This window comes from Helianthus annuus, chromosome 2 (genome assembly GCF_002127325.2).
Source record: "Helianthus annuus cultivar XRQ/B chromosome 2, HanXRQr2.0-SUNRISE, whole genome shotgun sequence".
NCBI classification, from domain to species: Eukaryota; Viridiplantae; Streptophyta; class Magnoliopsida; order Asterales; family Asteraceae; genus Helianthus; species Helianthus annuus.
The window spans coordinates 35,977,460-36,049,548 of NC_035434.2; the positions used below are offsets into that span (position 1 = coordinate 35,977,460).

General features: G+C 37.4%; 2 protein-coding genes and 2 long non-coding RNA genes across 4 annotated transcripts in view; 3 read left to right on the forward strand and 1 right to left on the reverse strand.

The window, feature by feature from the left end:
• The window catches only part of LOC110914803 (pumilio homolog 12), a 4,073-nt gene extending 813 nt beyond the window's left edge, over positions 1-3,260 (forward strand). The window contains exons 1-5 of the mRNA XM_022159515.2: positions 1-164; positions 294-453; positions 1,620-1,783; positions 1,879-2,137; positions 2,891-3,260. The exon at positions 1-164 is cut by the window's left edge and continues 813 nt beyond it. Coding sequence (XP_022015207.1) covers positions 1-164; positions 294-453; positions 1,620-1,783; positions 1,879-2,137; positions 2,891-3,016 — 873 coding nt within the window. The 3' untranslated portion in view covers positions 3,017-3,260. The remainder of the gene's footprint in view (positions 165-293; positions 454-1,619; positions 1,784-1,878; positions 2,138-2,890) is intronic.
• A 1,238-nt stretch (positions 3,261-4,498) lies between these two features.
• Positions 4,499-5,203, reverse strand: LOC110914816 (peamaclein). Its single transcript, XM_022159519.2, has 2 exons — positions 5,042-5,203; positions 4,499-4,920 (listed from the first exon to the last, which is right to left on the reverse strand). The coding sequence occupies exons 1-2, from the start codon at positions 5,124-5,126 to the stop codon at positions 4,736-4,738; spliced, it is 270 nt and encodes an 89-aa protein (XP_022015211.1). The 5' UTR covers positions 5,127-5,203; the 3' UTR covers positions 4,499-4,735.
• Positions 5,204-22,158: 16,955 nt separating this feature from the next.
• LOC110903545 lies at positions 22,159-23,612 on the forward strand. The gene is made up of 3 exons (XR_002572051.1): positions 22,159-22,298; positions 22,766-22,819; positions 23,412-23,612. It is a non-coding gene; the product is annotated as an uncharacterized LOC110903545 (long non-coding RNA).
• A 4,429-nt stretch (positions 23,613-28,041) lies between these two features.
• Positions 28,042-29,495, forward strand: LOC110903554. The gene is made up of 3 exons (XR_002572060.1): positions 28,042-28,181; positions 28,649-28,702; positions 29,295-29,495. It is a non-coding gene; the product is annotated as an uncharacterized LOC110903554 (long non-coding RNA).
• The last annotated feature ends 42,594 nt before the right edge of the window (positions 29,496-72,089 follow it).

The following is a 72,089-nucleotide window of genomic DNA, read 5'->3' on the forward strand; positions in this document are numbered from 1 at the left end:
TGTGAGGTGCTTAGTTTTGTTGCTGATTTGATGAAAGATCAGTTTGGAAATTATTTGGTTCAAAAGCTTGTTACTATGTGTAATGATGGGCAGAAATTGCGGTTGGTTTTATCGCTCATTGAAACGCCTACGGATATCATTCTTGTGTGTATGAATCCACATGGGTATGTGATTTTTTTTTTTTTGTGAAATTTATTCTAGACCGTACTAATAGCTCTGTTACGAGTGGGATTATACTTGTTTGGTTTGTTGGATATTGTTTATTGGTTTATGTTTTGTTGGTGATTTGATAGGACTAGAGCACTGCAGACATTGTTGGAAAGTTTGAACCCGAATCAGGTTAGGTTGGTAGTGAAAGCTCTATATCGCGGTGCAGCCACACTGGCGGTTGACCCGAATGGTCATCATGTCATCCAGTACTGTCTGATCAACTTCCATAGCGATATTAACAAGGTACTATTTGCTAGAGTATTCTTTTTTTGTATAATGTTGTTGCCGACGGTATTGAGTTTCAAATTAGAAATGTTACTAGTGCTCTATTTGTCATTTTAGTCCAAAATCCAAGAATATTTTTTTGTTAATCATATACATATGAGAGTTTCCTTTTTCTTTTTGGTAACCATGAGAATCTGATACTGGAAAACTCACGGACCCCACCAAAACCGTGCTAACTAATGAGGTCAGGTAAAGAGTGACCTTTGAGGGAGTTAAAAGTAGAAAACCAGTGGAAGTTGGATTCGAACCTGAGAGCTGTTCTAGTGGGACTCAAGTGCATTTGAGAGTTTCTTGATCATTCAATTGAAGGATATTGTAAAAAGATTACTCCAAAAGCATTCGAGGCAGGGGCGGACCCACATTGGACCTCATTGAAATAAAATCCTGGGTCCGCCACTGATTCGAGGGGTTTAAAGACAGAAAACCGGTGTATGAAGACCTCTGCTAGTGGGACTCAAGTGCGTGTGAGAACTTCTTGATCAATAAAAAGAAATATACTATAAAAGATAACTCCAAATGTAGTTTAATACCCTTTCTCTTAAATAACTCAATATTATTCTATTCTTTCAAGAGTGACTCAAGAAAATGCAATAGTGTCATCATCATCATACTCAGTAAATCCCACAAATATCAAAACTAAGGCAGGGTCTGAGGAGGGTAGATGTAGACAACCTTACCTCTACCACGTAGGAATAGAGAGGCTGCCTCCAGTGAGACCCCCGGCTCGATTGTAGTTTTGTATCAAGCCTTGGACCTAAGGCACATAACACTCAAAACATCGGGACAGAGACCGATTAGTGCATGTACCCCCGTGTCTTTCAGCTATCAACGCTACCACATGATGCATGATTAACCATCCGCCTCTTTTAACGTTATTTTCACGAAATTAGTAAAATAACGTTAAAGTTTATACCATTTCACTTTTACCCCCCGAGCGCCCATACATATATACATTATATGTGCACACTGCAAGCAGGGCAAATGCAATAGTGTAAAGAATTTAATCTCAGTTTATTAATTATTTGTTCATCAGTAATCAATACTTCATATTCCTTTAACCATTTTGTACTATGATCACTGAATTAATATTTTGATCATTAATAACTGAAAATTACCTTTGGCAGCCTATTCTCACTGAAATAGCAAACAAATGCTACAAAATAGCGACGGATAGAAGCGGTTGTTGTGTGCTTCAAGCATGCGTGGAACACTCACGTGGAGAACTTAGAACGCGTATAATTGCTGAAATTATAGCAAAAGCAGTACACCTAGCCGAAGATCCTTTCGGGTATGTTCTAAATTCAAAAAATGTGCATCCCTTTCAATCTTTATGAGTTACGATCAATTTTAAAATTATTATTATTATTTTTCATTTTTGTTTAGGAATTATGTCTTGCAACACATGTTGGGACTAGATATTCCAGAGTTAACTGAACTGCTTGTGAGACAACTTAAAGGGAGCTTTGCAGCTTTATCATGCAATAAATATGCTAGCAATGTTGTCGAAAAATGTTTGAATGAATCTGGTGAAGAGATGTCTACAAGAATCGTTATGGAACTTGTTAGAAGTCCGAACGCGTCTATGCTTCTAGTTGATCCTTATGCAAACTTTGTTATCCAATCTGCACTTAAAGTGTCCACGGTTAGTCCATACTTATTCTTTACCTGATCGTGCTGGTTAGCAGGTACTATACTGGTGGGGTCCAGTAAGTTTTCCAGTAATGAGTTCTCATCGTTACTAAGAAAAATAAAAACAAAAAAAGTTCAGCTTTTACTGTTTGGATAAACAACAAATACTTCTTATTATTTGAATATTTAATTATTATATTTCAAATGACACGCGTGCATCCAAACACTATTTACTACAACCCGTTTGATTAAAGAGAAAGTTACGAAAATAGCCAAGACCAGGGTTGAATTACGAAAATAGCCACCTCATGCGTCCTTGGAGTGGCGCACCACGGATTCAAATTTGCGGGATGCGTCTGGAAGTCTTGGGATGCGTCTTTGGAGCGAAACCCAATAGAAAATGGATACATGGCGGCAGACTCCTCCAAGGGGTCAGGCAGACTCTTCCAAGGGGTTAGGCAGACTCTTTCAAGGGGTCAGGCCTGACGCCTTGGATCTCACACTCGGAGGAGTTTGCCTGACCCCTTAGAGGAGTCTGCCGCCACGTGTCTATTTTCTATTGGGTTTCGCTATAAAGACGCATCCCATTGTTTCCAGACGCATCTCGCGCATTTGAATCCGTGATGCGCCACTCCAAGGACGCATGAGGTGGCTATTTTCGTAAGTCAACCCTGGTCTTTGGCTATTTTCGTAATTTTCTCTTGATTAAATCTTATTATCATCTTATAATCATATAAACGGTTGATATCGTTTATGGTGAAAACAGGGTTTGGCACATGACTGTTTGTGTGGCTTAATTTCCAAGAACATGTCGTCTATGCGAACCAATCTTTACGGGAAAAAGATACTTGAACGATTCGAAAAGAAGAGGGTCAACTTTGCATGTAGCTAGAAACTTCAAGGGGGTAATTTGAAAGTGTAGTGTGTAGTTGTTGTTACTTTAAAAACTGTAGTTATGTTACTAAGTATGTCTGTGGTATGTTGTTTTGTGAATCTTGGTCTCCATACCACGTTTTGACTTTTGACTTTTGAAGTTTGACTTATGACCACTATGTTATGAAACTTTGTATTAACTATCAACTTTGTAGAATTCTCATCTAGTTTGAATCCTGAAGGATGGAGTTATAAGTTGCAAACTCTTGTTCTGTTTGGAATATATATTGAAAGTTATATTTATGAAAGTGTATGAAAGTTTTATGTTAATGTCAAGTAATTTTACATAGAGAAAACCAAGAAATGAAAGTGTATGAAAGTTATATGTTAATGTCAAGTAATTTTACATAGAGAATATCAAGAATATAAGGCTATGCGGTATGGTGATGGTCCATCCTTGGAGGATGATCCGTCACGTAAGCGCCACGTAGATCGGGTGTGAGGATGGGGCAAAGAGGATAGAGATAAGGAAATGAGAGATGGGCCTAAAATATATGTATATGTTGTGTGTATATGTGTGTGTGAGGGGGTTTTGTCTTGTAGTGGACCGGCTTGAACGTCCGGGAGAAGCTGGGGGGGGGGGGTGGGGGGGGCGAAATGGGCGGAGGATCGGCGCCGAAGGGGACGATCCAAGGCTGATCCCCACACCGTGCAGCCTAATACTTGAAACTGTTTGGTTTATAGAAGTATATAGTTTGATATATACGTTTCATATATCTTAAAATTACCGGTACTTATTTTTTTAAAGCAAAAGCAAAGCATAAGGGTGGACACTCACTCCTCACCCCACCAAAGTAAATATATTCGTGTAAATGATCAAACTTAATTGCAACATGTATAGTTATCGTTGTCCTTTCAGAACATAGCATGTGATTCTTAAGAAAAAGTTGTAAGTTTGTTTCTTTTTGGTGCTTCAAGACATCTTTTGTTCACATAACTTTCAATATGTTTTATTGTTTTAATTTTGGTTAGCTATCTTCATATTATATTTCTAGTAAGAGTTAAATGTCATTTTAGTCCGTTTGGGTTTGAGTCATTTTGCCAGTTTAGTCCAAAGGTTTCATTTTTCGCATGTGGGTCCAAAAAAGTTTCACTGTTGCCATTTTAGTCTATTGGGTTAACTTCATCCATTTTTTCTGTTAACGAAAAGGGCAATTCGGTCATTTTAAATGTAATTCTGTTAACTAGAATGGAAATTCGGCCATATAAAATGACCAAATTGCCCTTTTCTTAACAGAAAAAATGGATGAAGTTGACATAGTGGACTAAAATGGCAACGGTGAAACCGTTTTGGACCCACAGGCGAAAATCAAACATTTGGACTAAACTGCCAAAATGACCCAAACCACAGGGAGTAAAATGACATTTAACTCTTCCGGTAAAAAGACAGAAAAGTTATTGTTAACCATCTAAATGGCCCATGGAATTCAAGACACACATGTAACCAATATATATCAAATGCATTAATATTGATATTTCTAAATATAATAAGCTATGAAATATTTGAGTACTTGTGACACTCAAGCTCTCAAAAGATGCATACTAGCTACTTTCTTATTGTGAAACCTTAATTACAACATAGATCAATCAAATATTATCATGGATAAGATATATATATTTTAACTTAAGACTTTTCTTGAACCCCTTGATAAGGATATTGCATGCAACTTTAAATACTCTATGGGCATTTGGGATCACCCTTAGAGTTCTTTTTGTCCCTGTAACAAGGGCATTCATCTTTATGTCCATACGTTCCCGAAGGCACACATTGACACTCTTCGCAACATATTCCACAATACTTCAAACATCTATCCGGTAACCCTGCCTTGGAGCATCTCACCGCACATTTCGAGTCACAAAAGCCTACAAAAACACACTACAATATCACAAACTGTATAGAGCACAATCTTCTAATGCATAAAATACAAATATATACAATGGATCAATGGAAATGGTTAGTTGGTTGGTTAAGTTTGTATCTTACTTGATCCAGCCATGGTGATTTGAAGGAAAGAAGAGCTCAAGAGGACAAGTGCCATAAGCATAAATGCTGAAACAAATGGCTTCATCTTTAGTCTTTACAATAAAATGAAATACAACTGATAAAGTTGTAGAGTTTTTGGGTGAGTTGGTATGTTTTTGTGTGTGTGATGAGTGGTGAAGAAAAGCCAATATTTATAGTGCTGGAGAGGTCAGGTCGGTAGAGAATTAATTTATATTTCAAGTAATAAGAAAATAATATAGCATTTTCTTTGTCCCAGAATAATTTGCTTTTTGCAGACGATATTGTGTTGATTGCAGAAACTAAACAGTGCCTGAACGCGAGGATAGAGGAGTGGCGAGTCGCTCTAGAGGGCAAGGGCCTAAGGATTAGTCGATCTAAGACCGAGTATCTACACTGTGATTTCAGTGGTGTAGCCGATGACGATGACACCCAAATCACCATTGAGGACCAACTGGTCCCGCAGGCAACTAAATTTAAATATTTGGGGTCGTTTGTACAAAGGGATGGTGACATAGATGGTGATGTAACCCATCGCATACAGGCTGGCTGGTGTAGATGGAGGGCAGCCAGTGGAGTATTGTGCGATAGGAGGTTCCCAACTAAACTAAAGGGGAAATTTTACAGGGTAGCAGTTAGGCCAGCTATGCTTTATGGAACAGACTGTTGGGCTATCAAGAAGACACAAGCGCGCAAGATGGAGGTAGCAGAGATGAGGATGCTGAGGTGGATGTGTGGACACACGAGGTTGGATCGGATAAGAAATGAGGTTTTTAGGGAGAGATTAGGAGTGGCTAGTATTTCAGATAAGATTAAGGAGGGGAGATTGAGATGGTTTGGGCATGTGAAGCGGAGGCAAACGACAACACCAGTTAGAGTAGTGGAAACTCTTACTGTGGAGGGGAGGAGAGGAAGAGGCCGACCCAAACTGACATGGGAAGAGCAGATTAGGCATGATTTACTAGAGTCGCATCTTTCTGAGGACATGGTCCAAGATAGGACTTCGTGGAGGCGTAGGATTAGGGTTAAGGACTTCTAGAGGATATTGCAGGAAGGTCTTAGGTGTATTTTAGGACTTAAGTTTTTCTTATTCTTTAAATGACTTAACCGGTGATTGACTTCTTGTGTACATGCCTGAATGATGTTCTATGCTATTATACACGATTTACATTATACTGTGTCAATCTGATCACTAGCTTGGTGTAGGTGACTTCTTTTTTCTATATTCTTTGACTTGATGTGTTGGTTTGCTGTTCGTTTTGGAGTCGGGGGTCTCTTCTGGAAGTAGTCTCTCTATCCCCAGGGATAGAGGCAAGGTCTGTCTACATCCCACCCTCCCTAGACCCTATGAGTAGCATCGCTATTTGTGGGATTTACTGGGTATGGTTGTTGTTGTTGTTGTTGTAGACAAGCATTAAGCCATTAATGTGAACAAAAAAAAAAATACCAGAGTCATCAACTATTAAATATAAATAAAATTAAGAGTAAACTCTCGTTTTACTCTCTATGGTTTGATCGTTTTAACGGTTTTGCCCCAATTATTTAAAAACGGACATTTTCCTCCCTGATGTTTCTATTCGTTCTCTAATATACTCACCGCCCTTAACTCTGTTTATTTTTGTTGTTATAAGTAAGGGGCATTTTTCTCTTTTCAGTTCAAAGTATGGGTATTTCAGTAATTTTACATACAAGTATCTATTATTTATTAATTGTTAAGGTAAATTACTTTTTGAGTCCCTGTGTTTTATGGGTTTTAACTAGTTTAGTCCAAAATCAAAAAGTTTAACGACCTGAGTCCCTATAAGCATTTTCTTTAACCATTTGAATCCAAATTTATAACACTGTTAAAATTATTCTGTTAACTTTTATTAAATGACCAAATTACCCTTTTAATTAAAAAAACCATTTTGTTATTAAATACATATACATGTTGTTCTTTAGATCATTTGCAGATCCTACACCATCTTCATCCCACCTCCAGAACACTCTCTCTCTCTCTCTCTCTACATAACCATCTCCATCCCACCACCACACCTCCACCATCAACACCACCATCGCCACACCATCAACACCACCGTCGCCACTGAACCTCCACTGTCACCACCACTACATCGTCACCACCACCGCTGCACCTCCACAATACCCACCACCGCTGCACCTCCACTGTCACCACCACCGCTACACCGTCACCACCACAACACCCACCACCGCTGTATCTCCACCGTCACTACCACCACTACACCGTCACCACCACAACTCCCCCACACTTCCTTCATCTTCAATCCCCATTTCAATGGCTTCCTTTTAACCTAATTTCATCCCCTTTTCATCACCCACAACTTCAATCTCTGTTGCAGATCGAAAATCAACCAACATGGATCAATAAATCATCACCGTAGCTACTCTGGCACCCGCTCGCACCTGGGTTCCGGTTTCATCCCACCGATGAAGAACTTGTGATGTACTATTTGCGACGGAAAGCTTGTGGGAAACCGTTTAGGTTTCAGGCTGTTACGGAAATCGATGTTTATAAATCAGAACCCTGGGAACTCGCCGGTATAGTTTATGAATCTAGGTTTTGTGTTAGGATTTTGCTTGTTTTGTGTGTTTTGATGTTTTGGTTGTTTGTTGATTTTGTTTGTGTTGTTTAAATTGGAACTTGTTTGATTGTTGTGGATTTTGTTAATTTGGTGTGCTAATTTTGTTGTTAGGTTGCTTAAAGTTTGATCATTTGATTCATTTCTGCTGTTGCTTTAATCATTTGATTCATTTCTGTTGTTGCTTTAATCATTTGATTCATTTCTCATGTTGCTTTAATATCGGCTTTTAGATCATGAATTGCTTCGTGTTGGAGTAACCCAGGTTTGATTGGTTCTTGATCGTTTTTTACACACGCTTGTTTTGTGATATTGAACTGATTGGTTTGATTGTGGGTGGTGAGGAAATGGGTTCGTTTGTGCTATGCAGGATTTTCCAAAAGAGCGGTTTGCAGGCGGTGACTGGTGGTGGTTGTCGGTAACGGAAGGTGGTGATAGTGGTGAAGGTGTTGTGGGGATGGTGGTGGTGCAGTGGTGGTGCGGTGGTGTTAATGGTGGTGGTAGCGGTGGTGAAATGTTTGTGCAGGTGTGGGTATAACAATATATATATATATAATATTAAAATATTTATGCATTAAACACTTGTTCCTTATACTCTTATGCATATAAGACTTGTACTTTGTGTGTAAATGACCAAATTACCCTTGTAGTTAACAAACTTGGTGGATGGAGTTAGAAATTTGGACTCAAATGGTTAAAGAAAATGCTTATAGGGACTCAGATCGTTAAACTTTTTGATTTTGGACTCAACTAGTTAAAACCCATAAAACACAGGGACTCAAAAAGTAATTTACCCTAATTGTTAACTACAAAAACCCAATTTTCATTACCCTTCCCTCTCTCTCATTGAAAATGAAAATAAAAATCCATTCTAGCCACTACCATCACACCCAACCACCATCAACCATCACCACCTACCATCTACCACCACCTTCACACATCTACGAGCCCCATCACCACACATCTGAACAACACTAGCCACTAGCAGCCCCACCATCATCTCAGATCTCTAAAACAAGCACCACCAGCCGCCATCAATACCAATCACCACCACAACCACCAACCATCATCTCTCTCTTTCTCTAAATCACAAACACAACCATAAGCCCCCCACGCCACACACACATATACCCACAACCACCACCCAGATCTGCCATGCTCTAGCCGTCGACGGTACCACCAGCAAACAACGCCAACACCAACACCAACCATAACCACACAAATCTGCCATGTTTTCTAGCTAGGCCACTACAAAGCCTAGATTCGACCTCCACCTGCCTATCACCAACCACAACCACAACCAACAACACCACCGCCCACCTGCCTACCGCCACCAATCGGCCACCACCTACCAGATCGGTGCTGCAATAACGACAGTTTTATCTCCAAAAGGGCGACCCTCAAACCGTTGACAAGTGGCGGCGATGGTTGTGGTCTTAGGTTCCGGGTTCCGACTCATCACTACTACACCACTTTGTCGTCTTGTGGTATTGGTCTATTAATTTTGTTACAAGTAAAGGGAAGAGGTGATGGTGGTGTTGGTCCACTGGTGGTGGCTGGTGGGGTGATGGTAGACTGGTTGTAGAGAGAGAGACGGGGTAAGAGAGAGGGAGTGTGAGTGCTGGAGACTGGTTTTCTTGTCATATACGTAGTTTATATTTTTTATTTTTGATATTAACAAACAGACCAAAAATGGATTTTAAAAAATCAGTTTAAATACATATTTGTAGATTACCATAATACCCTTACCTTTTACAAACATTTGGGACAGAGTCAGGGGTGTGGAGTGAAATAGAGAAAAGTTATATAGATCAGGGAGGAAAATGTCTGCTTTTAAATAATTGGTGCAAAACCATTAAAACGACCAAACCACAGGGAGCAAAACGGAAGTTTACTCTAAAATTAAACTAAGGCTATACGAAGTGTCTCAACTGATTAACACATGTTCTACGAGAAAAAAAAATAAAGCGATAATTTGACTGATTTAATGGAGAAAGTGCGAATGCACCATATGTAATGGTTTAATCTGTTTGTATTTTCACATCATTAAGTGTCTGCTACATTAGTGACATATCATTAGATCATTATTTTTCAATTGTTTTCACTACACAGTATAAATTGTAATGGTTTTACTGGTTTTCATTATTTACCATAATTAAAGTAATATTTATGTTATATACGTTTAAAAACTTAAAACACAAAATGGGGTTAATAGGGTGACTTGGAATATTTTGATTCGTTGCCACAATTAATTTACCACCCTCAAATGAGGTTTCACCACCGTGAAGGGGCTGACAATCAGATTGCATGACGCCCCTTAACGCAAAGTTGAAATAGTGTTTAACCGAATGCCATGACCACATCATCATAATCATGACCCCATGAGACCATTCGGAGTGGAGGGGCTTGAAAAGGGGGCGTTGCAACATGTGACAGCAAAGTCAGCACACGTCAGAAAAGTGGAGTTGTGCAAAAAAGGGAGTGGGACAGGGCGTGAATGGGTAGCGTTATTCGACACGTGACACATATTTTTTATTATTATTTTATATTTATAATTTAATTAAAATCTATCAAATTTAAATAAAACACACAGATATCAATTGCATAAATAACATAAATTAAAAAAATTACACAAACTTAAAATTAAAATTACTTAAACCTATAAAAAATAATATAAACCTTTAATCATCGTCTTCGTCTTTGGTAGGGCTCGACCAACGAGAAAAAGTTTTTGGCCGTCATTTCGTGGAACGCTCTAAACGTGTTCAACCAAATCCGTTCGGAGGTAAAGAATTAATTTGTATTTTAAATTATAATGAAAATATTCCCAGCATAATTTAGTAATTTTCTTGGTCCCATAGTGCTGGAGAGGTCGGTAAAGAATTAATTTATATTTCAAATTATATGAAAATATTCCCAGCATAATTTAGTAATTTTCTTAGTCCCAGATTAAATATTGCATTTAATTGAAAAATTAGACAAGCATTAAGCCATTAATGTCAACAAAAGAAAAACGCCAGGGTCATCAACTATTAGATGTAAATAAAATTAAGAGTAAACTTTCGTTTTGCTCTTTATAGTTTGGTCGTTTTAATGGTTTTGTCCCAATTATTTAAAAACAGACATTTTCCTTTGGTGTGCGTTAGGTGTATTATGATTTTATTGATATTTTAAGCTCATTTTACGCATTAGTCAAGTTTTAAATTTATAAAACACGATATTCTACTAAAACTAAACACGCACTTGGGCAAGTGCACCCATCGTGAGCAAAGTATACCGTTGGTAAGATACCAAGGTCGTCCAATGGCACAAGAGCTTTTTGAACCGGTTTATCCTCAACGTCTAATCAAACTAAAATTTTTGAGAAAAGATTTTAAAACATGAAAATAAAAGCTAAAAATGCAGAAATGAAAAAAAATAAAATAAAAACAGATAGACAAGATGAATCACTTGGATCCCACTCGCCTTTAATGTATCCTTTGATGATTTCTGCACTTTTGCACTTTTTAAGAGATTATCTTAGTTATAGTAGTAGGCCGCTCTTTTGAAGGTGACGTTACCCTCAATCCAGTGGTTTGAGTCAGCAAGGATACAATCCCAAAGGGTCGGAATATTGAAAGATAATTAATTAACTTATTAATGCGAAAAGTGGTAGGCCCCTCTTTTGAATATGACGTTACCCTCGGCTAAGTGGTTTGAGTCAGCAGGGATACAATCCCAAGTAACCGGTTTAATGTATTAATAGTAGTTTACATATGAGGGGATCAAGCCATTCGCACCCCCGCCATCCAATACCAGTGGATATTGAAGGAGGTCCTAGTAAGCTTGACCCAGGTCCTTGCAGGATCTATACACTGAACAAGGCAAGAACCTTACTAAACCATTCTCTTAAACCCCGACCAGGTAGCCAACATATCTTTATATAGACCGTAGAGATGTGAATGGTGTAAATTTTTTACTTTATATAGACAGTAAAGTAATGCCAAGACACCACGGACAAATGATAAAGAAGTTTCACCTTCAACATAAAAATTAGTTATTAAAGTCATTAATACAAAACCAAATAAAAAGTGCGAAAAAAGTTAAAAAAACAAAAGTAATACATTAAAGACTTGTGTTCACCAAGTGATGTAAGAGACTTAGCCAAACATGGCATTTGATTGACAAAAACTCTTACTATCAATCTTGGATCCCGAGACTACTACACACACTCTAAGGTGGATGATGGTGGTGGATGTGGGTGTTGTAGTGGTGGTGGAGTGGTGGCAAAGTGGGAGAGAGGTGGTTTGCCAAGGGATGCCTTTGAAGTGGGCCAAGCACCCCTATTTATAGCCTGAACAGAAGCCCGGCCACGGCCCCGTGTCCAACGGACACGCCCCTGTGGCCATCTCTTTCTCTTCCTTCATTAATTTCATTTGTCAGCATTTGGCTCCACACGGCTCGTGTTTGCTGGGCACGGCCCCGTGGGCAGAAGCGTATCTGTGCTACCAAGATTTTGCAAGATTCTGTGAATCTTAGCGTTGACCACGCCCCGTGCTGAGCTGGGCACGCCCCTGTGGTGGGCGTAGAAACTTCCACAGCTTTTTCCTTTCTGCAGACATCTGACCACGCCCCCGTGTCCAGTGGGCACGGGCCGGGGTCAGCCTTCTGTTTCTTGTTTTTGCTCGTGGGGATGCTGTCGAGGGGTCGGGCATGTCACGTTTATTCCTTTTCTTTGTATTTATGTTGGTTTTTGCTGTATATTTGTTCCTTTTGCTCGTTTAAGCTCATTTGGTCCTGTAAATTCAAAAGGAAGACAAAAGCACGCTTTTTCCAACATTAATACTAAAAAGGGGTTACTTTTATGTCTCATTTGATGTAATTTATATGTTGTTTTTTACACGCATCAAATACCCCCCACTTGAATCTTTGCTTGTACTCAAGCAAAACTCTTTATTATGTGGCTTACACACCCAAATGGAATGGGTAGAAGAGAAGTTTTGGGCTTGTCTTGAGTGTCCCGAATCCAAGATCTTTATTAGGTTTTATTTTTATTCTATTTACAATCCTATTCGTTATGATTTATTTAGAACGTTTCATAAGAGAAATTACTTATTTAGCCATAACATGCCTCTTTAAAATTCCATTTATATACAAGTTCACATACCTCACGGGAGATCACTCAACACTCGGCTGAAAATGTATTTTTGTGAAACACTCGAGACCGGCATGGAACTTACTTCTACCATATGCTTGCCAAGCAATCAATCCTCCTCCTTTTTAAGTATAAACCTTCGTAAATATCAAGAGGACTTGGGAAAGGGTTATGTTTGGGCTAAAGGTAGGTGGTTTTGGTTAGTGGTTATTAAAAAGGGATAAAAGTGTAAAAAGGGTCGGTCGCCGTAAAACTTTTTGTTTTTGTGACTTTTATTCAAACTAAGCATCTTCAAACAAAGTTTCTTTGAGGAACTTGTTTGTTTATTGCTAGACTTTCAATTTTTTTTAGAGAAACGTCACAAGAAAACCGAGCTTTTTACTAAAACAAAGGTGTTGAAAAGAAAAAGGTTTTGGTTGGTAAAGGTGTTTGTTTTGTGGGTTTAGAAATGAAAAGGTTTAGGCTCAAAAGGGTTAACTAGGGGGATTTTGGGTAGGTGATAAAGAAAATGAAAAATAATGGTGTTGAAAGGAAAATGGGTTAGTCCTAATGCCTCCATCATTTACTTATTTGGGTTTAAGTTGGTAAGGACCGGGAATGTACCGTCGTGGCAAGTTCTAGAGTTGTAAGAACCAAGCGGCTATTCACACAAGAAACGAAAAATGAGTATTTAGTTTAAAGATGTATGCTTGTATGCTCAATAAAGGCTTAAAACTCACTTGTTGTGGGAATAGGTTTATATTGTCATCAAGTATATATAATCAAATTTTAATTAGATTTGTCATGCCGTTTCATAATTTTCTTATGTTGGTTCTTTTTATCACGACGCTATCGGTTGTAAATTTGTAAAAATATAACCTTTTTAGAACTTGTTATTCCCAAATTAAACCAAGACAAGTAGAAAAAAATGAAAATATTTGAAAAAAAAATTGGGGTAATTAGCGGTTCCAATAGAGTTTTGTCTAAGGCTTGTTATTAGGATTTGCAAAATTCAAGGTTTTAGCTTCCCCCTCACAGTTAAATTACACATTGTCCTCAATGTGTCCTAAAAATAATTTTTTAGGTTGATTGAATGTGTAAAAAGGTGTTTAAAAACAAAAGTTTGTGTTACTGGGCGTCTGGCCACGGCCCCGTGTTGGTCCAGGCACGGCCCCGTGGTCAGATCACCAGTACCAAAATTAAACAGAAGGCTGGGCACGGGGCGTGTTCAGTGAGCACGACCCCGTGTCCAGTTACCTGAACTGGGCAAATTTCTACAGAGCCTTGGGCATGGGGCGTGTTGGGCTGAGCACGGCACCGTGCTGAACTTGCTGTAATGCTTGAAAATTATCGGAAGGCTCTGTTTTTGTGCATGGGGTGTGGTTTTAAAGTTCCCTTGGTAACCTCCACCTTTTCGAGTGTGTTTTATTATTACAATATCATCCAAACACCATTTATTAATTCAAATCATCATTCATTAAAAAGTGCTTAGTACAAAGATCCTAAAAATAAAGCAGCTAAAAATGAAAAACTACAAAGATTCTAAGATAGATAGGTCATAAAATGCAGGAAATCACTAAGGAGTTCTACCCTAAAGGTTGTAGGAATGATTAAAACCCGGAAATGACTTTCCGGTACTTAAGGGATTTGTAGAACTCGAAGCCGGAGGATGTCCTTCAAATGTCATTGAGCCATTTGTAACACCCCAAATTCTAATAAAGATTAATTGAATGTTTATATGTTTTAAATGATTAGTTAGTTATAAATAAATAATGAAAGTTAAAGGTTAGAAAAAATATAAGAATGATAACTTAAATAACCTTTAGGGGTTAAACTTGTAAATATGATTAGTAACATTATAAAAAAATTAAAAACCCAGTTAGTGGGTGTGTGTGGGTGGCGACCAAGAAGCAGGAAGGAGAAGAAACCCTTCTCCTTCATAATACCTCAAGAAATTCAGGGATTTAAGGTGTTGTTGATCCAGAAAACGAATGCATGAAGTTAATTCCTTGCTAATCTAAGCATATCGAACATAAGGTAAGTTGAATGTTGTGTTTTGATGCATATTCATGAAACTAGGGTTTAATCAACTCATGAAATTGAAGAAATTGAATTGATGTATGGATTAGAATCATCATTAGAAGATGTTTTATGCCTAAATTCGTTTGTATTGAAGGGTTGAAGTGAAACCCACTTAATCTAGTAGTTTGGTGATCTTGTAGTTCCATAAATTGAATATTGTGATGGATGAATGTATGCGTACTAGTAAAATTGATGAACTACAATGATTTTAGAATGAGTGAGTTATGTGATTTTGATTGATAAAGAGTTGTGAAGACTACTAGAGAAATTATGCATAAAACACTTGTACTTAGTGCTAAGATTGTTATACGCACACCAAGTGTTCGATTAAATGCTTGAATAGTTGATTCATGTAACTTTGAGTGAATTAGGATGCGTTACTCTATGTGTGAAAATATGGATATGATAATTGTGAAAAAGTGTATGTGGAATGCGAATTTCATATGAATGTGAAAGCTAAGTAAATAAATGAGATGATCTAAGTAAAGAATGGAATTATGTGTAGGAATCAAGGAAGAAGGAGGAAGCTCCGGTTCGCAACAACAATCACAAGAACGAGGTAAGTTTGCTACTTACAAGTTTATTCAGCAACATTAGTAGTTTGTTCCTTTAAATATTAGTTTCTTAATGGTAGTCATTGTATTAAAATGAGAACGCGAAAGTAGAGCTCCGTAACGGTCCGTGATGAACGGGTCGGTTCGGGTTAGAATGAGAATGAATAAGTGAAGTTTTCTTAATGTTCCGTGTAAACGGGTTATGATAGAATGAGTTGGAGAGAAAGGTGTAACGAAGTTGGTTACATAAACAAGAAAGTCGAATATAAGAATGACTTAGTCATGTATGGTTTAAAATTTAATTGGTGATTATTGGTTCACCAAGTTCATTAATGCGTTAGTTCAAATATGAGTATTACGATAATGTTGTTTGTTGTAATGGTTGTAGGTAAATCTCAAGTTTAAATGCTATTGCATCGCTCGGAACCGAACACACCTTAAACGCCTTTATGCATTTCCGCAATCATTGATGTAGCATCAATGGGTCAAAATTTTGGGTTAATTAGGCTATGTTGGTAGTTATAAACTCTAAACTTGAAGTTGTAAACCTTTTGTCAAACACTAGTTGTAATAGTCGTTTTGAAAGTTTCTAAAGTGTTATTAAATTTACTATGTCTTTTTAAAATGCGTTATAGGTCAATTGTTGAATGTTATTAAACATGGAATTGCTTATTGTACGAACGGGTCATGCCCAAATTTTTTTTAGACAATAGTATGAATTATTATATTTTCGGATTTTGAACTTTGGGCGTTTCACCATTCCTCTATCTCCCAAGGGAGAAAGAAGGCAGGATCATTTTCCATAATGTCTTGTGGAGGAGGCGCAATGACTACCGGAACCCTGTGTAGTATGTCTCGAGGAGGTTCCGGAGGCATGACATTCCATCCGGCCGGAATAATGACTTCCGGCATAACATTCCACCCTCTTTGTGTGACGATTGGCACCATAGGAGGTGAAGCAAGAATATTCAACCTTTGGTGCAAAAGGTTGACTTCTTGAAGGCAACCCTCTAACCCCACCGACAAATGGTTAATATGGCCAATTAAGGCTTCTTCCACTGATGTCATCTCATTAATGGCTTCTCGCAAGGCGTACACATAATTGACCAATGAGTCTTCCACCGATGTTCTTCTTCTCCTTCGATCGTTCCTTGAGTGAGCTCAGGATGTTCCGTTGTTTCGGCTCGACATTCTAAGAAAACAAGTCAAAAAGTTCAAAGTAATGAAACAGTAACTCCGGCGACGGCCCCGTGTTTGCTGAACACGGCCCCGTGGCCAACATTCTTCAGGTTTTTGAACTTAGGAATCTCATAGTTTTAAATTATTTTCTGATCTTTGAGATATTTCTGAGCAAAAATAACGTAAAACAGTGTTATAAAACTTATTTTTGATAAGATTTCTTTGTTAAAAACCTAGCAGATATCACAATAAAGCTTGAAAACATGGAGGTTTCAAGCTTTAATGGAGGTTTTGAGGAGTTTTTGAAGAAGAAGGCAAGAGACAAAAGTAGTAAAAACAAGATGGTTGTTGAGAACCTTCTTTGTAATATACCTTGTAGGGTATATGTGAAGATCCCACCAGATCTTTGTCTTTGAAATGGGTCCAAATGTGCAGGAATCTTGCTGACTTTATAATGACAGCGTGCTGACCACGGCCCGGTGTCGGCTGGACACGGCCCCGTGGTCAGACAAGACTCTGACACATTTTGTCAGTATTCTGAACACGGGGAATGTTGGCCTGGACACGACCACGTGGTCAATTTTTAGGTGGGCACGGGGCGTGTTGACCTGGACACGGCCCCATAGCTAGAGAGTTGTTATGAAGTTTCGTCTTATTTTAAGGATTTTATCCAGATCGGGTGGTTCCTTACTAGACGGAACAACACCGAAGTGCCTAAGGTACCTAAATTGCTCTTGATTTAAACACGAACGCAAGAGGTTATTGGAAAGGGTAAAACCTACGCTAAATACCGGTGGGCGTAACGGACCTTTATTCCCCTTATCTGGGCTCTCGTTAAAGAAGGTATATGTCGAGTCGCTCAGGTCTATGAACGCATCGGCGGAGACCGATGGAGAGTCCTTCATGGCACAATCGACATAGGGACGACTATCGCTCAAGTCTTCACAAGAGTTAGAGGTGATGTCGGTATCGACGATGTTGTTAGAATCCGAATGCGATCTCAATAATTCTCCTTGATCGTTGTCTTGGGATGAATAACTTGTTTCCATCTCAAGCTATTTTATCAATTGGAGAATTATTTCTTCGAGCTGACATAATTCTTCGAGAATCATATCATATTAAAGAAATGATTAAGAGCATTCGAGGGAGAGATAAAGATCGTTTTTACTTTCGCCCATCTTAAGGTTGTAGGGAAATGATAGGTCTAAATAGTGGGGAGTATAATTTAGAAAGTAACATTCTAAATTTTCATGACATCCACCACATATTTGACACCATTTACCGTAAGAGGAGCGAAAGTAAAATTAATCAATATCACTCATGGTTTTGTCAAAATTATCAACCGTCGGGATCTTACGATTCTGTTTTCAGTAACTGAAAGGCGGACACAGGGGTGTGTTTAGTGGGCACGGCCCCGTGTTCAGCTACTGTAGGACTTAAAACAGGATTGCCAGTAACAAAGATTGGGCATCATGCGTGTTCAGTGGGTACGGCCCCGTGCCGAAGTCTACAGATGCTGAAAAATTTTAAAAAAATCCTAAAAAAATGGAAAAATAAGAAAAATGATTAGGCCGTTGATTTCTAACTTTCTTAAAATCCTTGTGTCCCCGGAAACGGCGCCAAAAACTTGGTGTGCGTTAGGTGTATTATGATTTTATTGATATCTTAAGCCCATTTTATGCATTAGTCAAGTTTTAAATTTATAAAACACGATATTCTACTAACACTAAACACACACTTGGGCAAGTGCACCCATCCTGAGCGTAATATAGCGTTGGTAAGATACCGAGGTCATCCAAGGACACAAGAGCTTTTAGTACCGGTTTATCCTCAACGTCTAATCAAACTAAAATTTTTGAGAAAAGATTTTAAAACATGAAAATAAAAGCTAAAAATGCAGAAATGAAAAAAAATAAAATAAAAAAGATAAACAAGATGAATCACTTGGATCCGACTCACCTTTAATGTATCCTTTGATGATTTCCGCACTTTCGCACTTTTTAAGAGATTATCTTAGTTATAGTAGTAGGCCCCTCTTTTCAAGGTGACGTTACCCTCAACCCAGTGGTTTGAGTCAGCAAGGATACAATCCCAAAAGGTCGGAATATTGAAAGATAATTAATTAAGTTATTAATGCGAAAAGTGGTAGGCCCCTCTTTTGAAGGTGACGTTACCCTCGGCTAAGTGGTTTGAGTCAGCAGGGATACAATCCCAAGTAGCGGGTTTAATGTATTAATAATAGTTTACATATGAGGGGATCAAGCCATTCGCACCCCCGCCATCCAATACCAATGGGTATTGAAGGAGGTCCTAGTAAGCTTGACCCAGGTCCTTGCAGATCTATACACTGAACAAGGCAAGAACCTTACTAAACCATTCTCTTAACCCCTGACCAGGTAGCCAACATATCTCTATATAGACCGTAGAGATATGAATGGTGTAAATCTTTTACTTTATATAGACAGTAAAGTAATGCCAAGACACCATGGACAAATGATAAAGAAGTTTCACCTTCAACATAAGAAACTAGTTATTAAAGTCATTAATACAAAACCAAATAAAAAGTGCGAAAAAATTAAAAATCAAAAGTAATACATTAAAGACTTGTGTTCACCAAGTGATGTAAGAGACTTAGCCAAACATGACCTTTGATTGACAAAAATTCTTACTATCAATCTTGGATCCCGAGACTACTACACACACTCTAAGGTGGATGATGGATGATGGTGGTGGATGTGGGTGTTGTAGTGGTGGTGGAGTGGTGGCAAAGTGGGAGAGAGGTGGTTTGCCAAGGGATGCCTTTGAAGTGAGTCAAGCACCCCTACTTATAGCCTGAACAGAAGCTCGGCCACGGCCCCGTGTCCAGCGGCCACGCCCTCGTGGCCATCTCTTTCTTTTCCTTCATTAATTGCACTTGTCAGCATTGGGCTCCACACGGCCCGTGTTCGCTGGGCACGGCCCCGTGGGCAGAAGCGTATCTGTACTACCAAGATTTTTCAAGATTCTGCGAATATTAGCGTTGAACACACCCCGTGCTGAGCTGAGCACGCCCCCGTGGTGGGAGTAGAAGCCTCCACATCTTTGTCCTTTCTGCAGACATTTGACCACGCCCCCATGTCCAGTGGGCACGGGCCATGGTCAGCCTTCTGTTTCTTGTTTTTGCTCGTGGGGATGCTGTCGAGGGGTCGGGCATGTCACGTTTATTCCTTTTCTTTGTATTTATGTTGGTTTTTGTTGTATATTTGTTCATTTTGCTCGTTTAAGCTCATTTGGTCCTGTAAATTCAAAAGGAAGACAAAAGCATGCTTTTTCCAACATTAGTACTAAAAAAGGGTTAGTTTTATGCCTTATTTGATGTAATTTATATGTTGCTTTTTACACACATCACCTCCTTGATGTTTCTATTCGTTCTCTAATATACTCCCGCCATTTACTCTTTTTAATTTTGTTGCTATAAGTATAGGGCATTTTTGTCTTTTCAGTTCAAAGTATGAGTATTTTAGTAATTTTAGATATAAGTATCTATTATTTATTTATTGTTAACTACAAAAACCCAATTTTCATTGCCCTTCCCCCTCTCTCATTGAAAATAAAAGTAAAAATCCATTCTAGCCACTACCATCACCCCCCAACCACCATCATCACCATCAACCATCACAACCTACCATCTACCACCACCACATATCTGGACAACACCAGCCACCAGCAGCTTCACCATCATCTCAGATCTCTGAAACAAGCACCGGCAGCCGCCACCAATGCCAATCACCACCACCACCAACCATCGTCTCTCTCTTTCTCTAAATCACAAACACAACCATAAGCCACCCACTCCACACACATATACCCACAACCACCACCCAGATCTGCCATGCTCTAGTCGTCGGCGGCACCACCATCAAACAACACCAACACCGATACCAACCACAACCACACAGATCTGCCATGTTTTCAAGCCAGACCACCACCAAACCTAGATTCGACCTCCACCTACCTACCACCAACCACAACCACAACCACAATCAACAACACCACCGCCCACCTGCCTACCACCACCTACCAGATCGTTGTTGTAACAAAGACAGTTTTATCTCCAAAAAGGTGAGCCTCAAACCGTTGATAAGTGGTGGGGATGGTTGTGGTCATGGGTTCCGGGTTCCGACTCATCACTACTACACCACTTCGACGTCTAGTGGTATTGGTCTATTAATTTTGTTACAAATGAAGGGGATGATGTGGTGGTGGTGTTGGTCTACTGGTGGTGGTTGGTGGGGTGACGGTAGACTTGTTGTAGAGAGAGACGGGGTGAGAGAGAGGGAGTGAGAGTGTTGGAGACTGGTTTTTTTCTCATATACATAGTTTATATTTTTTATTTTTGATATCAACAAACAAACAAAAAATGGATTTTAAAAATAAATTTAAATACATATTTATAGATTACCATAATACCCTTACCTTTAACAAACATTTGGGATAAAGTTAGGGGCGGGGAGTGAAATGGAGAAAAGTTACATAGACCAGGGAAGAAAATGCCCGTTTTTAAATAATTGGTGCAAAATCATTAAAACGACCAAACCACGGGAAGCAAAACAGAAGTTTACTCTAAAATTAAACCGAGGCCATACGAAGTGTCTCAATTGATTAACACATGTTCTACGAGAAAAAAAAAATAAAGCGATAATTTAACTGATTTAATAGAGAAAGAGCGAATGCACCATATGTAATGGTTTAATCTGGTTGTATTTTCACATCATTAAGTGTCTGCTACATTAGTGACATATCATTAGATCACTTTTTCAGTTGTTTTCACTACACAGTATAGATTGTAATGGTTTTACTGATTTTCATTATTTACCATAATTTAAATAATATTTACGTTATATAAGTTTAAAAACTTAAAGAACAAAATGGGGTTAATAGGGTGACTTAGAATATTTTGATTCGCTGCCACAATTAATTTACCACGCTCAAATGAGGTTTTACCACTGTGAAGGAGCTGAGAGTCAGTTTGCATGACGCCCCTTAACGCAAAGTTGAAACAGTGTTTAACCGAAGGCCACGACTACATCATCAAAATCATGACCCCATTAGACTGTTCGGAGTGGAAGAGCTTGAAAAGGGGGCATTGCGACATGTGGCAGCCACGTCAACACACGTCAGAAAAGTGGAGTTGTGCAAAAAAGAGAGTGGGACGGTGTAACACCCCAAATTCCGTACGACATGTTAAAATGTTTAAGTGCGATACCCTAGTGAAAAGAAATGGTAAATATACAATTTTACCATTATTAAAGTTTATAGCATTTGACAAATCTAAAATATTATAACTAGGCATAGAAGTTTATTAAGTTAGTATGTAATTATGAAGAAGTGTCATGTTCGAATTGTAACACCCCAAAAATGAAAAACACGATAAATAATGATAAAACTTAATGTGATTGAGAATTTATGATAAGATATACGTTAATGTTGGAAAAATGCTTGAATTAGATATTTACTAAACTTGGAGGGGTGTAATGTGAAAGCTTCATTAATTAGGGAATTAAAAGGGTAGAAACCCAAAAACACACCCCTGGGTGCGTTCCTGGGATCGATCGAACAGAAGAACAGGGTGAAAACCCTTGCCATTGCTAATCTACTCAATTGATCAAGAAATTCAAGTCTAGTCAGTTGCATGTCTCAAGTTTATCGATTATCTATGCATACATAGTGAAAGGGTAAGTCTAATTTCTTGAAAAGATGAATTTTAAAGTAAGGGGTTAAACCCAAATGCGAATTCTTGTATCTATTGTGGGAAATCCTAGTTAGAATTGCTTCCTAGAACAGAAATTTTGTTGATTTTAGGTTGCATGATTATAGCAAAAACCCACTTGTTAAGAAGTTAGTAAGGGTTTGATGATTATGAGAAATCATAAAACTAGGAAGTTAGTGTATAAGCTTGTTGTGATACTTGAATAATGAATGAAATTGATATAGAATGATATAGCTAGGTGAAATTGAATGAATGAAATTGTTGTGATGATTAACTAGTAAGAATATGTTTTATAGACTTGTACCATGTACCTTAACTATGATGCCTACCAAGTGTTTGATGAAATGCTTAAGAGATGAATTTATGAGTAACTTGGAAAAATGGTAGAACAAAGTAGATGAACTAAATGAATGAATGAATGTTGTAATGTAGGCGTGAAGGAAGAAGGTACAAGCATTAGGAAAACGGAAGGCACGCAAGACCGAGGTATCTTCCGGTGCATACAAATCTTTGTTAAATTCTCTTTTTACTTAACTTGATGTAGAACTATCCTTGTATGACAATCGTGGTAAATAGCAAGTAAATAACAAATCCTTTGTGGATTTGGGTATGCTAACGAAAGTTGTGTTAAGCTATACATTTTGACCGATTTAAATTAAATCGTGTCAAGTAGAGATGAACGCCATCCGTTTGAACGGGTAGCTTCGAATGCCATAATGAATGTGAAAGTTTAATCCGTTATGCGGATAGAACGAAGAGTAATGTTGAAAGCAAATAACCCAATTAAACGGGTCGAATGCGTATGCTTAACTCTCAATGAGAGTGTTTATGCCAAACCCAATTAAACGGGTCGAATGTGTATGCTTAACTCTCAATGAGAGTGTTTATGCCAAACCCAATTAAACGGGTCGAATGCGTATGCTTAACTCTCAATGAGAGTGTTTATGCCAAACCCAACTATTTGGGTAGTCGAATGCATAAAAGGATGAATGTTTTTGTATGGATGGAGCTAAAACAAAAGGATTATGATTTAACTAGAGTGATAACTAACCTTTAAAAATTTTGATTGTTAATGTAGGTAAAACTCCACTATAGGCGATTTGGAGATATGGAGCGAGCACGTGTTCAAGCCTTATTATACCAAGCGCTTCCGCTAGTTTATATGCATACTTTTGGGGTCCATGTCTTGTTATTTTGTTTAATCTTGTTAGAAGTCTTACACTTGAAAACTTGTTGTCTTTGTTTGGGGTAGTTTAATGCTAATAGGGTCGTAGATGGATGTTGTCTATTATGTTAAAAACAGGGGGCATGTTCGTTTTACGAACGGGTCATGCCCAATTTTTGTAAAAATTTTTATTATGTGTCAAAGTTGGTCTTTTGATGTCCGAAAAGTTATTTTTTGTAAGTAAATTATCATTATGGAAAAGCGGACCTTACAAGTTGGTATCAGAGCCAAGGTTTGAGGGATTCGAGTTTTTAACGCGATGCTCGAACTCAAACCGATGGCTCGTTCGAAAGTGTGCTCGCTCCAAGATCGCCAATGAGGTAATAATGTAAGTTTTCGATGAATGCTAGTATATGTAATGAGTTTGAGATGTAAAGTTGAGTTAAATATGTGAAGTAATAATTATGGGTAGCGAAACAATAAATTCCGGGTACGTTACAGCTGGAAACGAAACCGAAAAAGAGTTAGAATGCTAAAAAAAAACGAAGCTGCAGCGGATTAAAAAATGGCTGGCCGTCGCCGACGGCCAGACACCCCGTCGCCGACGCCCCTATGTTGGTAGACGGCTTAAGTTCCTGCCTACGGACTAATGTAGGTGACGCACTTATCTGAAGCCCGTCGCCGACGGGGCATGAAGCCGTCGGCGACGGCTAGTGGAATATCAATCCGCTGAAAATTTTATTTTTGTATTATTTTCGCGTTTTGAGTTACCGGATTGTCCGAAAGCCTATTTAAGTGTTCATGTAGAGTCCAAATAATGCCTAATAAGATATATCTAACCACAATTAGTGGTTACGATGGAAAGAGACTTGTAAGGGTCGAGAGTAATGTGTCGAATGACACGAATGAATGCCAAAAGTTTAAAAAGTGGATAAAGTATGAAATGTAGGAATGCGAATGAAGTAAATACGGACTAATGAACTATGATGAATCGAGAGCTTATGAGTTATAATTTAAGTTCCCGTACTCCTCAGAAATGCCCGTTTTATGTTCCTGTTAAGTATTAGAAGATATAATAAGTTATGTAAAGTTATGTAGATCGTTGGCAATAAAGTAAGATTTATAAAAGTCGAATGTAACGAATGTAATGGCATGAAATGAATGACGAATGCATAAAGTGGAGTTGGAATTCGTATGAAAATTCGGATGAATGTATGCTTTGAAAGAATTATGCACTAGAGGCTTGTACCTTGTACGTGAATGGTGTGATGTTTATGTATATTTAATGAATTGCTCTAGTATGATTAAGAGGCGAATATGTGCTAAATGTAAATCATACGAGCTAATTAGTAAAGGATATGTTCAAAATATGTTAGATAGATGTTCCGAATGAAATTTGCTAATTGTAGAATCATGGAGCAATAGCATGTGAAAATACGTGTATGTGAATATATATATATATATATATGTATTGATTAGAGGATCACGTAAATGGTACATGAAATCTTGTTATTTAAGTGGATTATGCAACGTGGGCTTCAATACGTTATCCGTGGACTACGGTGAGCATCCCAAATGTAATTTTTATCATTCCTTTAATGTTTATGGGCTTTAAATCGAAGTTTAGGTCCCAAGCCATTAATGTATCGTATGTAAGTTGTATGCAAAATCTCGAACAAGTATGTAGGAAGGTATGCGTGTATGTAAAAGTATATATATATATATATATATATATATATGTATAAAGGTGCGTGTTATGCAAGAAGGTAGGTATGTATGTATATGTGTGCGTATGCATGTAAGAATGTGTGTAAGCATAATTTAGATGCGTATAGTATTAACGTTACTAATTATATGCTTGAGGTTGGTATGAAAATAGAAGTTGTATTGTACTCAGTTTTGATCATATTAATGATTTGTGGTAAAACCCAAATTGGAATTGTAAAATGGTGAAGATGTTAAATTGTGATTTTGTTGATGCATGAGATGTTACATGATAGTTTTGATAGTTAGACGTGATGTGCAAGTAATGACAATGTGAATTGTTTGAATGTAATGGTTCATGAGATGAATTTGGGAGGAATATGCTTAGGAAACTTGTACATTATACTTAGAAAGTGGTACGCCCACCAAATGTTTGATAAAAAGCTTAGGTAATAGATCTGCATAAGAATGTGTGTTAGATGAATTGCCAATGGAAATTGGTTTGATAAGATAACATGGTAAGAAACATGAATTAGGATGTTGTAATAGATGATTGATTGTGTTGTTAACGATGAACGTTGAATTGTGTAGATATGGAACGAAGTAGTTAAATGAGTATTTTCATTATGAGCATATCATATGCTTGTGACTAATGAAAGCACATACATGTGGGAGCATGTGTATGTGAATGTATATGTGACGATGGTTAAGTGACTGTGTGGTTATAACCCAATTACATCAAGATTTTTGATATGTGTATATTGATGTTTTTATAGTCTCACATAACAACACGAATAAACAAGGTTAAGTCGTAAGTTATATGTTAACACTATTGACTTCTGAGAAACAACTAAGCGTCTATGCATAAGAAGCATGAATTGACTTAAGGTCGTAAAAGTAGGATTTTAGGGAGTTGTATGGAACATGTTAAATCAATGCGCGTACTATGAAGGACATGACGGAATATAAGAATTTGAAAGAATGGGAATCTGAGTATATGTCTTACGTTTGTCAGAATTGACTAACGAGAGTCAAATGTGAATTATGCGATCGGTATGATCGTTAACACATACAATTGTTTATGCTAATAGTGATGGAATTACTAAAGGAAAGTAAGGATCTGGTAAGAAAGCGGAGTACATGCTTGATATGCCAAATTTAGAATGATTAGAAGGAATTGTATGGAAAATGTGAAAGATTAACGTTGAAGGAAGTTAGAATGAAAATACTAGAATGCGTAATTATTAGAGAGGTAGAATGTTACGTAAAGAAGGATTGCGTGGAATATAAAATAAAGAATATTTGAATGGAATGTGGCATAAAAGATATTTTGCCATAAGTAAACCTTGCAAGGAATATAAGATAGGATTTCGCTAAGACATGAAAATTTTACGACTAATGGAGTGAATGACTGAAAAATTTAATGGATCCTGCCCCTAGTCGGGCTAACTAGCGTATGTGAGGACTTATTTGAAGGTAAACCTCCAAAGAAATGTTCACGAATTAGAGTTTGTATACCCAGATTCATGGCTCGTGTTATAAGACGACCCTACGAGGTAGAGTGTAAACTAAATTATCGAAAGAAGGGTTGTACCAAGTTATATGTAACTCATACGTGGAATGAGATGGCATGTGTAATAAGCTTATAATCTCGTATCAACGAAACCTTAGTAAGTATATAGGTAAGAGTTAATCCATTGTGGTACATAGTTAGGAAATCGCCTTAGCATTACAATTATTAGAAGGAATTACGTATGTATGACGGCTATTGAATGTGACAACGACACCTCGAGTGTAATATGAGTTACTCAAATGTAAGTATTGATTACACGATCATATTGATGGCATGATTAAAGACTTATGTTGGCCCTTGTAACCTAGGGATAAATGGTAAAAGATTAGAGCAAGATAGTATATACATGATTTGTATAACCGTATACATTAAGTTGTGTGTAACCATGCACTTATGAGGAATCATCAATGAAAGGAATATTGGTCACGGGTAAAGATTATATGTAGGTATTGTAAAATATATATATATATATATATATATATATATATACACTTAGCAACTATTAAATGATGTATGATTTGTGACTTTATATAAATGAATATGAATGCACAAGTATGAATATTATGATAATTATTAATTCCTTAAGTAGATGTTAGAGGTATGCGGGAATGATTAACTTGACAGATAAGTTTTGAGAAATCAGCTCGAACAAATGAACAATGATCATGGAATGATGTAATAGGATAACACTGAATCATGCAAGGTTCATTTACCAGGTGTATTAGACAAGTTTTAGAGTAGCAATGACCGATTCATCATGATGGATGATCGAATGAAAGCATGTTGTCGAAGTTCGAGGTATGTAATTACGAAGGGATACTGTTAGACCAGTCAGAAGGTATGTATTGAGGTTTCGGGGACGAAACCTTCCTTAAGGGGGGTAGACTTGTAACACCCCAAATTCCGTACGACATGTTAAAATGTTTAAGTGCGATACCCTAGTGAAAAGAAATGGTAAATATACAATTTTACCATTATTAAAGTTTATAGCATTTGACAAATCTAAAATATTATAACTAGGCATAGAAGTTTATTAAGTTAGTATGTAATTATGAAGAAGTGTCATGTTCGAATTGTAACACCCCAAAAATGAAAAACACGATAAATAATGATAAAACTTAATGTGATTGAGAATTTATGATAAGATATACGTTAATGTTGGAAAAATGCTTGAATTAGATATTTACTAAACTTGGAGGGGTGTAATGTGAAAGCTTCATTAATTAGGGAATTAAAAGGGTAGAAACCCAAAAACACACCCCTGGGTGCGTTCCTGGGATCGATCGAACAGAAGAACAGGGTGAAAACCCTTGCCATTGCTAATCTACTCAATTGATCAAGAAATTCAAGTCTAGTCAGTTGCATGTCTCAAGTTTATCGATTATCTATGCATACATAGTGAAAGGGTAAGTCTAATTTCTTGAAAAGATGAATTTTAAAGTAAGGGGTTAAACCCAAATGCGAATTCTTGTATCTATTGTGGGAAATCCTAGTTAGAATTGCTTCCTAGAACAGAAATTTTGTTGATTTTAGGTTGCATGATTATAGCAAAAACCCACTTGTTAAGAAGTTAGTAAGGGTTTGATGATTATTAGAAATCATAAAACTAGGAAGTTAGTGTATAAGCTTGTTGTGATACTTGAATAATAAATGAAATTGATATAGAATGATATAGCTAGGTGAAATTGAATGAATGAAATTGTTGTGATGATTAACTAGTAAGAATATGCTTTATAGACTTGTACCATGTACCTTAACTATGATGCCTACCAAGTGTTTGATGAAATGCTTAAGAGATGAATTTATGAGTAACTTGGAAAAATGGTAGAACGAAGTAGATGAACTAAATGAATGAATGAATGTTGTAATGTAGGCGTGAAGGAAGAAGGTACAAGCATTAGGAAAACGGAAGGCACGCAAGACCGAGGTATGTTCCGGTGCATACAAATCTTTGTTAAATTCTCTTTTTACTTAACTTGATGTAGAACTATCCTTGTATGACAATCGTGGTAAATAGCAAGTAAATAACAAATCCTTTGTGGATTTGGGTATGCTAACGAAAGTTGTGTTAAGCTATACATTTTGACCGATTTAAATTAAATCGTGTCAAGTAGAGATGAACGCCATCCGTTTGAACGGGTAGCTTCGAATGCCATAATGAATGTGAAAGTTTAATCCGTTATGCGGATAGAACGAAGAGTAATGTTGAAAGCAAATAACCCAATTAAACGGGTCGAATGCGTATGCTTAACTCTCAATGAGAGTGTTTATGCCAAACCCAATTAAACGGGTCGAATGTGTATGCTTAACTCTCAATGAGAGTGTTTATGCCAAACCCAATTAAACGGGTCGAATGCGTATGCTTAACTCTCAATGAGAGTGTTTATGCCAAACCCAACTATTTGGGTAGTCGAATGCATAAAAGGATGAATGTTTTTGTATGGATGGAGCTAAAACAAAAGGATTATGATTTAACTAGAGTGATAACTAACCTTTAAAAATTTTGATTGTTAATGTAGGTAAAACTCCACTATAGGCGATTTGGAGATATGGAGCGAGCACGTGTTCAAGCCTTATTATACCAAGCGCTTCCGCTAGTTTATATGCATACTTTTGGGGTCCATGTCTTGTTATTTTGTTTAATCTTGTTAGAAGTCTTACACTTGAAAACTTGTTGTCTTTGTTTGGGGTAGTTTAATGCTAATAGGGTCGTAGATGGATGTTGTCTATTATGTTAAAAACAGGGGGCATGTTCGTTTTACGAACGGGTCATGCCCAATTTTTGTAAAAATTTTTATTATGTGTAAAAGTTGGTCTTTTGATGTCCGAAAAGTTATTTTTTGTAAGTAAATTATCATTATGGAAAAGCGGACCTTACAGACGGGGCGTGAATGGGTGGCGTTATTCAACACGCGACACACATTTTTTATTATTATTTTATATTTACAAATTTATTTAAAATCTATTAAATTTAAATAAAACACATTGATATTAATTGCATAAATAACATAAATTAAAAAAATACACAAACTTAAAATTACTTAAACCTATAAAAAATAAGATAAACCTTTAATTATCGTCTTCGTCTTTGGCAGGGTCGTTTCGTGGAACGCTATAAATGTGTTCAACCAAATATGTTCGGAAGTTATGATGTGTTATATTGTCATACATTTCATTCGATTCGCTTCTTTCTCTTTATCACTTATTTCTAGAGTATTTGGTTGATTCTCCTCCTCATAGTCCTCGCAAATAGCGTGTCACTCATCCTCCAAAATCATGTTATGTAAAATAACACACGTCTACATCACATTTCGAATTCTAGGTTTTTCCATAATCCTACGGCATCCTCAAAATGTGTTATCTTTTTTTGTTAGGATCTGAGGCTGTCTGTGATTGTGTTTGTTTGCATAAAACGAATAAGTGCAGCGGAAATGAGTAGCAAACTTTGTAAACACAAGCAAAGGAAAGTGTAGATTGATAAACAATTGCTTTTCATTGAGTCAAAAGATTTACATAGAAGCAAAAGATTACAGTGCAGGCTTACAATCTAAACTCCCCCTCAGCCTGATACACCAGAGTTGGTTGCACAAGATGAAAGGATGAATTGAGGAGAAAAACTCACTCAAAACGATCAAGTGTAACAGTACAGAGTACTGTCATACTTATAGGCAAACCAAACTACTGATGGGATCCGGTTTTGGCTTTACATTATCTGTTCCTCTGTTAGGGTTCAATCCTACGGCATCCTCAAAATGTGTTATCTTTTTTGCACACACACCAAATGCTCGTTTGTTGCCTTTCCGTGCCGCGATTTGAGTACCATTAAACTTTGTTCTCTTTTCGTCTAACGTTGTACGCTTTGTAATTGATTTTACAAACACGGCATGATCTACAATCCGTTGGATAATAACCGTATTTGTACTCCGCAACGTTTACAAAAAAAGTTGAAGCCTTCGATCCACGTTTATATAGTCGTTGAAAATGAGTGATTGATTAAGAACATTTAAATCGTTATTTGCATCAACCATACCAAAGAATGCATGTCAAATCCAAAGATCTTGTGATGCAATCGCTTCAAGCATCATAGTCAGTTTTTTATGATATCCACTGGTGGGTTGTCCGCGCCACGCAGTTGAACAATTTTCTCAATCCCATTTCATACAATCTAAACTACCAATCATCCTAGAGAAACCTGTCTCTCTTCGTGAGCCTCCAAAAGTTGTTTTACGTCCCCAAACACAAGTTTTCTCAAATATTTTTTAAATATAGATTCATCATATATTCACAAAATTATGGAGGTTTTCCCTTGCGGTTCATTCCAACATTTTTATATATTCATCCATAATATCGGAAGACATGCCATAAGTAGGGGTGTTCATGAGCCGATCCGATCCGATCTAGGGTCTGCTCATGCTCGGATTGAATTACAACCGATCCGATCCGAGCGGATCGAATTTGCAAAAGCGAGCGTAAAAGTGATGCTCATGCTCGGATTGAATTTGAATCGATCGGCTCGTTTTCGCTCGGTTTTTATCAAATCCTAAAAAAATCGAGCGGATCGTTTTCGCTCGGTTCGCTCGATTGAATGATAAGGCTTCGTGCAACAAAAACAAATTCTAACTTAACTAAAACATGTCCACAAAGTTCAACTTCAAATCAACATATAACCTATAAACACAAGCATTAAACAAAACCATTAAGTTCTACACATTACATAACAACTTTTAGGTTTTGTATTATAAAAATACCTTTCATTTATTATCAGACCCATCTGGAGTCAACACATCAATTTCCAATTTTCTTCATCTCTTGCAGCTTGCTACACATTTAAAAAACAAAATACAAATGTTAATGCATAAACTACAAAAGTATAAGTAGATTATAAATGTAATAAAAGCTTACTTTCAATGTTTTTAAGGTTGGTTTTGAGCTCGCCTTTAACCAATCACTTCCACAAACAAGAAGTTCCACCATATCCTTTGAAAGAAAGCTCTGGTAGTCATCCGATATACTATAACAAACATATCCTTTGAAAGGAGCGACGATTGTTATTATATGTTGCAGATTGAAGACTGAAACAAGTGATATTTAAACTGTACAATTATTGAAGACTGGAGCGACTCACTTGTTTGATTGTCCGATGACCTGCTGCATAATGATGACTGGAGCAGCGATCTGTTGCAGAATGAAGACTGGAGCGACTCACTTGTTTGATTGTCCGAGATGTGTGTGAGTGTGACTGTGGACCGAAGAATGAGAGTCGAAGACTAGATCACTAGAGCGGAGATATGAATTATGATATGACTGAATATTTTTTTAGGAATAGAATTTAGGGTTAGATTTTCATATTAAATATTAAGTTGGGCTGAATATTATTTGGGATTTTAATTTTTTGGGCTATTATATTTTTTTGGGTTTTTAATCTATGAAATCTATAATATATATATATATATATATATATATATATATATATATATATAGGGGATGGTTCAAATGAAAACCACTTTTATTGTGAAAACTCGAAAACTAACTAAAAAAGCCTAAAAAAAACCTAAAAAACATACAAATTTTTTTTTTTATAATTTTTTTTAGAAAAATCGCTACTTTTTATATATGGAAAAAAAATTTCAAAAAAAAAAAAAAAATTTTGGTTGTACTGCACATGTGCACTAATACGGAAAGCCTAAACCACTTAACCCACCCCCCACCGACACCCCCAAAAACCTAAACCCCCCCCCCCCCAAAAAAAAACTAAATTCACCCTCCCACCAAAAGCCCAACCCCCCTCCCCCGAAAAAAAAAACCTAAACCCCCACCCCCACCCTCCCGAAAACCTAAAACTAAACCCTAAACATAAACCCAAAAAAACCTAACCCCCCCACCCCCACCCCCCAAAAACCTAAACCCCCTCCCCCCCACACCCAAAAACCTAATCCTAATCCTAAACCTCCAAAAAAACTAACCCTAAAAGCTAAACTAGAATCAAAAAGCTAATTTTAAGCATGTAATGCACATTGTAGTACATGTTATATTGCACATGTGCACTACTATAATAATAGTATTGAAAACAAGACGACGCCATAAATCTTTTTTTATGTCATAAAAAATATGCTCGAATATACTTGAATGAAAGATAAGAAAATTTGTGATCTTATGGTGCCATTTTTGTTTTAAAATGATAACGTATGGAGAAATGAGAAATGTTTGAAAAGTTATATATTTTTTGTTCCAATTTTACCCCTCCTTCATTAAATGTCTTCCCTCCCTCCTTTTTAGTGGGTTTTAGTTAGTTTTCTAGTTTTCACAATAACTAGTGGTTTTCATTTGAACCTTCCCCTATATATATATATATATATATATATATATATATATATATATATATATATATATATATATATATATATATATATATATATATATCGGGTAAGGATAGTGTAAAAAGGGCCTAAAGTGTGAGAAGTGTATTATAACACTATATATAATACTATATAACACCATATAAACACCGTATAACAATATGTAACACCATATAATACCATATAACACTATGTAACACTATATAACATTATATAACAAATATAACACTATACATCTATCATATACATGCTATCAGACAAACTATAGTGTTATATTTGTTATATAATGATATATAGTGTTATATGGTATTATATGGTGTTATATATTGTTATACGGTGTTATATAGTATCATATATAGTGTTATAATACACTTCTCATACTTTGAGCACTTTTACAGGATCCTCTACCTATATATATCAATTATTAATAAAAATAATTCGAGCGAAACCGAGCGATCGACGAGCGAGCGGAGCTTTGCTCATGCTTGGATTGAATTTGAATTGAACTGATCCGATCGGCTCATTTACAAACTGAGCGGGAATTGAACGAGCATTTTTCGAGCGATCGTAAAGCGATCTTCGATCATCGAGCAGTTTGGACAGCCCTAGCCATAAGCCAATTGTCTAATCACGGTCGTAACTTTTTTGCAACGTACTAAATCCTAGCCTACCACAAGCATCCGTTTTTTGTTGAAAATATTCATATTTACTTAATAAATCTTTTGAAATTCTAAGAAATAAATCACGATTCATACGAAAACGATGCCTAAAAGTAGTAACATCATAAGTCGGGTTGGGTGAAAAATAATCACTTACCAATAAGTCGTGTGCGGTAATTCGATTGTGTACTATATATTTCTTCCTCTTGGGTTCTGAGAAGCACCCTTTGTTGTCCAATATGGTTTCAACCACTTTTTAAACCATTGAAATTATTAGAGCCAGTCCCTTATCATCTGACGAGAATAAAAGAAGCTTCTCAAACGAAGACAACGACGAAGACGATGAAGATGACAAAGTTGAGCCATTCATTTTTTAACTATGTTAAAAATTGGGAGTGAATATATAATTAGAGAGAAATGATTGGATTGGTTGTGTTTTTTGTGAAAAAATTGAGTAAAATGATGTGAAGATATATGTTTTTTTTAAATAATTTTTTTAGTCAAACTAGTCATTCAACGGCTGATTACTAGTTAGACCATGTCCAATAGATTTCGTCCAAGTCACCCTCACCATTGCCCTCAACACCAATCAATATCTTCAATCCCTTTCTATCACGCCATTTCTGAGGTGGTGTGCCTGGCATGAACTGACTTTAACACTATTTTTTATGCCCATACCGTATAATCATGGCCTTAAAATTATTAGGGAACACTTACTACTTTCTCTTTCAGTATTATTTTTTGTAAAATTAGTGATGACTCATATTTTTCTTGAAATGACAGGTGACTTGTACATTGAAAGTGAAATCATAGATCTATGCATAACAGACTTGTACCTAATGATGGGTGACAGCTTGTTGTAGGGTTGGATATGAAAGGCAATTAATGAGTCTTCACATCTTGTAGCAAAGGTGCACGTGTCACGTGATAATTTGGTGATTTGGTACGAATAATGAAGCTTAGGTTGTTAAGCTTTTGATACGCGGTTTCGCGAAGCTTTTGGTGTTGGGTTCTTTTTCGTGTCTTGAAGCTTCTTAGGACTATGGGGCGGGGTTGGGGCGTGGGTTGGGTACAAACGTCCAAGTTATCAACTTGGGTGGGCTTGGGTTTCGGCGTAACCCTATTGGCGGGGGTTTCAGCCCGGGCGTGGGGCGGGTCTACGAGCCTGACATGACGGGTTCTGATTGGCCAACAAAACTAGCCGTTTGGGCTAGCTGTTGGGTTAGTCGTTGGGCATTAATTTAAAAAAAAATAAAAACTTTTTTTTCCTATATATACCTCATCATATTTAACATTTTTCTCACACAATATCAAACACATCAAACAAAATCTTGCCATGAGTTCTTCAAGTTCAAGTGAATCGTCATCATCATCTGACGATGGTGGGGAAATATTTCTACAAACGATCGCGACGGTGGTGAAAGCTATCGTGGAAGACGATGTCACACCCTGGCTTTTGCGGAAGCGTGGTTTATTTGGTGTGACTTCTTAATATCATAGCAACAATCACAACAATGCTATATGATAAAAACGTACGATGTTCATCCATTAAAATAATTTAGAAAATGCATAACATATTGTCTTTAAAAATATCAACCATTGAATATGTTACAAACCATGATTTGTTTAAAAGGAGTCCATAAGACTCGACGAAAGACTATTAACAAAACGAGGATTTGAGACATGCAACCAGTCCAGGAAGGAGTTACACCCCCCAAACCTATGACCCTGGATGACATCTCTATTTAGTACGCAGCTAACATGCTTCACTTGCCAGATCCAATTAATTCCCTGAAATACATGTAGTTTGAAAAGTCAACAAAAAGTTGAGCGAGTTCATGTGTATGTGAGTCTGTATAAATCGTTAAAGTGTGTCTGTATAAATTGTTAAAATGTGTCTGTATAAATGTAGGTCTTTGGTATGTAGCAATAAGGAAAAACAGATCAATTAATGTGTAGCTAATACATTAATAAGTGACATGGCCTAGGAAGCACTCAAACGTGTATGCGTATTTCGTACCGGCCCCTCCGGCGGAACGACATAGTCACCACATGCAGCCACTCGCAAGCCCATGGATGGGGCTCGCAACACCCAATAGATCTATCACTCATGCCCCTCGGTCCTTATACAAGGATTAATGGTCTTACGATAATAGCCTACCCATTCACGTGATCTAGCAGTAAATGCCCTAGCTAATCATACCATGTATAAAACGGTCTGTAAATGTCTGTAAGTGTCTGTAAATGTCTGTAATAATTGTAACATGTATTTCACCCCCGAAGTATAAACTTGAAAACAGTTAAGAGAAAAGGGGGACATGAACTCACAGTATTGCATCTTCGGTACTTGTAACCCAAATCTCTTCAGCAAACACGACTCCCTACAATGTACTAGGGTCTATTAGATGAACGGGCCGTGCCTTGCCTTTGTATTTATGTTTTTGAGTTACGTTTCTGGTATTATTCCAAGTTATAATAATTATGTTTTAGCTTTGGAATAATTGTTTATACAATAATTCTGTATTAATACTTCTCAAGTATTTTAGCTTCGTGCTTCCGTCCCAAAGGTGGGGGTATTTATACATGTATTTTGTGATTAAGGTATTGACATTATACATTTCTAAGTCCCACTTTAGAAAAATATACAATAGTTTATTTGTCCGAAAATAACACATACATAATGTATATTTCCCTGTCTTCTAGAAAAATATATCATAACTTTCAAACTGATATATTTCTACTTGTTTCATAAATACGTTATATGTTGTGATAAATTTCATTTATCAAAATGTTATCCATCCAAAATATCCTAGTAACGGTATTTTGTTACAAAAATTATGGCGAGTTTTATGTTTGCAAAACATAGTCGAAAATATACTAGTAAACTCTTGTCTAGAAAATATTTACTAAGTGTTAGGATTTTCGGAAAATTTCGCCATGGTCTCCTTTGTAAATGGAGGTGTCCATGCTTTAATAACATATCATTTTCTTTTACATATACCCCGTAGATCATTTTCAACAATCAAACCGACATATAGACATACAAAGCATTACTTACTTTATTTCAGCTTCATCACCCAAAACTGGACTGTTTTCGAGGATTTTTATAAAATAGTTAACCTTTTCCAAAAATTCCCAAATTTTTATAGAATGACTCATACGATCCAAATTTTATTGTGTAAAATATCAGGGTCCAGTTCGTTATCAATATTTTATAGAAATTCATTTACCCAACTGCAATCAGATTTGTTACTTTCTGATTGCAGTTTACGGAATAATTCACTAAAAATTAACCGTAAGTCCGATTGACGAAATTCCAGTTGGAGGATCATCCTGACAATGGTGATCATCTCCTGTAAAAATTTCATGAGTTGATTCTACACAGGTTTCAAGTTATGACTCCGAAAACAACACACTTTTTTTGCAGTAAAAATGCAGCTTGAGCTGCTGTCCAAAAACAGACCTTTAAAAATAGTAAACGACCTCGAAAAATTATGATTCCAGTGCCATTTGTTTAGTTATTCCAAAATACACATTTTAGGCTTCAGAAAATCAGTTTTTCGGTTTAAAATGGTCCAGTTACAGCCTGTTGAAGTTGGCTGGAAATAGCAATCAGCTTGCTGTTTACAATGTAAAAGTTACTAAAAACGCGTCAACGATTGTTCTAACAACGGGTTTATCGAGAAATCAATGATCAAACAACATGCATACTTATACCAACATAATACAACCAGATTTTATCATTACATAAGTTTGTGTTTAGGTTCCTTGTTCACTTTCTCTTTGTGTCCTTATTCTAAGCTTCAAACAACGATGTTTCGAACAATCAACGTAGAAATGGTTCATGAGCTAGATCGAAGACTTACTACTAGCACAAGGGCTAGGGATGAACTTGTGAACAAGAAATGATGGTGAAAGAGGTGATGGTAAGATTAGAACAAAGCTTCCATGAAGTTCCTTCAACTTGCTACCTTCATGAACCACCTTCAATGCTTGAATGGAGCTTGAGTATGATGAAGATGAAGGTGATTTAAGTGGTGGTGATAGTGAAATCAGCTATGGGGAGCCGAAAATGAGAGAGAGAGTGTGGGTGGAGTGTGATCTTTGAAGTGATGATGATTATCTTAGCCACCCTATTGTAATGAGTGTAAATTTCTTGTAAATATAACAAATAAGGGAGGCCCAATCACAATTGAGAAGGATTATTTGGTAAAGATTTGGAATGATTAGGGGTAGGGTCCATTAGGGGCTGATTTCGGTTGGGGGGGGGGGGTAAAATGGAAAATTTTGGTAATTAGTGGGTAATTAATTAGAAGGTTAAGGGTATTTACTAGAATAGTGGGTGTATGTCATGTTTACATAGTGTGTGGGGACTTTTATGACCATAATTATTTAAGAATAATAAAATAATGTTTCTGACAAAATCTTGGTGTCCCGGTTGATGTCTGGTTGTTCGGTTACGTATCGTTCCGATAAAGCGTTTAATTGTACCGCATAGTGTCTTTTATGCATCTTTTTGTAACGAATTTTAATTCCAACACTTAGGAAAGCGTTCAGGACCATTTAGTCAATTCTCTGTATAATACGAGTATGTTAAAAGCTGAATTGCTGCTGAAAATGCAGAATTCTGTACTTAAAATGAGTTTTAGGCACTTTCCGGCACTCAAACTATCACCTAGTGACATAGCCTTATGGTCCTCACTTCCCAACACTCCATACCAGTGTAGTACTCTATCCCTGGCTCATACTGGCCTCAGTATAGTGTCTGTCTATGTGCTGGCATTGTCAGCATGTGTCTGAGTTATCCGCTCACTGTGCCAACTGTGCTTTGTGCATCAGGTTTATCACTAAGAGTCTGTATGAGATAAATGGAGCGACTATATGTAAAGTGATGCACATGTATGTATGTAACATAAATCAGTAAGCAGTTTAAAGTGTCAGTTGTAATCAAGAACAGTCATTAAGCACATAATTAGAATTAATTAATTTGTACAGTACCTGTAATTGTGAGGGTTGTCACAGACGATGAGGAAGAGACTTCGAAACCTAAACGGATGAGGTACATTGCTCGTGAACGGCACACCGCTAACAATTTGTTGGTAAGCGATTATTTCTCTGCGGAACCTAAGTATGATGAAAAAATGTTTAGGCGTCGTTTTCGTATGAGTAGAAACTTATTTTTAAGTATATCTAGAGATCTTGAGGAGACGTATTTTTATTTCCAACAAAAACCGGATGTAACCGGGCAATTAGGATTTAGTACGTGGCAAAAGGTCACGGCCGCACTTAGACAGTTAGCGTACGGTAATAGTTCAGACATTATGGATGACTATTTAAAAATGTCTACATGTGTAGCTAGAGAAAGTCTTCACAACTTGTGTTCGTGTATTTTAGAACTTTATAAGAAAATATATTTGAGAAGGCCCTCGTTCAGTGACATACAACAAATATTGGAACATCACGCCGATTATCATGGGCTACTCGGGATGCTAGGTAGTTCAGATTGTATGAAATGGCCTTGGGAACTTTGTCCAACCGCATGGCAAGGCACTCACACGAGTAGATTTCACGGGATGCCAGCCATCATGCTTGAAGCGGTTGCGTCCCAAGATCTTTGGATATCGCATGCGTTCTTCGGTATGCCAGGTTCACATAACGATATTACCATCATAAACCACTCACCCCTTTTCAATGATCGGGTAAATGGTATAGGATCCAAAGGAAGTTTCTTTGTAAACGGGGTTGAGTACGTGTATGGGTACTACCTAGTTGATGAGATTTACCCGGAGTGGGGGGTTTCGTAAAATCATTCACAAGACATGGTACCATAGATACAAAGAGATTAAAGTTTAACAGGGTCCAAATGGCTGTACGTAAAGACGTCGAGTGATCATTCGGTGTTTTGAAGAAAAGGTGACGAATATTGGCAATGCCTTGTCGACTATGGGACAAGGATCAAATTGGAAACGTGATGTACACATGTATGATTCTTCACAACATGATTTTGGAGGATGAAGGTAGAGCGTTCGTTACCTACTATGATGAAGATGACCCCCAACCAGATAATGTAACAGTTACAGACGAAGATAAATCGTCAAATGAATTTTTGATCAAGTCAAGGGATATACATCACAATCTTCGATCTGATTTGGTGGATCATGTTTCAACGATTCCTGAGTTCGAAACCGACGAAGAATGAATGTTTTTATTTTGATACTATGTTTTTTTTTGTAATTATTATGTATGTTTATATAGTTTTTAATGGTTTATATATATATATATATATATATATATATATATATATATATATATATATATATAGGGGATGGTTCAAATGAAAACCACTTTTAACGCGAAAACTCGAAAACTAACTAAAAAAAGCCTAAAAAACACACAAAAAATTTTTTTTTTTTTTTTTTTCAATTTTTTTAATAAAAATCGCTAGTTTTTATATATAAAAAAAACTTTTTTTCAAAAAAAAAAAAAAAAAAAAAATTGTGTAGTGCACATGTGTAATAATACACATGTGTAATAATACACATGTGTAGTACACAGACACATGTGCAGTATTACACATGTGCACTACACAAAAATTTTTTTTTTTTTTTTTTTTGAAATTTTTTTTTTTTTAATAAAAAAACCTGCGAAAATTTGATTGAAAAAAAAATTTTTTAAAAAAAAATTTTTTTGCATGTTTTTTTGGCTTTTTTTAATTAGTTTTCGAGTTTTCGCGTTAACTAGTGGTTTTCATTTGAACCTTCCCCTATATATATATATATATATATATATATATATATATATATTAAAAAATGATGTGGCTTGGCCACGCCAGCCTAGCCACGCCCACCATACGCCTATGAACTTGGGTTTGTGTATTGAGTGCCCCATAATCCACGTGTCAACCCATGCCCTAAACTCCCGCCCCACCATACCCCACAGTCTAACCCAAAATATAAAGAAAAGTTTTGTTGGTATGTGAAATAGTTCACTAACTAAAAATAATAATTTTATACAGATGATTCCATAGATTCACTAAGTAGAAAATAATAATTTTATATAAAGGATTCCATATAATACTATAAGACCATTTGTACATTATTATAATATAATATAATATTTGTTCCTTAAAATGAACTACCATTTGTAGTGGACATTATTATAATACCTGTTCCTTAAAATGAACTAATATGTGGTATGTTAGGTATTATAGGAGGTGAAGGTAAAATGAGTTGGAAATTTTTTATTCGTATAATAATTTTTCATACAGCGTTTCAATGACGTCTAAGCAAAAAAATGAAATCAAATGCCCATGGGGGAGTGGGTCGGGGGTTTTGGACCCAATCCACGTCCAAAAAATATCTCACTACGGATGGTCTAAAGAACAAACCTAATAAGATAAATCTTGTGGTCTTTGGTTAATTTTTTTGTTTATTGGATTAAATAGTTAACAAGTGGTTATCATGACCGGAAGGTGTTCTAGGGAATCCAATCGAAACTCCGATAGAGGCGGCTAGGGTTTCGACAAAGTCCCAATGTTGCCCCCCTTCTCTTTCTTTCGTACTCCTTTGATTCTCTCTCTCTCTCTCATTTTCTTTGAATCACCGATAGTTAAATCTCAGAAAAAGGAAACGGGAATAAACTGCACATACATCATGAAAGGGAAAATAAGAAAGAAGTTCGGCACACCAAAACGCATAAACGCGTATTCAACGTCACCTGATTGTGTGCTACTAACCTGCCACGCAAGTATTTCACTATTCATTTCCCTTCTTAATTAACATATAGGTTAATAATTAGGCCGACTTTGAAAATCTAGATAAACATAAAAAAGTTTATTCTTTTATTTATAAACGATTTAATTTAATATGGTAAATTATGTATAAAAATCATTTTAAGAACTTAACTACTTTGGTTGAAAGACGTTTATTTAATATTGGTTGGAAGTCTTTGGATTTGTGATAAGCATAGATCTAGACTTCTCATATTAGTAGAAGGTTTTGAAACCATTCACGTTGGTAGTCCAGTGATAAGACAAAGTCTTTTAATAAACTTAAGTGTGTAAGGTCTTAGTTTAAATCTCACAAAGATCAAGAAATTCTTTGTTTAAAAAAAAGTAGAAGATTTTTCAAACATTGTAAGCACACCATTATCAAATCATTATATTATAAGGTTTTCTTTGATTCTCTTGATTGATCTAGACTTCTCATATTAATAGAAGGTTTTGCAACCACTCAAGTTTGTAGTCCAGTGATAAGGCAAAGTCTTTTAATACGCTTAAGCGTGTAATGTCTTGGTTTAAGTCTCACAAAGAGCAAGGAATTCATTGTTTAAAAAAATTAGAAGGTTTTGCAAGCATTGTAAACACCCTATTTGGAGGGGTATGGTCCCAAAAAGCCGCACAAACCGTCTACCAAGTCGCGTGCAGGACCATACTCTTAATTTAACAAGCGGTTCGATTTCAGACTCGTGCGGGTTACTTCACCAAAGACTGACCTCGCACGACGTCCAAACATGAAAGAACACCGACTTCAACGCTTAGCATTCTGAATTAGAGCCCTGAACCACCCATACCCTACGCGGGCTGGTTACGTGTTCAGCAAGTGTCGCGCAGGACTATGGCGCAGGGCCACTTCAGAAGACATAAAGGTATAAGTGGCAGAAGAAAGGGGCCAATCCGTGCCCCCCACGCTCTGCTCAATCGTGCTCCACGATCGTCTAACGTGCAGGAGACAGAGAGTACACAAGGATGCCTACGTGGCACCAATCATAGGGCAGAGACACCTGCCCCACGATCTACACTTACCTACTGATGGCACAGGGACAACAAGGCCGACAACAGTGACACGTGACTCCACTCATGGTGCGCCAGCACCGGAGAACTTCTAGAAGCCACTAACGGTCGACGCCGGTGAGACAAAGAGCATATCCTCTAAGTTGTCGCCTTACGGCCCAAGGCCCACCAGCCCATCTCCTCTTACGCCTCTCCGGCTATAAATAGGACTCTTCATTTACAGGTTAAACCATTCTATTCCCTCTACTCTCACTCTTTACACACTTTAATCTCCTCAAAGCAGATACTTATTCTCACGCCGGAGTCTGGTTAAGAGGGAAACCCCCATATTCCCCTCTTAACGAGCTAACGGTGTTCTGTTTTGCAGGATTAGCGGATCATTAAGAAGCTCAGAAAGTGATAAGAAGATTAACCCTTATGGTAGAAACATAAACCAAACTAATCAACCCTAAAATTAGTTCCGTGTTTCTTCACTATTATACTATTAACCCATTCCATCTTTTCCCTCTTTTTATTTTGACCCAGTTTCACCCTTCAAAGATAATATTAAACCCAAAAAGACCCTGGAGGTTATTATTATGACCCAAAATAAACTATATGGATTACTTTTGCCAGCCCTAGCTAAATAATGGTAATGAACGAGAGGCTCTTGTAGCCATGAAGGATTTGAACATGCAACTAAAGAAAGTTGATTGACAACACCACAACATTTTCCATACTTGATGTCTTATCCGAGAAAATGAATGCATGTTAATCATTGACTATTAATTTCTCTACTTCTTATCTTGTTGAGAAGTCGAACCTTCCAACAATCAAACGCCCTAAACCATATAGGTTACTCTGGCTTAATGATCATAGAGTACTCAAGATTTTCAAACAAGGGCTGTTAATATTATTCCATTAGAAAGTATGAAGAGAAGAGAGTTAAATGCCATTTTAGTCCCTGTGGTTTGGGCCATTTTACCAGTTTAGTCCAGAGGTTTCATTTTTCACATGTGGGTCCAAAAAGGTTTTACCGTTGCCATTTTAGTCCACTGAGTTAACTTCATCTATTTTTTCTGTTAACGAAAATGGTAATTCTATCATTTTATATGGCTGAATTGCCCTTCTAGTTAACAGAATTACATATAAAATGACCGAATTGCCTTCTCGTTAACAGAAAAAAATGGATGAACTTAATCCAGTGGACTAAAATGGCAACGGTGAAACCTTTTTGCACACACAGGTGAAAAATGAAACATTTAGACTAAACTGTCAAAATGGCACAAACCACAAGGAATAAAGTGGCATTTAACTCAAAAAAAGAAAAAAATGAGCCAAAAAAGGCTAAGAGAAGAGAGTACAAAAAAAGAGCAAAAAAATGTGAGGGAAAACAAATAAGTTATAAGGAAAAACAAGAGTGGAAAAACTAAGAGAGAAAAACCAAAGGCATATAGGAAAAATGTTGTACTTTTGTACCAAGAAGTCTGCTTGATGTGCCTTTAGAAATTATTTTTGTTGCAAATGAATTAGCATATCTCCTTCCCAAAGAAGTGCCTATGTAATGCCACCAATTCGAGGCATAAAACATCAAACTGGTCTATTTCTGGGTGCACGTATTCCAGATAGAATAGCCTTTGAGGAAATCTTAAGGAAACAAATGAGCTTCAAAAACAAGTTAGTGAATTAATGGAGAAATGTATTATTTTTTAGTCCCTTAGTGCATATGCTATACCGGTCATTTTGGTAAAAAAAAAATGTATGGTACTTGGCACATATATATTGATTGTAGGATTGTTAATAAAATTACATTGAGATATCAACATCCAATTCCTAGATTAGATGACATGCTTGATGAGTTAAGTAGGTTCAAAATACTTCAAAATTAGACCTTAATTCGAATTTATGAATCTGACGAACAATAAGCTGCTTTTAAATCGATTAATGTGGTTATTTTACTATTGAGGAATGATTATTTAGTGAATATGTAAAGAGTTTAATCATAGATTTGTATTTCTGTAAACCGATTTTTTGCACGGTCCACACATTTCCATTTTATAAAAAAAACGCTAACTAACATAACTGACACAAAAACTAATTAACGGACAATTAACAAACTCTAATAATTGAACATGCCGGTTTTGGTTTCGTTGAAAGCTCATACCCGAACCGAACCATGCTCACCGTTACAAGAGGTTATTAACACATTTCAGTTTTTAGGAATCGAACCTTGTTAACCTTATTCCTAGTTCTTATGATGCACATCACTAACTAAGTGTGAAATGATTGCATAAGGACGATTGTAGACGAACAATCAATTAGAATCACAGAAAAACACTAGTTTCAGAAGAAGGATTTTTTTTTTTTTTTTTTTTTTTTTTGCAAATTTTTATATATATATATAAACAACTGGCCGAGTTACATCAATATCGCAGGTAAGCGAGCAACAAGCTGCGCCGCTACCCCCTTCTGAATAGCAAACCCTAGCCTATTAGAATCAAAACTTGTGAATAGTCCTGGAATCGGTTGGAATCCTAGAAGATTCGATAGTTTTGGAATTAAGATTTTTGAAGAGTCGTTATTGGAATGATCAATTATATAAAATGGTATTTATGTCATCAACTGAAATTTCATTAAAGAAGGGGATATATGTAATTTAATTTAGTTGGGATATATAAAATTAATCAAGTTTGTATACCGGGTATATGTAATTATCCCTTTAAACTCTTTCTATGGACTTGCAAGTTTTTAATTAGTGTTTGTTAAAAACTTTTCATCATAAGCTTTACCACTAAATGAAATGGTGAAATGTGAAGTTTGAATGAGAAGAAAAACAACAAATGGCTTTTGAAGAATTAAAACATGATTTAACAAACTATTCGGTTTTGGCTTTACTTGATTTTTGTTAAACTTTTAAAATCGAGTGTGATGCTCTAGGAATTGAACTGGTGTTGATTTGCTTTAAGAATAACGACCCATTGCCTACTTTAGTAAGAAGTTAAATGGAGCTACGCTGAACTATCCAACACATGATAACGAGTTATATGCTAATGCAAGAGTTTTGGAAACACGACAACACTATTATATGCCCAAAGAGTTTGTGATTCACACCGATAAATGAATCTTTTAAGTACTGAAAGGGCCAAAGAAACCTGCACAAAAGACATGCTAGATGGATATCTTTCGTAGAGACTTTTCCTTATGTGTTACATTATGAGATAGAGTTGTATGATATGACACGTTTTTTGTAGATGTGCTTAAGTTGTGTGAAAAATCAACTTACCGTAAATTTTGTATCAACATGAGAGGTTTTTGTTAAAAGAAAACGGGTTATGGATTGTATCATGTTCTTTTTGTGATTTTTGACTCGTGAAGCTCATGATCAATGATTGATCGGTCATTCCAATATTTTTAAAACTATTGAAGTCTTAAAGGAACATTTTTTTGGCCTAATATGAGAATATATATTGAACGTAATGCTAATTATTTTAGATGTATAAAAGGTTAAATCAAAAACTTTTCCATATGGTTCGTGTTGATGGGCCATTCCAAGTGGTGGCTCACATTAATGATGATAATACATATAAGTTTGATTTACTAAGAGATTATGATAAAAGTACAACTTTTAATGTTACTTATTTGTCTCCTTTTCACATTGATGTAGGTCATTTAGATTTGAGGACAAATCGCTCCAAAGTGGAGGTAGATGGTGAGAATCTAAGATCAGCAAAACGAAAGAAAAAGACAACCGTGTAGACAACACATGTTGCAAGGAATTATTGGACCAATGACCACACAAAAAAAAGAGACAAGAGCTTTGAATGTGTATCCATTTTGAAGGAAGTCCAAGAACATAAGCCCAATAGGACAAATAACCTTTTGGTGTATCGCTGAATTTTTGCTTGTTTGATTTAAGTGGTGAATTAGGCAACTTTAAACATCTATAAAAATAATAATTTTCGTTTTTCTCAATTATAAAGGAACTAATATGTAAAATCCTAAAGTAAAAAATTCTTGATTGAAAGACTTTTAGCCTATATTTATTTTGATTGAAAATTATTAGATTTGTAATAACTATTATTTTAGCCTATAAATAGTCGGTTTTCCAAGCATTCTAAACAAACACTTTCCAAGTCGATATAAACCAAGCATTCTAAACAAACAATTTTCAAGTCAATGTATTGTGTTCTTCCTTGTAGTTCTCTTGGTTGAAGTAGTTTAGATCCCGCAAGACTAATTATGCTTGTAATTCTCACTTGACTTATCAACTAGATCTCTTCCACTTAGTTGTGGTGTTATCCCTCTATTGAAATATGTGATTGAAAATATTCAGGATCAGTTTCCATCATTTCTTAATATGGGCAATTGACCCTTGCAGCTCTAAGATCCGCACAGTCCTGCTAATTGCCAGCTATCTCTTTCAATACCTTGATTGTATTTTCCTTATTTAGTTATGTGTATAGGCTATATAAATTATGTACATGGGAATGTATGAGATATACAAGAAATACAAAAATCATTTTTAGTCTCTTTTTTTCTCTTTCCCATTCCCCTGATTATCATGGTTTACATGGTATCAGAGCAGTGTTTATGATCCAAACACCCTGTGTGCTCATCATCTACCAGAGACAATGACAGAAGAAGAAAACAACAGCCTAGCTATTCAAATAGCTAACCTCCTAAAAATGGAGTTCAATCTCAAACCCAGAACCCAAAACCAAACCCATCCGACAGCCTAAAAATTAGCCTAAATCTCACAAGCCAAAACTACCCTCTATGGGCTCGGATGATCTGAGTCGCCATAGCGGGGAAATCAAAAGCTTTGTTAAACCATCTCACCCAGAACCCACCAGAACCTACTGATGAACAGTGGGAACAAGATAATTTGATCGTCTTTTCTTGGCTGATTCAAAATATCGAACCGAGCCTTGCTAGTAACCTTACGGAGTTCCCAACGGCAAAGACGCTATGGGACGCACTCACGGTTACATATAGCAGTGGCAAAGACAAGCTTCAAACCTTCGATCTCCATGTCAAAGCAAACGAGTTCAAGCAAAATGGCTTACCGTTAGAAGAATTCTGGATCGTGATGCAGGGTATCTAGGGACAAATTGAACGGCGAGATCCAAACCTGATGAAGTGTCCTGCCGACATCGCTACTTACAACAAAGTCAGGTTAGAAAACAAATTATTTCAATTTCTCAATGCTCTTGATCGAAAGTATGATTCCCTTAAAAGGGAAATCCTCCGGTGGGACCCTTTGCCGTCTGCCGAAGCCGCTTATGCTGCTGTCCGAAATGAAACAGCACATCAAAGCATCTTTGGGAACACTCAAGGGGTGGGATTGGGTCTGAACTCACTGGGAGATTCCGATGGGTTAGGGCTTGTTTCCAAAGGCCGCTGGCCAGACCAGAAATATAATCCGTCATCATCTCGGATTGATAAGAGCAAGTTGAAATGTGATCATTGTGGCATGGCTAAACAGACTAAAGAACAATGTTTCAAACTCGTGGGTTACTCGGATTGGTGGGCCGATGGACACAAAAAGGGAAAAGCCGCTGCCACCGTGGGCAATCAAGGGACTACCAGCAGCGGTGGCAGCAGCGGTGAACATCATAAACCCGCCGGAAGTCAAGAGGGAACCGGAAAAGGAAACCTTGGTGGAAGCTGCTACTTTGCGGCGATTAAAGAAGAGGAACTAGAAGGGGTGACAGGTATAGGGTTTGAGAATTACATCTCAAACCCTCCACTTTCTCAACATTCTCATCTTAAGTCCAAAAGTTCCAATATGACCGTATTAAACCCTCAATATTTCAGCCCCAAAATTCTTAATGTATTAAATGAGTTCCAAGTTTCTGAAATCACAGATAACACCCCTCACATTTCTAAAAAGGAGTCAAAAAAAATCTTTTAATATTGGAAAAGTCAACATGGCAACAAAAGTTGAAAAAAATAAAGACTCATGGATATTTGATTGTAGTGCCACTGATACAATGACCTATGAAAAATCTGACATGTGCTCAATGTCAGAACCACAAAAATCCAGAATTCACACTACAAATGGAGAAGTCCCTCAAGTGAAAGGAGGAGGGACTATTCAAATTTCAGAAAACATGAAACTGTCGAATTGCCTCTATGTTCCATCCTTATCTCATAAACTGCTATCGATCAGTCATGTTACAAAAGAACTAAATTGTGTTGTGCTAATGCATCCTACTTTTTGTATCTTACAGGACATCAGGACAGGAAAGATCATTGGGCGTGGTACTGAGCGGCAAGGGCTATACTATGTGGATGAAGGGACTCGACAAGGCACTATGATGCTAGCTCATGGGTCTGCAAATAGGGAAGCTTGGTTATGGCACCGAAGATTGGGACACCCATCTAGTGGTTACTTACATCATTTATTTCCAGAACTATTTCCAACAAATAAAGTCTTAAATTGTGAGACATGTTTTTTGGCCAAAAGTCACAGACACACTTTCAAATCAAATGATACTAAGGTTGATTCTCCTCTTTTACTAATTCATTCGGATGTGTGGGGACCAGCAAAAGTTGGGGGGGGGCAAAATTTCCGTTATTTTGTAACATTCATTGATGATTGCACCGCATGACTTTTATTTATCTCTTAAAAAATAAATCCGAAATTTTGTTCAAAAAAATTCACGGTTTTTTGTGTCATGGTTAAAACCCAATTCAAGAGTGATATCCAAATTCTTAGGTCTGATAATGGGGGGGGGGGAATTTGTTAAGACTTCCATGAAACAGTTTTGTCAGAAAAAGGGAATAATTCAAAACACATCGTGCGGCCATACCCCTGAACAAAACGGAGTATCTAAAAGAAAAAATCGTTTTCTTTTAGAAATAACACGTGCACTCATGATTGAATCCCAAGTTCCAAAATCCTTTTGGCCCGAAGCTCTTGTCACAGCAACCTATCTTATAAACCGTCTCCCAACAAGAGCTCTTGACTTAAAAACCCCTCTTCAAGCCCTCTCTAAATTCTACAAACCCCCATCAAACCTTACCCTTGAACCTCGTGTATTTGGATATTCTGTTTTTGTTCACCTGCCAAAAACAGACCGTTCCAAACTTGACGCATGCGCTGAGAAATGTGTGTTTGTTGGATATGGAGTCAATCAACACGGTTATCGGTGTTACAACCCAAACACACGTCATATGTATACCACGATGAACTGTGACTTCCTCAAAACCGAATACTTCTACACTACCCAACACACTGGTCAGGGGGAAAAGGCAATCTCCGACACGTTGAGTTGGATACAATGGAGGCCATCCTCAGGAGAAGATGTTAATCACGAAGCCCAAACCTTGTCACAATCCACTAGCCCTGAAGGAAGTACCACTAACAATGATCTTCCCAACCTGGCGTCAGAGGTAAGTAATTCTCAAACTCAAGAGTATGATGATCCTTCCAATATCTCTGACTCAGCCACTAACAATGAAAATCATGAGCATGTTGAGACTCCTGACTTACCTAACCATGAGGCAGAACAAGAACCATTGCAGGCTGAACAAGACAGATATGTTCTACCCCCAAGATCCAACAGAGGAGTTCCTCCAAAAAGATACTCTCCCGAGAAGGAAGCTCGAAGTTCTCGATATCCAATGGCAAACGTGGCAGCTAGAAATTTATCCCTAGATGCCAAAGCTTTTGCCACATCTCTGTGTTCTGAAGAAATTCCAACTATAGTTGAACAAGCTCTTGAGTCTAAGGAATGGAGAGTGGCAATGGAAATCGAAATGGATGCACTAAATCAAAATGACACATGGGAGAAATGTACCCTCCCTCCGAGAAAAAAACCGGTAGGATGTCGTTGGGTCTTCACTATAAAATACAAGCCGGATGGAACTATTGAAAGATACAAAGCCTGACTGGTAGCAAAGGGGTATACTCAAACGTACGGAATTGACTTTTCCGAGACATTTTCTCCCGTGGCCAAAATCGACACAATCAGGGTTCTATTCTCTATAGCTGCAAATAAAGATTGGCCTCTCCTTCAGTTTGACGTAAAAAATGCCTTCTTACATGGAGAACTCAAATAAGAAGTCTATATGGAAGCCCCTATTGGATTCATGAAATATTTCAATTCCAGAAAAGTTTGTCATTTGAAGAAATCCTTATACGGATTAAAACAGTCTCCTCATGCCTGGTTTGGCAGGTTTACTTTAGCCATGAAAAATATGGCTTCAAACAGAGTAACTCATATCATACTCTGTTCCTTAAACAGAGGAATGGATTCGTAACGTGCTTAATCATTTATGTTGATGATATAATAATCACAGGGAATGATGAAGATGAGATGGCAAAGTTAAAGGTAAACCTATTCAAAGAATTCGAAATGAAGGATCTGGGGAGACTTAAATACTTTCTTGGAATCGAAGTCATGAGGTCAAGACAAGGGATTTTCATCTGCCAAAAGAAGTACATCCTTGACTTGCTGGCAGAAACAGGGTTGATTGATTGCAAACCTGTGGATACCCCTATGATGGTGAACCAAAAGCTCTATATGGAAGAAAATGCTAAGCTAGCTGACAAGGGAGAGTATCAGCGAATAGTTGGGAAACTAATTTATCTCTCACACACCCGGCCTGTCATTGCCTACGCAGTGGGAGTGGTGAGCCAATTCATGCATCAACCTCAAGTTACCCATATGGAAGTCGTATGGAGAATTATTGGGTATCTCAAAGGGACACCTGGTCATGGAGTTCTCTTCAAGACAAATGGACACCTTGAAACTCAAGTATATACCGATGCAGACTGGGTAGGGGATAATGGAAATCGGAGATCAACATCTGGTTACTTTACCCTCGTTGGTGGAAATCTTGTCACATGGAGGAGCAAGAAACAAAAGGAGGTGGCACTTTCAAGTGCTGAGGCAGAATTTCGAGGTATAGCACGAGGTATAGCATGCGGTCTAGCAGAGATACTATGGGTACGAAAACTCTTGACAGAAATCGGATCTCCTCCAACCCAATCTAGTAAAATTTTATGCGATAACAAAGCAGTTATTCAAATTTCAGAGAATCCAGTCCAGCACGATCGCACAAAACATATTGAGGTAGATCAACATTTCATTAAAGAAAAACTTGAGTCGGGGATAATTGAACTTCCGTTTGTTCACTCAGAAGATCAACTCGCAGATATTCTAACAAAGGCGATTAATGGAAAAATTTTCAATCACTGTTGTGGCAAGTTGAGTACTGAAAGTCCCACTACTCCACTTGAGGGGGAATGTTGAAATATGTGATTGAAAATATTCAGGATCAGTTTCCATCATTTCCTAATATAGGCCATTGACCCTTGCAGCTCAAGATCCGCATAGTCCTGCTAATTGCCAGCTATCTCTTTCAATACCTTGATTGTATTTTCCTTATTTAGTTATGTGTATAGGCTATATAAATTATGTACGTGGGAATGTATGAGAAATACAAAAATCCTTTTCAGTCTCTTTTCTTCTCTTTCCCATTCCCCTGATTATCATGGTTTACACCCTCAAATCACTTGCTTTCTTGTAGGTAGGTAAGTTCTTAGGGAGACTCTGTGTTTTATATTTATTCCCTTAATTGCTTGTTTTTTTTTTTTTGTAATACAAATGTGTTGGCTTTCATATATCCATCAATGTTGAGTTCAAGAAGTAAGAGGTTGGTTCAGAAAGAACACTAGATCAAACACGAACAATTCTACTAAAAATTTAATTTCTTCTTGAGGATTTTACATCATATAGACTTAAACACATGATGGGTAGAAGCAATTTTATTGTAAACTGGGCGGATTATTGAACTAGCGGTAGTAATGGTACTAATGTTGGACCAAACTCAAAAATGGACGAAATCATAATTTTAAAAAATATTTATAAATTACATAAGCTTAAATAACATATATTTATATTGATCACACATAAAATAAAAAAAATATATTTTTAATAGAAGTTTATAATGTTTTCACGAGAGAGTGCGATATCTTTCTCAATTTATTGATATTTTTCACGCATGTGTGAGGGTCCGGAGTTCAAATCCCGTTATCTGTAAAACATTTACGATAAGAAATTTAATGACGGTTTTCGTCCATATAGCTTTGCAAACATTAACTAGAAATACCACAAGATTAATGATGAAATTCATCAATATTCAAGAAACTAGTTATTTGTTTGAATGAGGGTGTTATTTTCTTAAAATAAATGGAGATATATGAAATCTCATTTTTTGTATGTCTTACTAGGGTTGTTTACGATTCGAGCTAAATCGGTGATTTTGAACCTGACTCATTTACACACCAAGCAGTGATCGAGACAGTTTCAATAAAGCTATTTTGGAGTGAACTTCGAGCTAGTTGAATAGTCGTAATTCAACATAATTATTAATCGCAGTCTCGACTTCACTATACCAGACCCACATCTTCAAACACAAATCAAGCCTCCTAATATTCCTTCCATATTTGCGTAGTCAACAATTGTTAATAATTAGCTTATTTTTTTCATGTGAATACTCTTGTAAAGTGTTTAGCGTTCAACCTCATTTGTCGTCGGCCAATACCTCCCGTGAGGCGTGGGTTCATCTCAACACCACTTATGCCAATGCTTCTCATTTAAGAATCATCTCCTAGAAATCAAAACTAACAACAAATCCAAAGGGATCTCGTAGCGTTGTGGAATTCCTACATGACATGAGATCCACAGCCAACGACCTAGCCTTGGCCCTAAGCCCAACCAGTGACGAAGATCTGATGATTCACATTGTGAATCAACTTGGTGATGCCTTCAAACCCATTGTTGCTACCATCCCCGCTAAAGATAGTCTGATCACGTATTCGGAACTTCATGATAAACTAGTTGATTATGAGACCCATTTGAAAGAAGCAAAACCACTTCCCTCTGATGTAATCATAGCCAGCTATACTCATTCTTCATGAAGTGGGCCCGCTCAAACCAACCGACCCTTGGACTCCTCGAGTCACAATTCATGGCCCAACCAATGGTCTCATAATGGGTCACGGAACCCACGCCAAAACTGGTCCAGAAATACACCTGCCAACTATGGTTCGTGCCCAGCTTAAAACAAATCTTATTGCCAATTGTGCTCTTTTATTGGTTATGACACTTGAAAATGTCGCAAGCTTGCTCGATGTAACACCCTTACCGATATTTAACGTATTTCTTATAAATTAAGAACTAAAAATGTGTATTAATGATCACACATACTAATCATAATACGGGTTTATTTAAACTTTACTTAGCATTAAAACAATACAACAAAATGTGATTGAATTCGTCGTTCAAAACGACAACGTAATAATATGCGGAAGCTTAAACTTGATCGTGTTCGGTTCTTCGTTGAGCTTGATCATCCCCCGGTATTGTATATAATACCTACAATTCATAAAACATGAATTGAATTAGTCATACGTAGCTTAGAACGTGTTTAAACGAGTTCACGAGGCAAAATAATTGAAAAAAAAACAACTTTTTAAAAACTGACTCAGTCATGCCACGCGACGTAACCCACTTGCTCCCTCGCGTGGCGCGAGGGAGACCATTTTCCAGCAGGTTCGTATCTGGGACCTGCATATTCCCAGCACGTCCAGTTTTTACGGAAACGGCCATAACTTCTTCGTTATTGATCCGTTTTACCCAATTCTTTTTCCTACGCGTCCGTAATTTAATTCTCCATCTTATGGAGTAAAAATCCAACATCTAACTTCACAAAAATTTATCCTTCAAGCTCTCGGCTTGAAGTCCAATTACGACACTTCTTGACCCGTTCATGGTTTCATCTAACAAACTTGTTTGTGGCCCTTGTTTCTTTTGTAAACATATTATTATGATTATTTCCTATTGTACAAGGTTTAAATCACGAGTTTATACACATTCTTAACCCGTTTTTGTTTATACTCTTATTTTGACCCGTTAAGGGTACTTATGCACTTTTAAGCTTAAATTACGCCTATCCTTTGCTTGCATCTTATTTCCACACTATGGTTTCTACTTGTTTTCCACCACAACAATATTTGTGGTGGATATAATGTGATAAACTACTTGTTCCGTGTTCTAATCTTCGGTTTAGAAATTTTTCAAAAGACAAGTTTCAAGTCTTTTGACGACGATGGACTTTTAATAACATGTTTGACCAAAAATCGTACTTAAAACTATAATCTTATTTGCACATACCTGGCTCGGGTCAAAGTTTTGACCTGTTTAAAATACCTTTCACTATTAAGTTACTAATTAATAGCGTCACGAACCTTATATTACTTTCCTGTAATCACCAAAACTTAACAAGCGATCGTCAGAAATTATCGTCAAATGGTGTTAACACACCATTTGACCCGTTTAGTCAAAATGATCATTTATCATCATATGATGGTATTTTGATACCACTTCGCCCCTTGAACCCATTCCGGTTAGCACCATGAGTACTTACTACTTAAAAGACATTTCTTGAATTGTTTGACCGTTATGACTTATACCAAATGGTGCCTTTTCACATCTTTTATTCTATCCGTCAACTCGTGTCCGGATTATTACTAAACCACTTTTACACGTTACAATTCACCCCATAACGTATTGTTCAAAATTCGTTATTTATTAGTCTTCACCCGACTAATTTACCATTTTACCCCTTTTACCATAATTTATGGTTTCTTACCTTTTTACATATTCCGACATGCATTGTATCTTGTCGGAACATCATATTCCAATTACTTATCATTATTCACAATCAATATTCACAAGTGTATTGTAATTAAAAAGGGAGTGTAAGCTTAACTTACCTCGTATCCAAGCTACGCTTTTCTTTTCCTTCTTGCTCCGTTTGACCCGCTTCCTTCACAAGCTTCCACCTAGCTTGTTAAGCGCCAAACTATTATCATATTTCGTAAGATGGTTAGTTTAGTCGTTGTCGATCATGACTATTCCACCCTACGTATTTTCCATCAAAATTATCATTCGATCTTATTAATGGCGGGGTTGACTTTTAAAAGGTCAAACGCCTATTAGTATATAAAACGCACATTCAAGTTTGTCAACTATTTTAGGCATTTCTCAATTATCCGGTAGGCGTTATCTCTTGGCCACCGTTTTAAGCAAAGTTCCAACCAAATTTATTATATTTCCAACACAATAAATTAGTTTAAGCGATTATCTTGACTAGTTTATTCATTTATTTTTTTTGTAAGAACTAAGGGTTCCTCATACACGAGTGAAACCCATTTCATCATATCACTAGCATTTATCTCAACACTTAATATAATCAAGTTCTACTTATCAATTGGTAGACAATATGATTTCATACACCTAGTTCCATGAACATATTTACCAAATTTCATCTTTACATTCAAAACCCATTTCAATTCATTTATGATCATGTACCCAAATTCATGATTTAATCAAACACCTTCTTAACATCATCATGCATGATGATTCTAAACCTAGTTAAACCATCAATTTCATCATAACATTAAAACTCACTTATATAAGTGTGGTAATTCATCTAAGTATTCAAATCATAACAATATATGCAGAATTTTCACTTACGGTTTTGCTCCTAAGCAAGTATACATCTCTAATCTAGCCATAACTTCTACAATTCATACCTAAATCGCATCTTGTAAAGTTAATCGACTTTTCACAACTTCATGAATGTCAAAAATTCGACATACCTTTCGGTCCCCTTGACTTAGTGATCGTTTATGTATATTCCAATCTGAATTTGGCCTTCGTTTGATCCTCCAATTTGAAGGTTTTATTGAGTTAGGGTTTCACCCCTTTCTCCCTGCTCCTCCTGTCGATCGAACACACCTATGTGTGTTTTTATTTCTGTTTTTTATATATAAGTGTTTTAATTAAAACACTTTTCTAATTACCCACCTTTAGCCCCTCATGATTTGGTTTGTTACAAGTAGGCCTTAACCTCTTTAAATATTTTCCTTTAATTAACTAGGTTAATTACTCCTAGTTAACTTAGTGGGTTCCGGGAGATTACCACCCGTTTGGTTTTTAAGTCCCGTTAGCTCGGGTCTCTTATAAACGTTATCTCATTAAACCCTTTTATTCTCTTTTTATTCGATATTAGGTTTATTTATTTACTTCCTAATATTCACCGGATTTATTTTTACCACTAACGGTATTTACCTTACGTGGTTTAATTACCAAATCCCGATTTCGGGGTGTTACACTCGATTTCTCTGTGATTATCAAACTGACACCAATAGTGGACCGGTTGTCAATCTATAACCACTAGAACCAATATTGTTCCACCCTCTTAGCTTTTTGACACAGAAGCATCCGACCACGTCACCTTGAATGAATCGAACCTACAAGTGCTGAAAGACTACAGCAGACCCGATGAGATTCTACTTGGTGATGGTATAAATCTTAATATCTCTCACACTGATGACTCTAGTATTCCTACCTCCTCTCGTCCTTTATCTCTTTCACATGTTCTATGTGTTCCTAAATTACGATGTAATTTAGTTTCGTTTGCTAAATTATGTAAAACTAACCAAGTTTCTGTTGAGTCTTTTCCAACTTGTTTTTTTTGTTTAGTACCTAATCACGGGGGTATCTCTACTTTGGGGAATGAACGACCATGATGTGTACTATGCTCACGCTCTAACTCCTTCCTAAGTAAACACGGTTACCATATCCAATGCTCATGATTGGCCCCAATTTCATGGCCATCCTTCCCTCAAGACATTTAAATCTATGGCAAAGTTATTTGGTTTTCCTTTGAATAAAATGTTGAATTCTAAGTTTCATTGCGAGTCATGTTTGCTAAATAAAAGTCATAAACTTCTTTTTCATGACACATCCTTTATGACGACCGACCTTTGCAACTTATTTACACGAATGTTTGGGACCAACAGAAAAGTCGATTGATGGTTACCTATACTATATAATCTTTGTCAATTTCCACACCAAATATGTATGGTTGTACCCCATGCGCTACAAATTGGATGTCTCTATCCTATTTCCATGTTTTAAAAAATTAGTGGAACACTACTTTCAAACAACCATCATATCCATATTTTCTTACAATGAGGGTGAATACGAAGATCTCATTCCTCGTTTTCAATCGCATGGTATATCTCACTTCACCACACCACCCCACCCTCCTAAATATAATGGCGCTGCTGAATGATGTCACCAATATTTAGTGGAAACTGAAATAGCCCTTTTAAACTACGTTGATCTTCCTCTAAATTTTGGATCCCATGCTTCCCAAATGGCAGTCTATCTCATAAACCGTCTACCAACACCTATTTTCGACCACATAACCCCTTATGAAAAATTACATAAACAACTCCCAAACTACACCATATTACGTCCATTTGGGTGTCTTTGCTATCCATGGCTCAAACCATACTCCCCGTCAAAACTTCACCCTAAATCATCATGGTGCATTTTCATTGGCTATTCCACCTCCAAATTTTCCTATAAATGTTTTCACATTAAAATAAAACGACTTTACCACTCTCGCGACGTATAATGTATACCCGACATTTTTTCTCACACGTGACCCACATGCCACTCCACATCACCCTTTTCCCATAGATGATCTTTTGGGTCAGGCTCATACTCCTTCTACAGACCTGCCACCCACCTCCACTAATGTCACACCCCAACCGATGGCGGAATCATCGGGGCATGGCACTGAGTGAAACAGATTGTCCAGAAGTTTCCATAACAATTATCATTACTATTCAATTTATATAATACGTCCCATACCGTACCTCAAATAGAAAACAAATTATTACAGATAAGATCCAGGCAAATATTCTGTTCCAACAACTCAGATTTAAATATAAATATTGTTTATCTATGTCTAGAGACTCAAGCTGCAAGATCTACAGACAACTATGCTCTAGACTCTTATTCTAGCTTCGCCTTCCTAGCAGATAAGCATCTTAAACACCTGTCACATACGTTAAATTAAAGTCAATACATAAAATGTAAAGGTGAGCATACAAGTTTGGTAATAGCATAATAGAGTTCGAAATAGTTTACGCATAACCAGCACGTACACAGAGGAAAACGAAGCATGTTAATTATCGACATGGATCTATCGATACCAATTACTGCGGGTTGACTGCCCGAGGCAGTTCGCAATACATGATTACCACCGTAATCCATGCAAGTAATTGTCCTTAACAACCCCCGTGTGAACGGGTGCTGAGTCCAACTATAGTACTATCGTCGTTAAGGCAGGTAGACAGCATTCCACGTGTAAACATAACAACAAGCATTCATTTAGTCACGTAATACATGCGGTAACGGTTAGCGTTTAAAGTAATTGAGTAGTGTATTCGATTGTGATTTAGAATAAGTAACGTATGTAACACCCAAAAGTGCTAAAGCAAAAATGGTTCGAGTATACTCACAGTGATTGATGGATTGAAGGGAGGACTTGAGAGTAGGGTTAGCCTGAATAGTTTGAGAGTATAACGATAAGCAATGCGTAAAACGGAAAACAAGTGTTGGAGGGTCGGACAGCTGGTCGATCGGACGGCTTAACCGTTCGGTTGAAAGTCCGTTTGGACAGCTGTCCGGTCGGTCGGTAGGCCGATCGGATGGCTGTTCGAGTGGATTGTTTCTTCCTTTGAGGAGGATGTGTATGTTATGATGGTTTGACTTTTGAAGTTTTCGTTGTAGCATTTTGAAAAAATTGAAGTATCTTTACCTTTCAGGTCGGTCGATCGAACGGTCGTTCGATCGGCCGACTATCCGATCGGTTAGGTACTTCAGTAAATAGGTTCTCAGCAGGATGTCACCTGATCGGACGGCTGTTCGATCGGGTGGCACTCCAAACGCGTTGAACATGTTGAGAATCGACTAAGTGTTGAAGCATAGTATCTCATGATCCGAAGAGTAATCCAATCGGACGGTCGTCTGATCGAACAGCAGTTCGTTCAATACTAGACTTCAATGAATTGTTCAAGTGTGGGACCATGTGCTAGCCGATCGGCTGGCTGTCCGTTCGGACAGCAGTCCGATCGGTCAGCATCCTAACCTGATTAGCCTGTTCGTCTAACACTTGGCTGTTCTGATTGTTTGTCGTTATATCGAGGTGTTTTGACAACAAGTTGAACCATAGAACCCTCATTCTTACTTGTTCCTCCTGATCGGACAGGAATCACCCAAATCCGGCCGGTGAACTGTTCAGAACGGAGTTTAACGTTTAACCCGAAATCGGTGAACCTCGTGGATAGAATCCGGATTTTGAGTCATGCAACCGCCGGAATGATTTGCAAGTCGGCACAAGCTCCGTTTCTATCGGTTTTGAAGGCATTGAGTGTAAAAGAGTTGAAAGAAAGTCGGAAAACCATCTTTCAATCCTTTTCACCGTGTAAATGTTTAGGTCTATGAACGATCCTTGTTTGTTTATGTGGAAATCGACTAGATCCAAGTTATTCTTGGTGGATTGAGGCCAAAACATGAAGTTCTTCAAGAACACCATGATGACATCATCCTAGAACACTTGAATCTTGATGATTTCACGGTTAGAAATCAAGATTTGAAAGATAGAAAGGTGTAGGAGTGCGTGTAGATCAAGAAAGTACAAGATTTAGGATGAAATCTTACTGGAATCGAGAGAAATCTGAGAAAAGGAGGGGAGCACGAGCTGGTCGGTCAGAGGTTTCCAAAAGTAGAAAGTTTGAGAGTGACAAGGGGTATTTATAGGATGCCATAAGAGGAAAGTGATGGCCGATCGGCTGGCTGTTTGATCGGTTGGTAGCCTGATCGTTCAGCTGCACGATTTGAGTGTTCGGTGCGACGATTTTTGATATTTTGATTTCGATTGAGGACGATGTCAGTACGATAGAGTTTTCTATTCAAATTACTTTTAATCCCAACCACTATATCTAACATACAATCATCTATATCTCGCGCTATCTCTTCTCCACCAATTATCATGATTCGATTCCGATTGAGTTCGATTGAGTTTTGATTTCGAGTCGAGTTTCGATTGATTACTGTAGGTCCCCTTGATGTGTATGGATCTTTCACAGAATTGTCAATCCGATCAAGAGTGCGGAATCCTCTTGATCAGAATATAGCAGAAATAAGTAGAAGAACAGAAATCACTTTCAACTGGGTTTCTATTGATTATCAAACTTGCGTATTACAATCAATCAAAACCCTATTTCGTCTAAGCCTAGCTCTCACGAAATTACTCTCTCTCAAAACACTGTTTTGGCTGATTAACCTAAACCCTAATGTCTAACCTTGTTTATATAACACAAGGGTTACAACTGGGCTAGGTTAAACACTCTTGAGCTGCGAATTGGACAGGCCCAATTCGCCCCCATCACCCAATCTGGGTTTAGTTTAGCCCAAACTCAATTATCTCACTAATACAAAGCTAAACCCGCTAACCGTTTATCGTTTAACTAATTACAAGATATCCAAAGACCAAATCTAAGCTGTTGTCACAGAATATGCACCAACAAACTCCCCCTTGACAATAGCTTCATAAAAACTTTATCTTCAGTCTTCTTGCAATCTTCAATTAGTCTTGCACTGTCTTTGGTCTTTGGATAGCTTCAGCTTCAATAGCTTCTGTCAGCAACAGACTGTCAGCAACAGACTCCCCCTAAGCTGATGCATCCAATCACCAAATCTTCAACACGTTAGCGTTTGAGTAAACTCCAGTTCAACATTTGCACAGCAATCTTCAAACTCTTCAATCTTGTCTGCAATGTCGAACGGAGGTTCTACCATGCATCCAATCAAACTCTCATCTTCTCAGCAACTTCTCAGCAACATACCGCTTCAATCTGTATACTGTAAAACAAACATCTCGAGAAACCATAAGAATTTTTCAACAAAGTTAAATAAATTATTATTTTTCAAGAGATAGTTAAACTGTATTACAGATTAAGCATTTTCAATTTTTCACCAACACGCAAAACTTTTTGTTCAACACACAAGAACCTGTCTGATTTAAAATTTTGAACTCACTTTCTAACATCGTCTCCCCCTATCAGTAACAATTCCTCCAAGAATAACAGTTTTCCGTACGTTAAGAATTTTAACAGAAAATGACACTATTTTTTGATTTTTATATTTTCTGAAAGCAAGTAAATACAAAAGCAATAAACACTCTATTTTTGTGAGAATCACCGGTAAGAAGATCATATCAGCACAATCAAACTGTTTCACACAATTTGATAATTCTTTATTTAAATTTTCGTGAAAAGCAGTCCAAGACGATTACCAGTATGTTTGTCCACTTAAACAAAAAGCATGAACATTTCAAGTACCATTACTGTATGATACGTTAAGGTAATTTTATTACTGATATACTAGTGTGTCCCACTTCAGGATATACCCCCGTGATCAAGGTATGCACAAAGATTCATCGTAGTAGGTGAGTATACTGAATTTATCCGTTTTGTTTTACAACGACAGATAATTGGTGAACAGGTCAGTACTTCCATACAGCAAAGAGACCAAAATATCTTATCGAGGGCTAAGACAGATACCATTTTTGGTACGAATTATGCATTTTGCTTTTTTTTAATGACTCTCTATGAGAGCTTCTTCAGTTTCAAGGTTTTGGCATTTTTAGCTCTTTTAAGATATCCTGGGTGTGTCTAGGTCAGCATGTATCTGGATGCAGCAGAAGGACACCCCTGATATCCCCAGATGAATAACAATATAAAGACCCAAAACCTCAGATTTTGGCAATCTATCAACGCAAGAATTAAGGTCATTAAACCATACACCACTGATGTGTTCCCCACTCATATTCAGTTCATTTAGGTTTATATCACATTGGTAAGTTGATTATTTCATGCTTTTTGCCTACTGGTACATCGTATGATGAAGCTGCTATCACACTTAAGCAATTTATGTTCAGTTTCAGTGTGACAGTCTAACTTGCTGATGTACTATCATTTCTTCTTTTTCACACAGTGATAACTCGTTTTTTTAATTTTATATTTTTTTTAATGTTTTTGATTTTTCAATTTTTTTTTATTTTGATTTTTAAGAAAAGCAGTAAACTATTTATAAAATTCTTATGAAAAACCAGTTATTCAGGATTCCTCATCCCGTTGAGTTCGACTAAATGTTCAAAGCGAGCCCTGTCAAATGCTTTAGCATAAAGATCTGCCAGGTTATCTTCTGTGTCAACTCAGCACTTTGAACTTTAATTTAAATCATTTAACATATATATATATATCAACAATCCCACATCCCCCGTCATGTGCCTGAAGCAACCACTATCAACATAAGTTGATAATCCTCCTTAGCAGCTCCTCCACACCAACTAAGAAATTAGTTAGATTGGGGGACCCAAGCCTTAATGGTCTTGGGTCGTCCAAATTCACCAACTACTGGAACATCCATCCAATATCCATTACTCCTAACTGGAGTCTTGGATCTCAGACCTGTTGACGGAATTTGATTTTGATTTCTACTAGGTCTTTGGTCCTGAGGGTTCCTATATACATTTGGACTATTTGACCTTTGGAAATTTTGATTTTGAAACCTTGAATTTTGATTCCAAAAAGCATTATTGTTGTAATTTCTAAAGCCATTGTTATAAAAAGTTCGACCACCATTATTTTGGTATCGATTTTGATATTGACCTTGACTTCTGAAATTATTTGAATTATAATTGTTCATTCTAGGTGATCTGCTTCTAGGTCTCTGATATCTGCCTGGTGGAGATCTAGGCTGAAATCATGGTTGATTTCTTTGAAAACGTGGAACTTGTGGAGTTCCATTTTCAGCCTTATCAACACCAACAGCAACATTCTGTGGTTGCTTAGGAGCAGATTTCTTTGGAGAATTTGAGCCTTTCTCCTCACTATCACCTTTCTTCTCTGGTGATTTCCCTCTTTGTTTGTCACTAATTTGTGCATCACTCTTTTTGTTAGGACAGCAACTAGCGACATGTCCTTTGACGTGACACCTGAAGCACGATCTCCTTTTCAAAGACTTCTTAGCTGAAGTCGCTGAGGTAGATCCCTTATCAGATGGTGATGATGCCTTAGAAGAATTTTGTTTAGTTTGCTTGGATTCAGATATTTCTTTGTTTTTATTATTTGCAAACTCTACATTTGATTCTTTTTCAATAACAGTGGTTTCATTTTTCATATCACTACCTTGAACAAAATTAATCTTTTTAACAAAAATTTGATTTTTGCTCTTAGGTGTGACACCTGTGTCACCACGACCATCAAACAAAAACCAAGCCGATGAAATATTGTATTTCATACTTGGGATCTTGTATAAATATGTGTATCTTTTGCACATATCAATTCTTGTTCAATTTCAAGCTCTACAACGCTTTCTAGAGAATTATACGCAAACTGGTGCGTAAACGTACTCGGTTTAATGCGACAAATACTCCGGAACATCAACATAACTCACATACTTTAAATAACCTTTACATAACTTAGAAATAAGTTTTGAAGGCTTTGGTATGGCAAAAACAAGTTAATTCGCATACAGGGACTAAACTTGACAAACTGCGAAAGTATGCCAATTTGAACAGTAACAAACATTCCGGAACATGTCCATAAGTTAAACATACCATAAATATCCTTTACATAGCTTAGAAATAGGCTTTGAGGGGTTTGGTATGCTAAAATAAACTTTTGGGTCATTCAGGGACTAAAAGTGTCAAAAAGTGCATAAGTTTGCACTTTCGCGCATAACTTACGTTCTGAATACATCCGGATATCCAAAAATTTATGTAAGCATCCTTATATTATGCCTTAGTATTTGGCATGAGAAAAATCCATTCGTCGCGTAATTTGGATCGTCTTTCGCGCTTATGCGCATTCCGTCGTAATTAAGCGAACATCGCGATTGTACGACCAAACGAACTGACATCCGGAATATTTTTGAGCATATTTCAAGTCCCCTACACTTTAACTTCATCTTAGAGCCTTGAAATGAGGTTAACGGGGCTAAAACGTGCCAAAAATGGGCCAAATTGCATGTTTCTGAAGTGCAGGGACTAAAACTGAAAATTCTGAACTGTGACCCATAGGCGGGGCGCGTAAGACTTGTCCAAATCCTTACGCGGGGCGCGTCAAACATGCAGACCAGATTCAATGTTTGATCCACTTGCAGTTGGCCTTTCAATCACCCAAAGGGCAACGCCACCTGTCGGATTCTTATGGTGGGGGCAAAATAAGGCACCACAACATTTCGACAAGTGTACGGGTTGGATCGTGGCACGAAATTCAAGAAACGATCCTAACAGCTTTACTTTTCCTATAAATACCCCCCCTTTTGGTTAAAACCCACAAAAATCTGATCAAGAGCTCTAAGTTGGAACCTTTGTTTCATACCTGAGCCATTTTGATCTAGATTGGCATTCGGGGACCCTTCGTAAGTGTTCCTTCGTTCTTTTATTCGTTTTTCGAGTCCGAAAGTCAACGTTTTGTTGACTTTCTGCGTTGACCAGCCTATGGTCAACACGAAGTTCATTGGAACTTCATAACGTGAGCGTGATCACGATGGTTATAGTCCATGGCGACTATACCTACTGATTACCACGTTATCTAGGCTCAGTGACGAGTCGTAGTTTCGGCCAAAATGCGCATTCTTGCGTATTTTGTAACCAAACTACTCGTGGGCATCAAAGCCGTTTGTTTTGAAGCCAAACCTGTTTTCTAAACTTAGTTAAGCATGTTCTAACATGCTTAGCTCGTCACTTTTAGTATAGTGCTTATATAGGGTCGTAAGGTAAGCGATCTAAACCATCGCATATACTTTCGAACCCGACCCATTTGGTCGGTCATTAGGATCCGACCAAACACATTAGGTGACCATAGCTATAACCTTCCGAGGTTATACCTTGTGGTCACGATGTTAGGCGTTCCAAACGCGTTCTACGCGAACGACGCGTTAAGGTAGCATAAGCTACCTAAACGGGTCGTAATGGATCGTAAGCACTTAGGTTAGGTTTCATTTTAGTATGTAGGCTTTGTTAAACCATATTACACGAGTCTCCATACTCGTTTGGTTTACGAACCCGCATACTATCCGATCCTTCCGATTTAGGTCCGGTATATTAACATAGCTACCTATTAGGTGCCGTTTGATATTCCGTGATCTCTAGCATTGTTTGGTTACTATACAAGAACTTTAAAGCAACCTCAAGTGAGTACATTGAACCCCTCTTTTACTGTTTTCCAAACTGTTTTGGGGTGAAACGCATGTGCCTACTTTTTACTTTCATGCTTTCCGGTTTTCACATCATATACTTGCTATGTTCGATAGTACATATATAGTACATAATTTCATTGTGTCTATGCTATGTATGCCCATTGTGTGCATACTTAGTACATCTCTTTACAACACATATCATGCTACGTATGCCCGTTGTGTGCATACTTAGTACATCACTTTACAATACAATTTCATGCTATGTATGCCCATTGTGTGCGTACTTAGTACATTGCCTTACATTACATGCTATGTATGCCCATTGTGTGCGTACTTAGTACATTGCTTTACATTACATGCTATGTATGCCCATTGTGTGCGTACTTAGTACAGTGCTTTACATTACATGCTATGTATGCCCATTGTGTGCATACTTAGTACATTGTTTTACATTGCATTTCTGTTGCATATGCTCATCCAGCATATGAACACATTATACTACATTTTGAACCGTTGTAACCATTTGACTATGTGAACCGTCTTAACCCTTCGATTATATGAACCGTTTGTAACCATTGAACCGTGTAAACCAGATGTATCCGTTGACATAATTTACATTTGACAATAGACATTTGACTATACATAAACATTTCCACAATTGTTAAACATTTCATCTTGATGGTTTGATTTGAGTAAGTGATTAAGTAACGAGGCGTGTGTAATATGATACAAGCATGGTGGATACGCCGCTGGTACTTCCTATATATAAGTGTTTGTATGGTATTACATATCGTAGCGTTATTTGAATCATTTCAATTTGAGACATATGACATTTTATACAAATAACACACTTTTCACGAGACATTGATTTACAAACAACATATCTTATACAAACTCAGTTTACATGGTTATTCATTTAACCATACATTATCCTCTTATTTATACATATCATTTGATCTTACCTTTTTTCAAATGATTTACAAGACAAAGCAAAATACGATGTTCATGACTAAACATTTTCTCAAACATAAGTCATGAATTCCGTTTTCACAAAACCAATGTATCTCACAGGCATTTTTATGCTGACGTACGTATTTTCACATGTGTTTTCAGGAGATGATGCATAGGACTTATCAAGACATACTTAGGCGGACCTGTGCCTTAGTGACTTAAAACGAGACAATAACTAGTTAACTTGTGTTATGTATTCTTTGGTTCTTGTTTAAAGCAATGTAAACTTTCATGTTTGATTAATAAAACGAAACTTCAATTGCCATGGATTTGAAACAATTGATTCTGTTACAACACTCCTCGACGTTTCCGCCACGTTTTATATGTTCTACGTGGTCAGGGTGTGACAGAAAAGTTGGTATCAGAGCCAATGGTTATAGGGAATTAGGTTATTAGTAATGCTTTGACCTAGTCTATAACCTTCCTAGGACCCTAACGCGAGTTTACTTGCGTTTAGTCATAAAGCAATACCGTCGCCTATCCTTAGGCGACGACCACGACAAGAATATAAATTTCAAAATCGCTTTGAAAACTAATCATCTGTTTTAGGATGATTGATTACTAGGTTTTGAATCCTCTGTTATAAGGTTCTGAACCCCTTTGAGTTTTCAAAACTCTCGTCAAAGTTTTGGGTCCTTAGTAGTGTGAACACGTGCAAACTGGAAGAGTGAATGCCTGTACCCTGGGTTTTCTGTCTAAGGTTAGAGTGTTCGTACAAATCCACATAATCGGACCAGTCACTCTTACCTGGGAACTCTTGGGGTGAGTGTCCACTTATAGGCGAACATGTCTTCGCGATACACTATGAGGATCTATTTGCTTTGATTCAGCCTTGGTATTGTTTGTTTGCTTCGTGGATTCAAACAAATGACCATCAACCATGATTATGGCCGGTAATTGTAACATCCTATTCTTACCCAATGCCATTTCATTTGTTTTCTTTCTTGTTTCTCTTTTAGAATGCCTCCTCGACGCGAAAACCAGATAGCAACTGCCGAACTGGCAGAGATCATTGCACAGCAAATGGCTGCTCAATTCCCAAACCTCTTTGCTCAATGGAACCAAGCCAACAATAACAATCATGCCCCCTGCAACTTCAAGACGTTCAACTCGGCTAAGCCATCAAAGTTTTCTGGGTCTCAAGGAGCGACTACACTTCTGCAATGGTTCGAGAGTTTAGAGAACACCTTCAGACATGCTCAATGTACAAACGAGCGAAAGGTAGAATTCGCATCTAGCGTCTTTGAGAAACGAGCTTTGACATGGTGGAACGGTGTGATGAGGGATAGGGGTGCCGATGTGGCACTGGCTCAAACATGGCAAGAGCTTCGAGCTCTGATGATGAAGGAATTCTGTCCTCGTCACGAGATCAGGGCTTTGGAAACGGAGTTCGACGATCTTAAGCAATTTAGCGGTGAGCATCGAGCCTACACGGACCGTTATGAGGAGTTAAGTTTGTTATGCCCGGATATGGTTACACCTTTGGATAAGGCAATCGAAAAGTACATTGATGGCCTCCCCGACTCAATACAAGACATTGTGACTGGTAGCAACCCTACTACAGTTAGACAGGCCATTGAGCTATCTGCAACCTTGACTGAATCAAAGATCAGGAAAGGTAAACTTTTCCGAAAAGGTGACAAGAAACCGGTCGGGGAATCGAACCCAATCGAGGAATCAAAGATCATGGATGAACAGACTGAATCTCCTAAGAAGTCAAAGAAGCGAAAGGCTTCTCAGAACTTCGCCGTGGTCGCTCACAATGGTCAAGCCGTCCCCAACCAACCAGCTCAACCCCCTGCTAGAAAACCATACAATGGAACTGCACCCTTGTGCAACCAATGTAGCCTCCATCATCACGCCAATGTGCAGTGCCGCAAATGCCAAACTTGTGGACTTATAGGCCACACAGCAAGAGTCTGCCCAGTTGCAGCTGCACCAAACCAAGCTGACAACAATCCTGCTCAAGGTCGTTTTCTACCAGGCTCTTGTTTCAACTGTGGCGAGATGGGTCATTTCCGAAGAAATTGCCCAAAGCTTGCTAATGCAAATCCAGCACAGGGATGAGCACCTGACTGACTAGAAGACAACATCGTTTAGAAATAATCGCGTCTTATGTATTATTTTCTTCTGTTGTCAAGATCCAAGAAACAGTTGTTATCGTTGTTTATAAATAAATCTTTTATTTGCATTGCAATGTATTTCTGTGGTTGCATGTATAAACGACATATCCCTTACAATACCGACAATCAAGGAACCGTATTCCTTGAAGAACAAACTACTCCCAAAATTCTCCCATTCCATGATCGCTTGCGTCTTCCACGAAATTCCTAAGTACCCGTTTATTCTAAGGAAACGACGTACGAAGCGCAAGTTACAACATGAGACGAATACCCAAGGTACCACTATAAATCCTTAATAGGGTACCTAAGGATTTCCCGTAAGTCCTTAATTGTTGTATACCTTAATTCGAATGTGGTGATTCCTTGTAATCAAAAATCGAATTTTTGGGAGATTTTCCTATCTTCTCAGATAGATCCCAGTGGACATTGAGGCCCGTCGACAGGTTTCCATATCCGTATTCAATCGATAACAAGTTAATAACAAATTTATAATCAAGTTAAACAATTATGTGACTTTGTGCTTATGTGTTCTCTTATGTGTTGTTGTGTGATCCAAGTTGTGTTATCCAAATCCTGGTAGAATATTACATATCCTTGTACAAAAGATTCATAGTAGGATACCCAAAGGTATTACTTAAAATCCTCAATGGACTACTATGTTATAGTTAAGTCCCTTGGATTATAAAGTACTACTTCATAATTAGACCCCTTGAGTGGTCTAGATAAACAGATTGATCCAAAAATCTGGCTAGGTTTATCATGTGATGATATAGCTGAAAGGACTCCTTGGTGGCCTAACTAAGAAGATCCCCTGTCGATCTAATTAAAAGGAACCGATGGAAGTCTAATCACCCTCATCACAAGTTTGATATCTTTCCCCAAAACATTACAAAACAAACTGTGCGGACTGTGCAAGGGATTACGTAATTATGGATGCATACATAAATATGGAATTTAGTGCACAGAAACCACAGCAAGTTCTGTCATGTGTCTAGAGTTAACCCTATTCATTTCCAACTCTGATGAAGCAACCGTTGAAAATGACTCCGTTGGTTCATTTTCGTTTCTGAAGAATTATCCGTTGGGGAAATGAATATCCGTTGTGTAATCCTTCATTTCCATTTCTGATGAAGCAACCGTTGAAAATGACTCCGTTAGTTCATTTTCGTTTCTGAAGAATTATCTGTTGGGGAAATGAATATCCGTTGTGTAATCCTTCATTTCCATTTCTGATGAAGCAACCGTTGAAAATGACTCCGTTAGTTCATTTTCGTTTCTGAAGATTTATCCGTTGGGGGAAATGAATATCCGTAATGTAATCTTTCATTTCCAACTCTGAGGAAGCAACCGTTGAAAATGACTCCGTTAGTTTATTTTCGTTTCTGAAGATTTATCCGTTGGGGAAAATGAATATCCGTAATGTAATCTTTCATTTCCAACTCTGAGGAAGCAACCGTTGAAAATGACTCCGTTAGTTCATTTTCGTTTCTGAAGATTTATCCGTTGGGGGAAATGAATATCCGTAATGTTATCTTTCATTTCCAACTCTGATGAAGCAACCATGGAAAATGACTCCGTTTGTTCATTTTTGTTTCTGAAGAACGACCGTCATGGAAATAATAGGATATTGCCTTGCATATCGCTGGTGGGTATTTGGCAAAGTCACTAATAGACTCCTACGAATAAATTTCGGGACGAAATTTCCTAAAGTAGGGGAGACTGTGACACCTGTGTCACCACGACCATCAAACAAATACCAAGCCGATGAAATATTGTATTTCATACTTGGGATCTTGTATAAATATGTGTATCTTTTGCACATATCAATTCTTGTTCAATTTCAAGCTCTACAACGCTTTCTAGAGAATTATACGCAAACTGGTGCGTAAACGTACTCGGTTTAATGCGACAAATACTCCGGAACATCAACATATACTCAACATACCTTAAATAACCTTTACATAACTTAGAAATAAATTTTGAAGGCTTTGGTATGGCAAAAACAAGTTAATTCGCTTACAGGGACTAAACTTGACAAACTGCGAAAGTATGCCAATTTGAACTGTAACAAACATTCCGGAACATGTCCATAAGTTAAACATACCATAAATATCCTTTACATAGCTTAGAATTAGGCTTTGAGGGGTTTGGTATGCTAAAATAAACTTTTGGGTCATTCAGGGACTAAAAGTGTCAAAAAGTGCATAAGTTTGCACTTTCGCGCATAACTTACGTTCTGAATACATCCGGACATCCAAAAATTTATGTAAGCATCCTTATATTATGCCTTAGTATTTGGCATGAGAAAAATCCATTCGTCGCGTCATTTGGATCGTCTTTCGCGCTTATGCGCATTCCGTCGTAATTAAGCGAACATCGCGATCGTACGACCAAACGAACTGACATCCGGAATATTTTTGAGCATATTTCAAGTCCCCTACACTTTAACTTCATCTTAGAGCCTTGAAATGAGGTTAACGGGGCTTAAACGTGCCAAAAATGGGCCAAATTGCATGTTTCTGAAGTGCAGGGACTAAAACTGAAAATTCTGAACTATGACCCTCAGGCAGGGCGCGTAAGACTTGTCCAAATCCTTACGCGGGGCGCGTCAGACATGCAGACCAGATTCAATGTTTGATCCACTTGCAGTTGGCCTTTCAATCACCCAAAGGGCAACGCCACGTGTCGGATTCTTATGGTGGGGGCAAAATAAGGCACCACAACATTTCGACAAGTGTACGGGTTGGATCGTGGCACGAAATTCAAGAAACGATCCTAACGGCTTTACTTTTCCTATAAATACTCCCCCCCTTTGGGTTAAAACCCACAAAAATCTGATCAAGAGCTCTAAGTTGGAACCTTTGTTTCATACCTGAGCCATTTTGATCTAGATTAGCATTCGGGGACCCTTCGTAAGTGTTCCTTCGTTCTTTTATTCGCTTTTCGAGTCCGAAAGTCAACGTTTTGTTGACTTTCTGCGTTGACCAGCCTATGGTCAACACGAAGTTCATTGGAACTTCATAACGTGAGCGTGATCACGATGGTTATAGTCCATGGCGACTATACCTACTGATTACCACGTTATCTAGGCTCAGTGACGAGTCGTAGTTTCGGCCAAAATGCGCATTCTTGCGTATTTTGTAACCAAACTACTCGTGGGCATCAAATCCGTTTGTTTTGATGCCAAACCTGTTTTCTAAACTTAGTTAAGCATGTTCTAACATGCTTAGCTCGTCATTTTTAGT

Excerpts from the sequence above, each read along its gene's own strand:
- LOC110914816 (XM_022159519.2), bottom strand. The coding sequence starts at position 5,126 with ATGAAGCCATTTGTTTCAGCATTTATGCTTATGGCACTTGTCCTCTTG. Across the intron at positions 4,921-5,041 it reads AATCACCATGGCTGGATCAA|GCTTTTGTGACTCGAAATGT; the intron begins GTAAGATACAAA and ends GTGTTTTTGTAG.